Source organism: Choloepus didactylus, chromosome X, assembly GCF_015220235.1.
Source record: "Choloepus didactylus isolate mChoDid1 chromosome X, mChoDid1.pri, whole genome shotgun sequence".
Lineage (NCBI taxonomy): Eukaryota > Metazoa > Chordata > Mammalia > Pilosa > Megalonychidae > Choloepus > Choloepus didactylus.
In genome coordinates, this window is record NC_051334.1 from 105,154,985 (window position 1) to 105,227,073 (window position 72,089).

The 72,089-nt window shown below is 38.9% G+C and overlaps 1 pseudogene; it reads right to left on the reverse strand.

The window, feature by feature from the left end:
- Positions 1–13,683: 13,683 nt before the first annotated feature.
- Positions 13,684–14,720, reverse strand: LOC119523573 (annotated as a pseudogene).
- Between the last annotated feature and the right edge of the window lie 57,369 nt (positions 14,721–72,089).

Below are 72,089 nucleotides of genomic sequence, written 5' to 3' on the forward strand. Positions count from 1 at the left end.
TACTTCCATTAGAAAAAAAAATGGATTTATTCAATAGTGAAATCTGTAAGTCTATAATATGGATATATATATATATATATATATATATATATATATATATAGTAGAAATAAGGAATGGGGACAGAGCTCTAAAGAAAAACTCATCCAGCTTTTGTTCCAAATATTATCAGTAAAATATAGAAACTTAATATATTGTCTTTGTAGTGAGAATGTTGCTTAATAGGTATATTGACCCCAGGAGTAGATCTCTATCATGCATTTAAGAGAAAAATATTATTAACAATGGTGTTTCTTGAGGGTTTATGAGAAAATACCTATATATATGAATGTTTAAGCACACATCTCTAGGCAGTAATCATATTAAATTTCAAATGGATTAAAATCTGCAATTAAAAAGATATTAGTAGAATGGATAAAGAATATGATACAATTGTAACTCACTTTCAATAAAAAGACACAAATAAGTTGAAAGTGAAAGGATGGAAAAAGATACTCTATGCAAATAGTAACCTAAGAGAATTAGGGTGCTTTTAAAAGTATCAAAAAAATAGCTTTTCAAACTCCCAAAAATTATTACATGAGATAAAGAAAGATATTGTACAGTGATAAAAGGGTCAATCCATCAGGAAGATATAATAATTATAAATATATATGTACCTAATTTTAGAGCACCAAAATACAGTAAACAAAAACAGAACTGAATGAGAGAAATAAACAATTCAAAACTAATAGTTGGAGAATTCAATATGTCACTTACAATAATGGAAAGAAGAAATAAGCAGATCAACAAGGCAATAGAAGATTTGAAGAACACTATAAACCAACTAGACCTAATATACATAAACAGAACACTTTATCCATCTAGCAGAATATGCATTTTTCTCAAGGCTTATGGAACATTCTCCAAGATAGATGATTGCTAGCTCATAAAATAAACCTCAATATATTTAAAAGGATAGTAATAATAAAAGATATATTCTCCACTCAATGGAAAGAAATTATAAATCAATATCATGAGAAAATTTGGGAAGCTCACAAATAACCAAATGTCAAAGAATAAAACAAAAGGGAATTCAGAAAATAATTTGAGATCAATGAGAACAATGACAAAATATACCAAAACTCATAGGCTGCAGCTAAAGCAGTGCTTAGAGGGAAAGTCATAGCATTAAATGAGTATATTAAGAAAGAAAAATACAAAACTGATAAGTGAATTTTCCCACTTAAAAGACACTGGAGTTAAGCAGCAAATTAAATCTAGAGCAAGCAGAATGAAAGATGATTAAAGAATAGAATAGAGATAAATGAAGCTGAAAATAGGAAAACAATAGAATCAACCAAAACCAAAATTTGGTTCTTTGAAAAGATCAACAAAATTGAAAACATTTAGCTAACTATGGGACAATGAAAAAAAGAGAAAAAACTAAAATTGCTAAAATCAGAAATAAAAGTGGATACATTTCTATCAAACTTACAGGAATTAAAAAGATTAAAAAGAGCACTATGAACTAATATAGACCATCATGTTAGATACCTTGATGAAATGGTCCAATTCCCAGAAACACAGAAACTACCAAAACTTACTCAAGTAGGAATAGAAAAGATGAATGTACCCAAACAAATAATGAAATAGGATCAGTAATATAAATCTTCCCAAAAAAGAAAGACCAGGATCAGATGTTTTTTCTGGTGAATTCTACCAAACATTAAATAAGAATGATTACTGTTCTGGTTTGCTAATGCTGTCATTATGCAAAACATCAGAAAATTATTGGCTTTTATAAAGGGGGCTTATTTGGTTACAAAGTTACAGTCTTGAGGCTATAAAGTGTCCAAGGTAAGGACTCAACCATAGGGTACCTTCACTGAAGGATGGCCGATGGCATCCAGAAAACCTCTGTTAACTGGAAAGGCACGTGGCTGGACTCTGCTTACTCTTAGGTTGTGTTTCAAAATAGCAATTTCCAAAATGTCAGCATAAGCTTTCAACTGTCTCTCTAAGCTGCAGCACTGAGCTCCTTCTGTCTGAGCTCTTATATAAGACTCCAATGATTAAATCAAGACCCACGCTGAATGGGCAAGGCCACAATTTCATGGAAACATTCAGTCAAGAGGTCACACCCAATCAAAGGTGTCACTCACAGTTGGTTGGGTCACATCTCCATGGAAACAATCAAAAGGTTCCAACCTATTCAAAACTAATACATCTGCCCCCACAAGTTTGAATCATAGAACATGGTGTTTTGGGGGACATAATAATCCAAACTGGCAAAAAACACAGATTCTTCTCAAACTCTTCAAAACAGTAGAAGAGGGCACACTTCCTAACTCATTTTATAAGGTTAACATTACCCTGGTACTAAGCCAGATAAAAACAACAAAGGAAAAATACAGAACAATATTCCTTAAGAATATTAATGCAAAATTCCTCAATAAAGTACTAGAAAACAAACCAAGCAGGAAATTGAAAAGGTTATATTCCATGACAATTTTGAATTTATCCCAGAAATTCAAGGATTGTTCAACATGCTATAATCAATCAATGCAAAGAACATTTATAGAATAAAGGGAAAAAAACACATAATCATCTCAATTGATGCTGGGAAAATCATTTGACAAAATGAAACACACTTTCATGATAAAAATGCTCAACACACTAGGAATAGAACAGCTGATGTCATCAACAGTGAAAATTGAAATCTTTCCTTCTAATATCAGGTACAATACAAGGATTTACACTTACGCCACTTCTATTCAACTTGGTAATGGAAGTTCTATCCAAAGCATTTAGAAAAGAAAAAAAATAAATAAAACACATACATTTTGGAAAGGAAGATATGAAACTATATTTGCAGAAGACATGGAAATATATACAACATTAAAGAGTCTGCAAAACAGTTAGATCAAATAAATTCAGCAAGGTAGCAGAATACGCAGTCAATGTATAAATCAGTTTGTATTTCAAATACACTAGCAATGAACAACCCAAGAAGAAATTAAGAAGACCATTCCATTTACCATAGCATCAAAAAGAAAAAAAAAATACTTAGGAATTAATCCAAGGGGGTGAAAAACTGGTACACTGAAAATTACAAAGCATTGCTGTAAGAAATTTTAAAAGACCTAAATAAATGGAAATATATCAGGTGTTTATGGATTGGAATATTTAATATTGTTAGCAAGGTAATACTATCACAAAGAAATCTTGGGATTCAATACAATTTCTATGAAAAGTCCAAGTGTCATTTTTTGCAGAATTGGAAATGTTGATCCTAAAATTTATATAGAATTGCAGGGAACCCAGAATAGCTTTAAAAATAAGTAAAAAAAGTTGGCAGACCCACACTTCTCAATTTCAAAGCTTCCTACAAAGCTACAATAAACAAAATGGTGTGGCACTGGCATAAGTGCAGACATATAAGTCAATGGAATAGAATTGAGAACACAGAAATAAACTCATGCATCTATAGCAAACTGATTTTTGACAAAGGTGCCAAGACCATTCAATCATGAAAGTATATACTCTTCAACAAAAGATACTGTGACAACTATATATCCACATGCCAAAAAACGAAGTTGGACCTTTACCTCACACCATATAAAAATTAACTCAAAATTGATAAAAGATGTATATATAAGAGTTAAAATTATAAAACATTTATAAGAAAACATAGGGGTATGTTTTCATGAACTTAGATTTGGCCAGAATTTCTCAGATAGGACACAAAAAGCACAATAATAATAAAAGAAAATATAGATAAATTGGAATTCACCTAATTTAAAAACCTTTCACATAAAATCTTCTAGCAAGAGATTGAAAAGATGGAGTAATATCAGCAAGATGCACAGTAAGATGCTCCTGGTGAATGCCCATCATCAGAAACATAGATAAACAAGCAGAATGCCAGAACTAACTTCCCCAGAACTCTGGAAAATGATCAAGGATAGACAAATGAACAAATGCTAAATCAGAACAAAAGAAAATCTAAAAATTGTGAGAAAACTGTGAGATAGCCTCACTTACTCTGGCCTTCTCCCCTCCCTGGCTATGGCACAGCAGATTTTGGGACTGACCACTCAGTGGCACACACTCCCAATGTATTGATTCATGTTCCAAGTGGAGGTCCTGGATGTCTGATTATTTGCATACCTAATGTGCAAATTTGCTCTGTTTGTATATCTACTATAACCCACTCCTTGGAAGACTGACCTGACTCAAGGTATTCATTTATGTCACCTGACCTGAAATTTACCTGGAGCAGAGAAGTGCAGACAGATGGAACAGAACCAAAGAAACACTAGCTTCTTGGAGAAAAAGCCTGGGCTTTAGGCAATGCACAGCATCTGTGGCCTGGAAGGAAAAGCTGGGGAAAGAATCTCTTTTTTGTAGGAGAAAGTAGGATATCCAGGAACACTCACATATACTGGGGCATTTTTGAAAGGTAACATATGTGATCAGGGTAAGATGCATGTTCAGAAAGACCTGAGAAGAATCTAAATGTTCACCACAGGTAGATCTATATAAGTTCAGCATAAACTGGGCTAAGTGTTAGAGGAAAGACTCATTACAGAGCCAAACTAAATGATAGCCTTCAACAACAGTAAATATTATGAGATTTATTTTAAGAATTGGTTCATGCAACTATGGGGATGGGAAAACCTGAGTTCTGTAGGGCAGGCCACAAACTGGGAATCCAATGAAGGTTTTCAATGAAGTCCACAGGAGAAAAAGGCTGGCTGGAGTAGAGATGGAAATTCTTCCTTCTGACTGATGAAATCGTAAATTCTTCCTTTGAGGCCTTCAACTGATTGATTGGATGAGACTTTTCTCACAGTTGAAGACAAGCTCCTCAGTTGATGGCATGTGTAATCATCCATAGATTCAATCAACTTTTTGATGATATAAATCCATGAAATATTCTCACAATAACAATCAGGCCACTGCTTGCTTGACAAAACGCCTGGATGCCATAATCTAATCAAGTTGACACCTGAACTTAAGGATCACACTGGGGAAGGGAGAGATTCTGACTTCCAAAATTAGCATATCAAAATACTTTTTAAAATCACAAGACATACAAAGAAACAAGAGGATACAAAACACAAAAAGAACAAAATAAAGTAACAGAATCTATACATGAGGAAGCCACAATATTGGAACAACTAAAGAAATGATAGGTTGACTTTCCTAAAAAAGTTCAATGAGATAAAGGAAAATGTGGTCAAAGAACTAAAAGAAATCAGGAAAATTTCATGAAAAAGGAGGAATTATAATTTTTCTAAAAGAATGAAACAGAAATTCTGAAGATGAAAAGCAAATAATGGAACTAAAAAATACATTAGAGGGGTTCAAGAGTGGATTTAAAAAGACATAAAAACAATCATCAGTAAACTTGAGGATAGAATATTAAAGTTATTCATTCTGAGGAGCAGAACAAAAAAAGAATGAAAAAGTGAGTAGAAACTTAAGCAACCTATAGGACACCATGAAACATACCAACATAAACATTTATGGGGATTCCAAAAGGAGACGAGAAAAGAGAAAAAGGAAGAAAAAACATTTGAAGAAAAAAATGACTGAAAACCTCAAATGTGATGAAAGACATGAATATACACACCAAAGAAGCCCAATGGATGCCAAGTAGGATAAACTCTAAGAGATCCACATCAAGAAAATTATATTCAAATGATTGAATGCAAAGACAAAGAGAGAATCCTAAAAGGAGCAAGAAAGAAGCAAACAATCATGTACAAGTAATCCTCAGTAAGATTAATTGCTGATTTTGCAGCAGAATCCAGGAAGGACAGAAAGTACTAGGATGAAATTTTTAAAGTGGTGAAAGGAAAAAGATTGTTAACCAATTATTCTAAATCTGGCAAAATTTTCCTTCAAAAAATGAGGGAGAAAGATGTGTCACTGTTTCATCAATATGGTGGTGTAAGAAACTCCAGGGTGCTGTGTTCTCCCACAGAATCTATGGAAAGCTAGCAAAAATTGGCAGAGCCATCTACCTCAAATCACAGGAAAAGAGTTAAAGGGTTGCAATAATTTTGCAAAGACCAAATTAAGAAAATGCAGCATTAAAAAGGGAAGGAGAGAGAGGATTGTGACAATATGGTGGAGTAGGAAGCTCCAGGAAACAGCCCCTTCAGCAAAACAAGTATTGAACTAGCCAGAAATGTCTGCTCAAACACTTTGAAACCCTGGAGTCTAGGGGAACACTGTGCAGTGTCCAGGAAGGAGCAGGAAGAAGAGGCTGGAAATTTGTGATAAAGATTGGTGAGTTTCACCATCCCTGAAGAAGCTAGCATACCCCTTCTTCCAGCTTGGTGGCAGGCAGCAGTGGGGACCAGAGTTCTGGCTCCTGGTCAATTTGCAGGTGCTGGATTGGGTCATAAAGAACTAGTCTTCCTAGCTCCAGGGAAGTGTGGTATTATCTCAGATATTAGAGGCCCACCCTGAGAGTGGCTATTGTTGCAACACCCTGAGACAAATGCAGCAGAAGAATCTTAAAGACAGCAACCGTCATCAAAACAGTTAAAGGGCTGAATTAATGGGGCAAGTGCTAAATTAAGGCAACACAGCTTCAAAAGCCATAGAAAAAGCTCCTGGTACAGTTCCTTTCCCCTCCTTCAAGCCCTCCACAGCACAGTGTGGAGCCAGCTTGCACTCCCATTGTGGGTCCTTGGCCCTGTTCCAGAGGAAAGAGAGTGGCCCATGTGTGCATACTGGGGTGCATGCATGTCAGAGCTGGCCTATACAGTGGGAGCCTGGGACTGAGCCAGGGAACATGTCTTGATTTCACCCTCCCAGAGTTTGTCATGAGAGCAGAGAAGCCACTTGCAGACTGCTGGAACAGTGTGAGAAACAATTAAGCTGAAACAGCCTGGGCAAAAGACTACCTGTACTAAGTCATTCAAAAGAGTAACCAAGAGGGAGAAGAAGCTCAGTTTCAAAGGGAGTAGAAGGGACATTCACTCAAATTCCTATAAACTGTAAAGAGGAAATTCCTAAGGAATCTATGAAGCAGAAGCCCAGGAGAAGAAGCAGGCTTGCAAGCTCTGGCTCCAAGCCAAGCTCAGATAATACAGAAAGGACCTTCCACTTCCCAATTTCCTTGTGCTAATATTCTTGATAGGAGGGTTAAGCTCTGACAGAGACCACCATAACTTATGGGGTACAACAAAAGCAGTGTTGAGAGGGAAATTTGTAGCTTTACATGCTTACAATAAAAAAGAAGAAACATTTCAAATGAGAGAGCTTACCTGAAAATTAGAGGGTCTAGAAAAAGAACAAGAAGATAAATCCAAAGCAAGCAGAACAAAGGAAAAATCAAAGATTAGAATGGAGAAAAATGAAGTAGAAAATAAAAAAAAAACAATAGCAAGAATCAACAAATCCAAAATTTGTTCTTTGAAAAGTAAAATAAAAGCCAACAAAAATTTAGCTAGACTGAAGAAGAAAAAGATAGAGGACACAACTAACATCAGAAATGATAAGGGAGATATTATTACCTGCCATGCTGAAATAAAAAGGACTATAAGAGTATAATATGCACAACTGCATGCCAACAAATTGGATATCTTAGATGAAATGGACTTCTGAGAAACATACACATTACCCACACTGATTCAAGAAGAAATAGAAGATATCAAAAAAAAAAACTAATAACAGTTACAGAGACTGAATCAGTCATCAAAAACCTCCCAAAAAAGAAAAGCCCAGGACCAGATGTCTTAAAGTTGAATTGTACCAAACATTCCAAGAAGAATTAACACCAATCCTGCTCAAACTCTTGCAAAAAGTTGAAGAGGAGGGAACACATCTAACTTATTCTATGAGAACATCAGCCTCATATCAAATCCAGATAAAGATACTACAAGAAAAGAAAACTACAGATCAATATCCTTTATGAATATAGATGTGAAAATGCTCAACAATGCACTAGCAAACCAAATCCAGTAGCACATCAAGAGAATTATACATCATTATCAAGTGAGATTCATCCCAGGTATGCAAGAGTGGTTCCAAATATGAAAATCAACAAATATAATACATCACACTAACAGAACATAGGACAAAAACCACATGATCATCTGAATTAATGCAAAAAAAAGTCATTTGACAAAGTCCAGTAAACTTCTTTTTTATTTAATTGTTTAAATTAGAGAACTTGCAGGTTTATGGAAAAATCATGTAAAAAATAAACATACCCTTTAGGTGTCTTTTTCTTATTCCCTTGTTTTGGTTTGTTTGAAATGTTTTTTTTTCAATTGTATGTTTTTTTTTATTTTTGATATACTTAATAGTTAATTAAAAAAACAATGAAAAAATATGCAGCCCCCCCCCCCGAGGAGCTGGGGGAAAATGCAGAGGTGTTGGGCTTCCCCACCTGGAAAGTTGCTGATGTGCTCACAAACATTGAGGACTGGCAGTTTGATGTGCTGAACCCTCTATCATGGGACTTGCCTTTGGGAAGCCTGTTGCCATGAAGGAGAGACTAAACCTGCTTATAATTGTGCCTAAGAGTCTCCCCTTGAAGACCTCTTTGTTGCACAGATGTGGCCCTCTGTCTCTAGCTAAACCAACTTGGCAGGTGAAATCACTGCCTTACCCCCTATGTGGGATCTGACACCCAGGGGTGTAAATATCCCTGGCAACATGAAATATGCCTCCCAGGGAGGAATTTAGGCCCAGCATCATAGGATGGAGAACATCTTCTTGACCAAAAGGGGTATGTGAAATGAAATGAAATAGTTTCAGTGGCTGAGAAATTCCAAAAGGAGCTGAGAGGTCACTCTGATGGACATTCTTGTGCACAATATAGATAACTCTTTTTAGGTTTTAATGAATTGGAATAGCTAGCAGTAAATACCTGAAACTATCAAACTACAGCCAAGTAGCCTTGAATCTTGAAGACAATTGTATAACAATGGAACTTACAAGGGGTGACAATGTGATTGTTAAAGCCTGTGGATCACACTCCTCTTTATCCAGTGTATGGATGGATGAGTAGAAAAACCGGGGCAAAAAAAATAAAATAAAATAAAGGAAAAATAGGGTGGGAGGGGGCAATTTGGGTGTTTTGTTCTTACTCTTAACTTTATATTTACTTTTGCTTTTTCTGGTACAAGGAAAATGTTAAAAAATAGATTGGGGTGATGAATGAACAACTATATGATGGTAGTGTGATCAATGGATTATATACTTTGGATGATTGCATGGTATGTGAACAAATCTTAATAAAAAAATAAACATACCCATACACTATTACCCCTGTATTATTATCACTTTGCATTGGTGTGGTACCTTTGTTACAATCAGTGAAAGTATATTAAAATTGTACTGTTAGCTACAATCCAGTCCATAGTTTACATTATGGTGTATTTTTTTCCATATATTACCCTATTAGTAACACCTAGCATCAGCATGATACATTTGTTATAATTCATGAAAGAGCATTCTTCTACTTATACTATTAACTATAGTCCATATTTTACAATAGGGTACACTGTGTGGTACAGTCCTATATTTTATGTTTTAATTTTTATTCTAGTAACCTATATATGAGCTAAAATTAACCCCTTTTAACAACATTCACATATATAATTTTGTGCTCTTAATTACACTCAAAGTAATGTGCTACCATCACCACCAACCATTTCCAAAACTTTAAAATTGACCCAAATAGAAATTCTGTACAAATTATACATTAACTCCCCATTCCCTAACCCAACCTTGTAACCAAGAACTTAGAATTTAGGAGCTGATTATTATTACTGAATCATTATATAGATACTCCTTTTTACTTTCTGGTATATTAGGGAGAAAGAAATTCCTGAAATTACTGAACTGTAATACAACTGCCCTGATCTCTGATAATGATAGTTTAGCCTTTGTCTTATGCCCTTGTGATTGTAAAAACCTTGTGACTGATCCTCACTTATACAGGTTTTTTTCAACTTTAGAGTCTTGTGATCACTAAAGACAGTCCCTAATATTTATTATTGAAGGGACTTGAGTCAGCCAAGAGATAATCCACTCCAATTCCAAAGTTATCTTGATAAACAAAGCTGGATCTAACCAAAATGGGCCCACCTGTTATGCACAGCAGTTCAAACTTTAACCTATAAGTGACCCATACTTCATTATAATACTAAAAATCACAGACATCATCATATTAAGGTTGCTATTTTCTTACATAACTTCTCTAACTAAGCATGTAATCAATCTGTGCATGCTCAATAATTGGATCACCTCTTATTACATCATCTGGATCCATTGTGTTCATTATCCTAAAACCTGCCCATCTTTTGATACTATAAAACTATCAGAATTACTGCAGCTCAGGGAGACAGATTTTTAGGCCAATAGGCCATATGATCTCCTGCTTCACACTTAGCAATAAATTATTTCCCTCTCTGAAACCCCAGTGTCATGGCTTGACTGTTATGTGCATTGGGCATAGAACCCACTGCTTTTGATTGGTGTGTAACCCAGCCCCTTGTAATCTATATTCTAGATTCAAACTCTGTGAGTTTGCTTATACTAATTAGTTCATATCAGTGAGATCTTACAATATTTGCCTTTTTGTGTCTGGCTTATTTCACTCAACATAATGTCTTCAAGGTTCATTCATGTTATCATATGAGACAGAATTTCATTTTTTTATTTTTATTTTTGTATTTTTTTAATTAGAGAAATTATAGGTTTACAAAAGAATCATGTTTTAAAAATATAGCATTCCCATATATCCCTTAATGTTGATAATTTGCATTACTGTGGTACCTTTGTTACAACTGATGAAAGAATATTAAAGTAGTACTACTAAGTATAGTCCATAGTTTATATTAGGTGTATTTTTTCCTATATAGCACACTATTATTAACATTTTGTCTTAGTGATGTACATTTGTTATAATTCATGAAAGAATATTCTTATACTTCTAATATGAACCCTAGTCCAATATTCACATCAGGGTTCACTGTATTATACACTTCTATGCTTTATCTTCTAACTTTCATTCTAGCAATGTACATGAAACAAAACTTCCTCTTTCAACCACAATGACATGCATAATTCAGCATTGTTAATTACACTCACAATAGTGCACTACCATAAACACCATCCATTTCCAAACCTTCACAATCAATCTAAATAGAAATTCTGTACAAATTAAGCATCAACTCCCCCAATATCTCCCTTGAATCAATCTCCTGGTAACCTACATTCAAGATTATAACCATATGATTTTGCTTATTATAATTAGTTCATTTCAGTGAGAACATATAATATTTGTCCTTTTGTGTTTGGCTTATTTCACTCAGTTTAATGTCCTCAAGGTTAACCATGCTTTGTCTTGCATCAGGACATTATTCCTGTTTACAGCTGAATAATATTCCATCTTATGTATATGCCACATTTTGTTTATCCATTCATCAGTTGATGAACACTTGGGTTGTTTCCATCTTTAGACAATTGTGAATAATTCAGCTATGAATGTTGGAGGGAAATGTCTGTTAGAGTCCCTGCTTTCAGTTCTTCTGAGTACAGGAAAGCCAGATACTATGGCAATTCTATATTTATCTTCCTGAGGAATTACCAAACTGTCTTTCACAGCAGCTGCACCAAACTACATTCCCACCAGCAAAGAATGTGTGTTCCTATTTCTCCACATCTATTCCAGCACTTGTAGTTTACTGATTTTTAATATTGGCCATTCTGGTAGGCATGAAAAGGTATTCCATTGTGGTTCTCATTTGCATTTCCCTAATAGCTAGTGTTGTTGAATATCTATTCACGTCCTTTTTAAGCATTTGTATATCCTCTGTGGATAAATGTCTATTCAAGTCTTTTATTCATTTTTAATTGGGTTGTTTGCCTTTTTATTTTTGAGTTGTAGGATTCTGTTATATATTTTGTATGTTAATCTCTTATTGGATGTTTTAGTATTACTGAAATGCAGATATCATAAAATGGACTGGCTTTTATGATGGGGATTTATTAACTTACAAGCTTACTGTTCTGCAGCTAAGAAAAATGTCCAAATCAAGACACAATAGGTGATGCTGTCTCCCCAAAGACCAGGTGCCAGCAATACTGGACTCTGCTGTCACACAGCAAAGCACATTGTGGTTTCTGCTGGTCTCTCTCTTCTCTTCAGAGTTGCATTGCTTTCAGCTACTAGCTTCCATGGCTTTCTTTCTCAGATTCTCTGGCTTTCTCTCTCTGACTGAATTTAATTCTCTTATAAAGGTCTCCAGTGATAGGATTAAGACTCATCTTGAATGAAATGGGTCACATCTTAAGATCCTACTCAACACAAGTTTCTACTTATGATAGGTCCACACCAACAGGAATAGATTAACTAAGAACATACTTTTCTGGGTTACATACAACTTCAAATCATCACATAGGTTATGTGGTTTCCAAATATTTTATCACATTTGAATATGTTATCTTTTCATGTCCAAGGAAAAGTACTTTGATGTAAAACAGCTTTAAAATTTTGAGGAGGTCCCATTTATCTATTTATTTTGTTGCTTATGCTTTTTTATATTTTTGCTATTAACCATAGTCACCATCCACAGCAAGGCTCACTGTGTTATATAGCCCCATTCTTTTAACCTCTAGTTTTCCTTCTACTGACATACACAACCTTAAACTTCTCCCTTTCAACCACAAACACAACCGTAACTCAGTGCTGTTAATTACACTCACAATAATGTGCTACCATCACATCCATCCATTTCCAAACATTTACAATCAACCTTATTAAAAATTTTGCACAAATTAAGTATCAGTACCCCATTCTCTGCCATCATTCTAACTTCTGGTAACATATACTCTAGGTTTTTAACTCCAAGAGTTTGCTCATTATAATTAGTTCATATTGGTGAGACCATACAATATGTGTTTTTGAGTCTGGCTCATTTTTTTTTTTTTTTGAATTTTGAGATTTTTCATTTGAAGGTAAATCTTAATGCCATTAAATTCACAAATATGCTAATTTAAATACCCAATCCTAGTTGTTATCTAAAACACACATTGCAAACGTACAAGTTATCTATTCTCTCCATATGTCAGTGCCCATTCATATGGTTTGGAAATGGGGAGAATAGATTCCCCTTAAACTGCAAGTCAGCAGGTGTTTCTTTACAGTTAACTTTAGCAAAATTCATACAAAATAGTAATTAACAATGATCTTTTTACTTGTTAACTCACAAGGAAACACCTTCAAAACTGCATTTTGTTAAGTTTCTGTACTAAAATGTAGAAAAACGACTGCACAAATATTGAAATGTTAAAAATTCCTTAAATTTTTATTCCTGGTAACACTACCACAATTTACAGGACAATATACCTGATGTAATGAAAAGAAAAAGAAAACGAAAAAGCTACAACAGATAAAAGACCCCAGGATGTACATCTAATTGACACTACATTGCATTAATCAATAGGTGCACTTTTTGCAAACCGTGGCTATGACAGTCCTGAACAAGAAGTGTTTCCTGTTTAAGCTGCAGTAACTTTTCTGACTATGGATCATCATTTCTTCTGTGGCAGATTTTTACAGTTCCTTTAATGCATTTGGGACAACTGTCTCAAAGTAACCTGCAGCTTTCCTGGCAACTCCTCACTCTCTCTCCTGCTAAGAACTGTAATCATTTTCTGTTGAGTTTTTAGAACCTTCTGCAACTATATCCACCATTTCCACCACCAGATCCATAACCATCACCATAGGGGCTGCCCAAGCTTCCTCCACCAAAACTGTCCCCTTTCATGGGTCCATAATTTGATTTCTGTTGTCCACTGTAATTTCCAAAAACATTATACTTCCCACCACCACCATAGTTACCACCGCCAAAATTTTCTCCTTCATTGTAACCATCATATCCTTCACCACCACCACCATATCCACCACTTTGGTTTCCATATCCTGGTCCACCACCACCATAGCCCTCTCTACTACTATAACCAGGACCACTGTCATAGTTGTCATCACCTCCTCCATAACTACCTCTGCTGCCACCTCCACCATCATAGCCTCCTCTTCCACCAAAGTTTCCACCATGGCCAAAGTTCCCTCCCCCACCTCCAAAGTTCCCTCCACAGCCCATAAATTTGCCAGATACACCTTCATGACCTCTTTGCGATCTAGCAGACTGCATCTCTTGTTTAGAAAGGGCCTTTTTCACTTCACAATTATGCCAATTAATAGTGTGGAATTTCTGAACAACAATTTTATCAACTGTATCATGATCATCGAAAGTTACAAAAGCAAATCCTTTCTTTTTTCCACTCTCTCTGTCTTCTATAACTTCTGTGGTTTCAATCTGCCATACTTTTCAAAGTAGTCTCTCAAATTATATTCTTCTCTATCTTCTTTAATACCACCAACAAAAATTATCTTCACTGTTAGATGGGCACCAGGATTTACAGAATCCTCTCTAGAAACAGCTCTCTTTGGTTCCACTACACGCCCATCAACCTTTTGTGGTCGAGCACACATTGCTGCATCCACCACTTCACCACAAAAGTAAGTCACAAAACCAAAGCCTCTGGAACATTTTGTTTGGAGGTCTCTCATAACCAGACAATCTGTGAGTGTGCCCCATTTCTCAAAACGTTCTCTTAAACTGCCACCCATAGTTTCAAAGCTCAAACCACCAATAAACAGTTTTCTTAAATATTCTGGTTCCTTTGGATCATGGCCCTCCTCCCCCTGGCACCAGCAACAGTGGTGGCCAAAGTCCGAGTCTGGCTCATTTTAATCAACATGAATACCTCGAGGTTCATCTACATTGTTGCATGCATCAGGACATCATTCCTTACAGTGGAATAATATTCCATTGTATGTATATATACCACATTTTGTTTATACAATTATCAGTTGATGAACACTTGTGTTGTTTCCATCTTTTGGCAATTGTGAATAATGATGCTATGAACATCAGTGTTAAAATGTCTGCTTGTATCCCTGCTTTCAGCTCTTCTGAGTATATACCTAGTAGCAGGATTACCAGATCCTATGGGTAATTCTGTACTTAGCTTCCTGAAGAACTGCCTAACTGTCTTCCAAAGCATCTGCACCAGCCTACATTCCCACCAGCAATGAATAAGTTTTCCTATTTATCCACATCATCTCCAACACTTGTAGTTTTCTATTTGTTTAATAGTGGACATTCTAATAGGTGTGAAATGATATCCCATTGTGGTTCTGATTTGCATTTCCCTAAGAGCTAGTGATGTTGAGCATTTTTTCATGTGCTTTTTAGCCATTTGTAAGTCCTTTTTGGAGAAGTGTCAATTCAAGACTTTTGCCCATTTTTATATTGGGTTGTTTGCCTTTATTTTTTAGTTGTAGGATTTCTTTATATTTTGGGGATATTCAAATTTTATTGACATGTGGTTTCCAAAAATTTTCCTCATTGAATAGACTGTCTTTTCACTTTCTTGGCAATGTCCTTTGAATAAAAAAGAAACTATTTAATTTTGAAGAGGTCTCATTTATCTATTTTTTGCTATTGTGCTTTAGGTGTAAAGTCTAAGAAACCATCACCTACCATAAGATCTCGAAGATGCTTCTCTACATTTCCTTTTATAAATTTATGGTCATGGCTCTTATATTTAGTTCTTTGGTCCATTTTGAGTTAATATTTGTCTAAGGTGTGGGCAGTGGTCCTCTTTCATTCTTTTGGATATGGATATCCATTTTCTGCAGCACCATTTTTTGAAGAGACAATTCTGTCCCAGTTGAGTGGATTTGTCAACCTCATCAAAAATAAATTGACCCATAGAACAGTGTACCTTTGTAATATGTGCCAAAGAAAGTGTGAGTCCTCCAACTTCATTCTTCTTTCTCAAGATGTTTCTGGCCATTTGTAGCTGCTTACATTTCCAAATAAATTTGATAAATTTCTCTCTCTGGCCTAGGATTTTATTGTTGATTTGCTTTCTGTTAATGTTTTCCTTTACCCTTAATTCAATTTATTCTAGGCATTTAGAATTGCCCATGTTTGACTGATCAGATTTTGTTCAACTCCTCTTCATCTGATTCTTGTCCTGGGTATGTAGTACATTTTTTAAGACTGCACTATTTGTGCAGTTGTTTCACCCCCAGGAGAATGCTTCACTTCCTTGGCAATCCTGATATGTTATGCTTCTACCTTTTTTTAGATCTCTTTTTATTGTTTCTAGCTTCTTTTGCTGGAGGTCAAATTCCAGGAAGAGGGTCCCCTGGATTTGACTTTCCTAAGTCAGAAGTTCCCAGCAAAAACAGCACTGGGGACCCATGAAGGAGTGCAGAACAACTCCATAGAGCCATGGTGAGAGTGTCAGGAAAGGCTCCCAAAAGGCCTTTTGGATGATTCCCTGAATCTGTGCTTTCCTAGGCTGCCCACCTAATGGTGCCTTTCAAGAAAATTCCCTGCAGGACTAGGGATTCTCTGTGTCTTGAAACTTCCAGAGCCTCCACTCTGATTAGGGGTAGGGTTGAAATAATGGCTGTGGCCCTTCTAGGGTAAGTTGAAAAAGTAGCTCAGAGGCAGGACCCAGTGATCTGAATTCATTAATATAATTCTGTGATCAGGGATTGGCCACATCCAGCCTTATTCTTAGGGAAGGGGAATTTTATGATCCTTTCTGTCTGCAGCAGCTTGTCAGATACTGGAGACCAATGCACCCTGTTTAGAGAGTGGGGGGTGAGGGATGGACCCCAGCAGCCACCTCAGCCAAAGCTACTCACAGTTCTTTATGAGAGTTTCTCCACTTCTTCCTCCCTCTATTCCCTGGATGCTGTACAGTGTCCTTTTGGTCCTTGGAGCCCCAGAATAATTTTTTAGACAATTCCTGCCTGTTTCTCAGAATTTTGGAGGAAGGAGTGAGTTCTGGAGCCCCCTACCCTGCCATTTTCCTCAGAAGTCTCTAGTATATTTTTAATATGATTTTATTGAGATGTATTCATGCAGCATAAATACAATCTGATGTATACAGTCACTGGTTCACACAATCATCACATGTTTGTGCATATAGCCCCATGATCAAATGTAGAAAATTTTCATTACTCCAGAAAATGAATAAAATTTAAAAAGTAAACACTAGGAGTGACATTATCAATATGGCAATGTAAACAGCTACTGAAAACTTCTCTCCAAAGATTCAACAAAACAAGACAATTCTGAATTATTCAAAACTCTGATGGAGAATAGAGACTGAAGAAGGACCTTGAAATGCTGAATTGAAAAAAGAGAATAAATATCAGGTAGGAATCTTCTGTCCCAGAGCAGCCAGTCCTCTTCCCTCTCCCTCACTTGATCTCAGCATGGGAAAGGCACAGAAAAAGCAGATGATACCCTTCCCATCAGGGAAACAGACTATAAAATCTCTCACAGCAGTGAGACATAAACCCACCATTTGAAGACCCAGGGGACAGGGGAGGACATGTCAAGTCCCAGGTCAGTGAGGGACAAAGAGTCTGACAAAATGTGGACAGAGACTGTGTTTCCACCCCTGGGTGTGAAAGCCCTTGCCCCACCATGGGGGAAGCTGCAGCAGGCAGCTGTTTCCTTGCCTGGGGGCAGCTGGAGGACTGGGTCAATAGGGGGGGTTCAACCATAGGTCAAACCCTACATCAAGCCAGATTTTGGCTGGTAAATTGAAGGCATAAGAATCCCACAGTTTCAACTCACCTGTGCAAGATGCAGCCTGTGTTCAGAGGCAAAGCAGCTTCTAAGGGTGATTAAGTTACTGAACACCACCATCTGCTGGACAGTCTAGAAAGTGCAAGGGAATTTAAACACTTAAAAAGATGCTCCAGAGGAGTTGGTCTACATGCCCATGCCTGGCCCTGGCTTGGCTGAGAAATACGGGTAAACCAACTATTAAAGCAGGGCTATAGAGAAACCAAGATCTTGCTGGCTGGCGTAAAACAGAGCACCACTGGAGGCCAGCAGATTTAATTTAAGTTTACAGTGAACTTACTGGGGTGCAGAGTGCCTACCACCCATCACTGTAACAAGCAGCTGTGGGTGCCTGATTTGGGGGGGAAGATTGGGTGGCAGGGCCAATCTGATAACCAGCCAGAAAGAGAAAAAAAAACAGATACAGACCAAAGACAACCAACAAGAAAACCCTAAGCAAAGAGAGAAAACAACCTCCAGAAAAAAATAATCAAGGATATCAGATTAGACAGCATTAAATCATGAGTCACACAAGGAAACATGACAGTATTCCCCAGTCAAAGGAAAAAACTAACACCTCAAATGAGATTCAGGAGTTGCAACAGCTAGTTAAAGATATCCAAACAAATCGAAACAAATCAATGTGGTGAAAGAAAATGTGGTGATGAAAGAAATGAAGGATATAAACAAGACACAGGGTATAAATAAAGAACTCAAAAGCAAGAAAAATATTACAGAATATAAGGGAATGAAAGGCACAAAACAAGGGATAAAAACCACAGTGTAGACATACAACATCAGATTTGAAGTGGTAGAAGAAAGGTTTAGTAACCTAGAGGACAGGACACCTGAAATCCTACACACAAAAGAACAGATAAGGAAAAGAATGGAAACATACGAGCATGTATCAGGGAATTGAATGGTAACATGAAGCACAAGAACATACGTGTTATAGTTGCCCCAGAAAGAGAAGAGAAGGGAAAGGGAACAGAAAGAATAATAAAGGAAATAATCAATGAAAATTTCCTAACTCTTATGACTATCATGAAATTATAGGTCCAAGAAGCACAGCATACCCCAAACAGAATTGATCCAAATAGACCTACTCCAAGACATTTACTAATCAGATTGTCAAACAAGGCAAAGAGATAATTCTGAAACCAGCAAGAGGAAAGAAATCCATCACATAAAATGGAAGCTTGATAAGACTAAGTGCAGATCTCTAATGAGAAACAATGGTGGTGAGAAGGCAGTGATAAGATACATTCAAGATACTGAAAGACAAAAACTGTGAACCAAGAATCCAATATGGGGCAAAACCATCCTTAAAAATGAGGGAGATGCACACAACATAGGGCATCGACAATAGCCTTTCATGCACTCACAGTTACTTGCCCAAAGCCTGGAAGTTGGAGTTGTGTGAAAAGGGGGAAATTAACATGCCCCATTCAGTCATCATTTCAGCAGAACTTGGAAAACCTCTACATAACCCTGCAGCCCAGAACTTCTCTTGGGGGATGGTGCTCACCTGTGATGCAGCACAGTCTTCCCTTAGCAGAGGCCCAAGAGGGCAAGGCTTGGAAAAGGGGTCCACTCACAAGTCCCAGAGACCATACACCAATGCCAAGGACTTGTGGGTCAGTGGCAGAGACAAACTGTGGCAAGACTCAACTGAAGGATTAGACTATTGCAACATCTTTAAATCTCCAGAAACACCTGGAGGATTTGATTATTAAAGCCACCCTCCCTCCCTAATTGTTCAAACATCCTACATTCGGGGCAGGAAGCACCAACTACACCCACAAACTTTGTGCACAAATTGGGCCCCACAAGACTCACAACACTACTCACCACAAAGACAAAGTTGGGGAGAAAGGGCTTGAGGGAAATAGGTGGCTCACAGACGCCACCTGCTGGTTAGTTAGAGAAAGTGTACTCCACGAAGCTGTAGATCAGACAGATTGGAAATAAGTGTTTGAATCAGCCAACATATCCTAAAAGAACCCTATCAAGTTAAGCAAATGCCAAGAGGCCAAAAACAACAGAAAATTTTAAAGCATATGAAAAAACCAGATGATATGGATAACCCAAATCCAAACCCCCAAATCAAAAGATCACAGGAGACAAAGTAATTGGAGCAATTAATCAGAGAACTAAAGACAAAAAATGAGAGCATGGAAGAGGATATAAAGGACATGAAGAAGACCCTGGAAGAACATAAAGAAGAAATTGCAAAAGTAAATAAAAAAACAGATGAGCTTATGGAAATAAAAGAAAGTGTAGACAAATTAAAAAAGATTCTGGATACTCACAGTACAAGACTAGAGGAACCTGAACAGCAAATCAGTGACCTCAAAGATAACAGAATGGAAAATGAAAGAACAAAAGGAAGAATGGGGGAAAATTAAAAAAATCAAAATGGACTTCAGAGATATGACAGATGATATAAAACATCCAAATATAAGACTCATTGGTGTACAAGAAGGGGAAGAGAAGGGTAAAGGTCTAGGAAGAGTATTCAAATAAATTGTTGGGGAAAACTTTCCAAATCTTCTAAACACCATAAATACACAAATCATAAATGCCCAGCAAAACCCAAATAGAATAAATCCAAAGAAACCCACTCTGAGACATATTCTGATCAGACTGTCAAATACTGAAGAGGAGGAGCAAGTTCTAAAAGCAGCAAGAGAAAAGCAATTCACCACATACAAAGGAAACAGCATAAGTCTAAGTAGTGACTACTCAGCAGCCACCATGAAGGCAAGAAGGCAGTGGCATGACATATTTAAAATTCTGAGAGAGAAAAATTGCCAACCAAGAATCCTTTATCCAGCAAAGCTCTCCTTCAAATTTGAGGGAGAACTTAAATTTTTCACAAACACATGTTGAGAGAATTTACTAACAGGAGACCTGCCCAACTTGAGATTCAAAAGGGAGCCCTACTGTGCCAGTTTGAATGTATTATGTCCCCCAGAAAAAACCATATTCTTTGATGCAATCTTGTGGGGCAAGCATAATAGTGGGGATTAAGTTGGACTGTTTGGATTAGGTTGTTTGAATGGAGATGTGCCCCACCCAGCTGTGGGTGGTGGCTTTGGTGAGATACTCCTATGGAGGTGTGACCCCACCCATTCAGGGTGGGCCTTGATCAGTGGAGCCATATAAAACATGCTGACTCAAAGAGACTGGACGGAGTGCAGCTGTGAGTGATGTTTTGAAGAAGAGCAAGCTTGCTAGAGAGGAATGTCCTGGGATGAAGCCTTTTTGAAACCAGAACTTTGGAGCAGACGCCAGCCACGTGCCTTCCCAGCTAACAGAGGTTTTCTGGACGCCATTTGCCATCCTCCAGTGAAGGTACCTGATTACTGATGTGTTACCTTGGACACTTTATGGCCTTAAGACTGTAACTGTATAGCCAAATAAACCCCCGTTTTATAAAAGCCTATCCATCTCTGGTGTTTTGCATTCTGCAGCATTAGCAAACTAGAACATATTTTGGTACCAGAGAAGTGGGGTGCTTTTGCTGCTGAGTCTGCAAATACCAAACATGTTGGAACGGCTTTTTAAGTGGATAAGGGGAAGATTCTGGAAGAATTGTGAGGAGCTTGATAGAAAAGGCCTAAACTGCTTTAAAGAGACTGTTTATGGAAATATGGACTCTAAAGATACTTCTGATGAGGACTGGAGCAGAAATGATGAATATGTTGTTGTAAACTGGAAGAAAGGCGATCCTTGTTTTAAAGTGGCAGAGAATTTGGCAAAATTGAGTCCTGGTGTCAGATGGAAGGAAGAATTTAAAAGTGACAACCTGGAATACTTAGCTGAGGAGATCTCCAGGCTACCTGTGGAGGATGTAACCTGGCTTCTCCTTGCAGCTTATAGTAAAATGCGAGCGGAGAGAGATAAACTTAGAACTGAACTCTTGGGTTCAAAGAAACCAGAAGCTGATGGCTTGGAAAGTTACAAGCTTCCAGGGGGTGGAATCCCAGAAGCTACAGCCCAACATGAGGATGTAACCAAACATGGAACCCAGCTGCCATTTCAGTACAGGCCAAGATTGGAAAAGGAGTTAAGCAGAAAGGATTTGTGGAAAGTCCTATTGTCTGATGGCTTTGACCCCTGTGTGCTTCATGCAAAGCCAACAGATTTTTTGCGAGATCTTTATAGACAGAGCCATTGCCAGTCTGGACTGGAGGAGACAGACAAGGAAAAAATTAAAGGAAAAATCTCTTCAAAGACAGAGTCATGGAGGCTGAGGTCTGGAGTCAGGAGGTCTCGGGCTGGGAGAGCGGAGCAGCCCACATGCATGGAAAGGGTGAGTTTGCCCTGGAGGTCGAGGGTGGGCATTCCACCTCAATGCTCTGGAAGAGTTTTGCCACCTCAGGTCCCAAAGAGGGTGGAGCACATTTCCAGGGAATTGAGGAGAGCCTGGCTGCCACCCCACTGTTCTGAAGGGGTTGAGCCTGTGCCCCGGAGATGGAAGGGAATCCAGGAGCTGCCCCGATGTTTGAGGAGGGTGGGGCCGAGAAGGTGGTCTCCCCAATGTGTGGAAATGTTGGAGCACTCACCTAAGCGTTTGGAGAGGAAAGGGCTGCCAGAAAGGCCCTTGGGAAGGGTTAGACTCCCACTCTCTCAAGCCCCAAGGATGCAACGTCGTTCTGTAAATGACTCTCAGACTTTGAAATCTAATGGAGTTTGTCCTGCAGGTTTTAGGAACTGTTTTGGTCCTGTTAACCCTGTTTTTCTTACTCTTTCTCCTTATGGCAATGGGAATGTTTATCCTATGAATGTCCCTTCTTTGTATCTTGGAAGCATATAACTTGTTCTAAGTCCACAGATCCAAAGCTAAAGGAAAAGTTTGCCTTAGGACTGACCACGCCTATATTTGATTTTGATGGGATCTTGTACTTAACTTTTGTTACTGAAATGATTTAAGTTTTTGTGATATTGTGATGGAATGAATGTATTTTGTATTTGCAAAGAATATGTTTTTCTGGGGTCCAGGGGGTGGAATGTGCCGGTTTGAATGTATTATGTCGCCCAGAAAAAGCCATATTCTTTGATGCAATCTTGTGGGGCAAGCATAATAGTGGGGATTAAGTTGGACTGTTTGGATTAGGTTGTTTGAATGGAGATGTGCCCCACCCAGCTGTGGGTGGTGACTTCGGTGGGATACTCCTATGGAGGTGTGACCCCACCCATTCAGGGTGGGCCTTGATCAGTGGAGCCATATAAAACATGCTGACTCAAAGAGACTGGACGGAGTGCAGCTGTGAGTGATGTTTTGAAGAAGAGCAAGCTTGCTAGAGAGGAATGTCCTGGGATGAAGCCATTTTGAAACCAGAACTTTGGAGCAGACGCCAGCCACGTGCCTTCCCAGCTAAAAGAGGTTTTCCGGACGCCATTTGCCATCCTCCAGTGAAGGTACCTGATTACTGATGTGTTACCTTGGACACTTTATGGCCTTAAGACTGTAACTGTATAGCCAAATAAACCCCCGTTTTATAAAAGCCTATCCATCTCTGGTGTTTTGCATTCTGCAGCATTAGCAAACTAGAACACCTACCAACAGAGAAACAAAGAAAAGAGAGAGAGAGATGGAGAAAGGTTCAATACTAAAGAGATTCAGTATGGATGCATTAAAGGACATTAAGAGAGAGGGAAAAATATATCTGACTAAGATAAACCAAAGGATAAGATGGCTGATTCAAGAAATGCCTTCACAGTAATAATGTTGAATGTAAATGGATTAAACTCCCCAATCAAAAGATATAGATTGGCAGAATAGATAAAAAAAAATATGAACCACAAATAGGTTACATACAAGAGACTCATCTTAGACACAGGGAGGCAAAGAAATTGAAACAGAAAGGATGAAAAAAAAACATTTCATGCAAGTTACAGCCAAAAGAAAGCAGGAGTAGCAATATTAATCTCAGATCAAATAGACTTTAAATGCAAGGATGTTATGAGAAACAAAGAAGGCCACTACATATTAATAAAAGGGGCAATTCAACAAGAAGAAATAACTATCATAAGTGTTTATGCACCCCATAAAGTTGCCACAAAATGCATGAGAAAAACACTGGCAAAGCTAAAGGAAGCAATTGATGTTTCCACAATAATGGTGGGAGACTTCAACACATCACTTTCTCCTATAGATAGATCAACCAGACAGAAGACTAATAAGGAAATTGAAAACCTTAACAATCTGATAAATGAATTGGATTTAACAGGCATATATAGAATACTGCATCCTAAATCACCAGGGTACACATTCTTCTCTAGTGCTCATGGAACTTTCTCCAGAAGAGATCATATGCTGGGACATAAAACAAGCCTCAATAAATTAAAAAAAAATTGAAAGTATTCAAAGCACATTCTCTGACCACAATGGAATACAATTAGAAGTCAATAACCATCAGAGACTTAGAAAATTCACAGATACCTGGAGGTTAAACAATATGCTTCTAAACAATCAGTGGGTTAAAGAAGAAATAGCAAGAGAAATTGCTAAATATACAGAGACAAATGAAAATGAAAACACAACATCCCCAAACCTATGGGATGCAGCAAAAGTGGTACTGATGGGGAAATTTATAGCACTAAAGGAATACATCAAAAAGGAAGAAAGACATAAAATCAAAGAACTAATGGAGCAACTGAAGAAGCTAGAAAATGAACAGCAAACCAATCCTAAACCAAGTAGAAGAAAAGAAACAACAAGGATTAAAGCAGAAATAAATGATATAGATAACAAAAAAGAGAGAATAAATAACACCAAAAGTTGGTTCTTTGAGAAGATCAACAAGATTGACAAGCCCCTAGCTAGACTGACAAAATAAAGAACAGAGAAGACCCATATAAACAAAATAATGAATGAGAAAGGTGACATTACTGCAGATCCTGGAGAAATTAAAAAATTATAAGAGGATACTATGAACAACTGTATGCCAACAATCTGGATAATGTAGAGGAAATGGGCAATTTCCTGGAAACATATGAACAACCTAGACTGACCAGAGAAGAAAGAGAAGACCACAGCCAACCAGTCATAAGCAAAGAGATTCAATCACTCATCAGAAAACTTCCCACAAATAAATGCCCAGAGCCAGATGGCTCCACGGGGGAATTCTACCAAACTTTCCAAAAAGAATTGAAACCAATCTTACTTAAACTCTTTCAAAACATTGAAGAAAATGAAATACTACATAACACATTTTATGATCCTAATATCAATCTAATACCAAAACCAGGCAAAGATGCTACAAAAATGTAAAACTATAGGCCAATCTCCCTGATTAATATAGATCCAAAAATTGTCAACAAAATACTTGCAAATGGAATCCAAAGACACATTAAAAAAATCATACACCATGACCAAGTGGAGTTCATTCAAGACATGCAAGGATGCTTCAACATAAGAAAATCAATCAATATGTGACAGCACGCTAATAAAATCAAAACAGAAAAATCAAATGATCACCTCAATAAATGCTGAAAAAGCATTCGACAAAATCCAACATCCACTTTTCATAAAAATACTTCAAAAGGTAGGAATTCAATGAAACTTCCTCAATATGATAAAGAGCATATATGAAAAACCCAAAACCAGCATAGTCATCAATGGTGAGAGGCTGAAAGCCTTCCCTCTAACATCAGGAATGAGACAAGGATGCCTGCTGTCACCACTATTATTCAACATTGCACTAGAAGTGCTAGCAAGGGCAATCCAGCAGGCAAAGAATTAAAAGGCATCCAATTTGGAAAGGAAGAGGTAAAACTGTCATTACTTGCAGATGATACTATCTTATATCTGGAAAACACTGTGAAATTGATGATACAGCTACTAGAGCTAATAAATTTAGCAAATTAGTGGCATACAAGATGAATTCACATAAGTCAGTAATGTTTCTATATGCTAAAAATGAACAAACTGAAGAGACACTCAAGAAAAAGATACCATTTTCAATAGCAACTAAAAAACTCAAGTAAGTAGAAATAAACTTAACCAAAGATATAAAAGACCTATACAAAGAAAACTACACAACTCTACTAAAAGGAATAGGTGAATCTAAAAGATGGAAAAATATTCCATGTTCATGGATAGGAAGGCTAAATGTCATTAAGATGTCAATTCTACCCAAACTCATCTACGGATTCCATGCAATCCCAATCAAAATTCCAGCAACCTACTTTGCAGACTTGGAAAAACTAGTTATCAAATTTATTTGGAAAGGGAAAATGCCTTGAATTGCTAAAAACACTCTAAAAAATAAAAACAAAGTGAGAGCACTTACACTCCCTGACTTTAAAGATTGTTATAAAGCCAGAGTAGTCAAAACAGTATGGTACTGGCATAAAGATAGACATATTGATCAAAGGAATCAAAATGAGAAGTTGGAGATAGAACCCCAGATCTACAACTGACTGATCTTTGATAAGGCCCCCAAAGCCACAGACCTGGGACATAACAGTCTTTTCAACAAATGGGGATGTGAGAATTGGATATCCATATCCAAAAGAATGAAAGAGGACCACTACCTCACACCCTATACAAAAATTAATTCAAAATGGATCAAAGACCTCAATATAAAAGACAGTACCATGAAACTTCTAGAAGATAATGTAGGGAAACATCTTCAAGACCTTGTATTAGGTGGCCACTTCCTAGACCTTAAACCAAAAGCACAAGCAATAACAACAAAATAGATAAATGGGAACTCCTCAAACTAAGAAGTTTCTGTACTCAAAGGAATTTGTCAAAATGGTGAAGAGGCAGCAAACTCAATGGGAGAAAAATTTTTAGAAACCATGTATCTGACAAAAGACTGATATCTTGCATATATAAAGAAATCCTACTACTCAATGAGAATAGTACAGACAGCCCAGTTACCAAATGGGCAAAAGATATGGAAAGACAGTTCTCTGAAGAAGAAATACAAATGGCCAAGAAACACATGAAAAAATGTTCAACTTCACTAGCTATTAGAGAGATGCAAATTAAGACCACAATGAGATTACCATCTCACACCAATTAGAATGGTTACCATAAACAAACAGGAAACTACAAATGCTAGAGAGGATGTGGAGAAATTGGAACTCATTCATTGTTGCTGGAACTGTATAATGGTTCAACCACTCTGGCAGTCAGTCTGGCCATTCCTTAGAAAACTATATATAGAATTAACCTTTGATCCAGTGATTGCACTTCTTAGTATATACCAGGAAGGTCTGAAAGCAATGAAACAAACAGATATCTGCATGCCAATTGTGCCAGTTTGAATATATTATGTCCCGCAAATGCCATTATTTTTGATGTAATCTTGGGTGGGCAGATGTTATCAGTTTTGATTAGATTTCCTTGAGTGTTTCTTTGGAGATGTGCCCCACTCAGCTGTGGGTGATGACTCTGATTAGATATTGCCATGGAGGCATGGCCCCACCCATTCAGGTTGGGCCTTGATCAGTGGAGATATATATATAAATGATCTGACAGGCAGAGGGAACTCGGTGCAGCTGTGAGTGATGTTTTGAAGAGGAGCCACAGCCAAGAGGGACACTTTGAAGAAAGCACAGGAGCTGCAGATGAGAGACATTTTGAAGATGGCTGTTGAAAGCAGACTCTTGCTCCAGAGAAGCTAAGAGAGGAAAAATACCCCAAGTGCAATTAAGAGTGACATTTTTGAGGAACCACAGCCTAGTGAGGAATGTCCTGGGAGAAAGCCATTTTGAAACCAGAACTTTGGACCAGACGCCAGCCACTTGCCTTCCCAGCTAACAGAGGTTTTCCGGACACTACTGGCTATCCTCCAGTGAAGGTACCTGATTGCTGATGTGTTACCTTGGACACTTTATGGCCTTAAGACTGCAACTGTGTAACCAAATAAACCCCCTTTATAAAAGCCAATCCATCTCTGGCGTTTTGCATTCCAGCAGCATTAGCAAACTAGAACACCAATGTTCATAGCAGCATTATTCACACTTGCCAAGAGATGGAAACAACCCAAATGTCCTTCAACAGATGAGTGGATGAATAAATTGTGGTATATACACATGATGGAATACTACACAGCAGTAAGAAGGAATGATGTCATGAAACATGACAGCCTAGTGAGGAATGTCCTGGGAGAAAGCCATTTTGAAACCAGAACTTTGGACCAGACGCCAGCCACTTGCCTTCCCAGCTAACAGAGGTTTTCCGGACACTACTGGCTATCCTCCAGTGAAGGTACCTGATTGCTGATGTGTTACCTTGGACACTTTATGGCCTTAAGACTGCAACTGTGTAACCAAATAAACCCCCTTTATAAAAGCCAATCCATCTCTGGCGTTTTGCATTCCAGCAGCATTAGCAAACTAGAACACCAATGTTCATAGCAGCATTATTCACACTTGCCAAGAGATGGAAACAACCCAAATGTCCTTCAACAGATGAGTGGATGAATAAATTGTGGTATATACACATGATGCCATCTATCTTCTAGAAGATAATGTAGGGAAACATCTTCAAGACCTTGTATTAGGTGGCCACTTCCTAGACCTTAAACCAAAAGCACAAGCAATAACAACAAAATAGATAAATGGGAACTCCTCAAACTAAGAAGTTTCTGTACTCAAAGGAATTTGTCAAAATGGTGAAGAGGCAGCAAACTCAATGGGAGAAAAATTTTTAGAAACCATGTATCTGACAAAAGACTGATATCTTGCATATATAAAGAAATCCTACTACTCAATGAGAATAGTACAGACAGCCCAGTTACCAAATGGGCAAAAGATATGGAAAGACAGTTCTCTGAAGAAGAAATACAAATGGCCAAGAAACACATGAAAAAATGTTCAACTTCACTAGCTATTAGAGAGATGCAAATTAAGACCACAATGAGATACCATCTCACACCAATTAGAATGGTTACCATAAACAAACAGGAAACTACAAATGCTAGAGAGGATGTGGAGAAATTGGAACTCATTCATTGTTGCTGGAACTGTATAATGGTTCAACCACTCTGGCAGTCAGTCTGGCCATTCCTTAGAAAACTATATATAGAATTAACCTTTGATCCAGTGATTGCACTTCTTAGTATATACCAGGAAGGTCTGAAAGCAATGAAACAAACAGATATCTGCATGCCAATTGTGCCAGTTTGAATATATTATGTCCCGCAAATGCCATTATTTTTGATGTAATCTTGGGTGGGCAGATGTTATCAGTTTTGATTAGATTTCCTTGAGTGTTTCTTTGGAGATGTGCCCCACTCAGCTGTGGGTGATGACTCTGATTAGATATTGCCATGGAGGCATGGCCCCACCCATTCAGGTTGGGCCTTGATCAGTGGAGATATATATATAAATGATCTGACAGGCAGAGGGAACTCGGTGCAGCTGTGAGTGATGTTTTGAAGAGGAGCCACAGCCAAGAGGGACACTTTGAAGAAAGCACAGGAGCTGCAGATGAGAGACATTTTGAAGATGGCTGTTGAAAGCAGACTCTTGCTCCAGAGAAGCTAAGAGAGGAAAAATACCCCAAGTGCAATTAAGAGTGACATTTTTGAGGAACCACAGCCTAGTGAGGAATGTCCTGGGAGAAAGCCATTTTGAAACCAGAACTTTGGACCAGACGCCAGCCACTTGCCTTCCCAGCTAACAGAGGTTTTCCGGACACTACTGGCTATCCTCCAGTGAAGGTACCTGATTGCTGATGTGTTACCTTGGACACTTTATGGCCTTAAGACTGCAACTGTGTAACCAAATAAACCCCCTTTATAAAAGCCAATCCATCTCTGGCGTTTTGCATTCCAGCAGCATTAGCAAACTAGAACACCAATGTTCATAGCAGCATTATTCACACTTGCCAAGAGATGGAAACAACCCAAATGTCCTTCAACAGATGAGTGGATGAATAAATTGTGGTATATACACATGATGGAATACTACACAGCAGTAAGAAGGAATGATGTCATGAAACATGACAACATGGATTAACCTTGAAGACTTAATGCTGAAAGAAATAAGCCAGGCACAAAAAGAGAAATATTATATGCTACCACTAATGTGAACACTGAAAAATGTAAAATAAATGGTTTAGAATGTAGAATGTAGGGGAACTAGCAATAGAGAGCAATTAATGAAGGGGAAATCATGACCCAATAAGAACAAATAAGCTATCGTGGGTAAATTTAACATTCTAGGAATGCCCAGGAATGACTATGGTTTGTTAATTTCTGATGGGTATGGCAGGAACATGTTCACAGAAATGTTGCTATATTAGCTTATTTTCTTGGGGTAGAGTAGGAACATGTTGGAAGTAAAGTAGTTATTTCAGGTTAGTTGTCTTATTCTTACTCCCTTGTTACGTTATGTTTGTTTGAAATGTTTTACAGTAGTTTTTTTTTTAATTTTTTATATCATTAATTTTAAAACAGAGAGTTAATTTAAAAAAAACAAAACAATAAAAAAAATGCAGAGCCCCCTTGAGGAGCTGGTGGAGAATTCAGGGGGGTTGGGCTTCCCCACCTTGATTGTTGCTGATATGCTCACAGACATAGAGGACTAGTGGTTTGATGGGCTGAGACCTCTACCATAGGAATTGCCCTTGACAAGACTGTTGCAAAGGGGAGGCTAGGCCTGCCTATAATTGTGCTAAGGGCCGCCTCCCAAATGCCTTTTTGTTCCTCAGATATGGCCCTCTCTCTCTAGCTAAGCCAACTAGGCAGGTGAAATCACTGCCCTCCCCCCATGTGGTATCTGACACCCAGGGGAGTGACTCTCCCTGGCAACATGGAATATGACTCCTGGGGAGGAATCTAAACCCAGCATCATAGGATGGAGAACATCTTCTTTACCAAAAGGGGGATGTGAAAGGAAATGAAATGTTTTAGTGGCTGAGAGATTCCAAAAGGAGCTGAGAGTTCACTCTGGTGGCCACTCTTATGCACAATAACGACAACCATTTTCAGGTTCTAATGAATTGGAATAGCTAGCAATAAATACCTGAAACTATCAAACTGCAACCCAGATCCCATGAATCTTGAAGACGATTGTATAAAAATGTAGCTTATGAAGAGTGACAATGTGATTGGGAAAGCCATATGAACCACAATCCCCTTTGTCCAGTGTATGGATTAATGAGTAGAAAAATGGGGGCAAAAAAAAAAGGCACCCAGTGTTCTTTTCTGCTTTAATTCTTCTTTCTCACTTTAATTTTTATTCTTATTATTTTTGTGTGTGATAATGTAAACATTCAAAAATCATTTTTGCTGATGAACACAAAACTATATAATGGTATGTTGTACAATTGAATGTATGCTTTGTATGACTGCATGGTATGTGAATATATCTCAATAAAAATGAATTTAAAAAGTGAAGGAGAGTTTAAAATGTTTTCAGATAAACAGACACTGAGAGAGTTCATGCACCAGAGACCTGCTTTAGAAGAAATACTAAAGGGAGTGCTATAGACAGATAGGAAAAGACAGAAGAGAGATGTTTGTTGAAAAGCATGGAAATGAAGATTAGCAGTAAGAGTAACTAAAAGGATGAAAAGAAAGAAAAAATATATGACATATAAAGTCCAAAAGGAAAAAATGGTTGAAGAAACTAATGCCATTTCAGAAGTCATATTAAATGGTAATTGATTAAACACCCCAATCAAAAGGCATAGACTGGCAGAATGGATTTAAAAATAGTGTCAATCTATATGCTGTCTACAAGAGACTCATTTGAGATCGAAGGACAAAACAGGTTGGAAGTGAAATATTGGAAACCAGTACTTAATGCAAACAACAACCAGAAAAGAGTAGTGGTAGCTATACCAATATCAGGCAAGGTAGGCTTCAAATGTATAATAATTAAGAGACAAAGAAGGACACCATGTATTAATAAAAGGCACAATCCATCAAGAAGACATAAAAAAAAACATAAATATCTATGCAATGAGCCAGAGTGCCCCCAAAATACTTGAGGCAAACATTGAATAAAGGGAGAAGTAAACACTTCTACAATAGTAGTTGGAGACTTCAATACACCAATTTCATCAATGGACAGAACATCTAGACAGATCAATAATGAAACAGAGATATTTAATAAAATGATAAATGAACTAGACTTAGCAGACATTTACAGAACATTGCACCCAACAAAAGCAGGATATACATTTTCCTCAAGTGCCCATGGTTCATTCTTCAGGATAGACCACATATTGAGTCACAAAGCAAGTCTCAATAAATTTTTAAAGATCAAAATTATACAAAACACTTTCTCATATCACAATGGAATGAAGTTGAAAATCAATAACAGACAGAAGGCCAGAAAATTCACAAACATATTGTTCTGGTTTGCTAATGCTGCTGTTATGCAAAATACCTGAAATGGACTGGATTTAATAAAGGGGGTTTATTTGGTTACAAAGTTACAGTCTTAAGGCCATAAAGTGTCCAAGGTAAGGCATCAGCAATAGAGTACCTCCACTGGAGAACACTGATAGCATCTGGAAAACCTCTGTGAGCTGGGAAGGCATGTGGCTGGCATCTGCTTACTCCCAGGTTGTGTTTCAAAATGGCATTCTCCAAAATATCAGCTTTCAATGGTCATCTTCAAAATGTCTCTCAGCTGCAGCAAGCAGCAAACTCCTTCAGTCTGAAATTTTTATATGTCTCCAGTGATTTAATTCAGACCCACCTTGAATGGATGGGGTAACACCTCCATGGAAATTATCCAATCAAGGTCTTGTCCACAGTTGATTGGGTCACATCTCCATGGAAACACTCAATCAATAAGTTCCAACCTAATCAATACTAATACATCTGCTCACACAAGATTGCATCAAAGAAAATGTAGCTATGGGGGGCACAGTGCATCCAAACCAGCACACATATGGAGGTTAAACAACACAATTTTAAACAACTCTTGAGTTAAGGAAGAAATTACAAGATAAATCAGAATATATATCAAGGCAAATGAAAATGGAGCATAAAATATCAAAACTTATGAAATGCAGCAAAGATAGTGCTGAGAGGGAAACTTATCCTGAAAAACACCTATACTAAAAAAGAAGAAAGAGCAGAAACCAAGTACTTTACTGCTCATCTGGAGGAACTTGAGAAAGAATAGCAAACTAACCCCAAAGCAAATGGAAGGAAAGAAATCACAGAAATTAGAGAAGAAATAAATGAAATTGAGAGCATGAAAATATTAGAGAGAAACAACAAAAGCAGAAGTTGATTCTTGGAGTAAAGTCAATCAAATTGATGGACCTTTAGCCAGGCTGACAAGAAAAAGAGAGGATGCAAATAAATAAAATAAGAAATGGGAGAGAGAACATAAATACTGACCTTGCAGAAAATAAAGGAGTTCATGAGAAGATACTATGAACAGCTGTATGATAACACACTAGACAACTGAGACAAAATGGACAACATCATAGAAAAGCATGAAAAACCAACATTGACTTGAGAAGAAATAGAAGACCTCAACAAACCAACCACAAGTAAAGAGATTGAATCAGTCATCAAAAAACTCCTGGAAAAGGAAATTCCAGGACCACATGAACTCACATGTGAATTCTACCAAGTACTAAAGAAGGAGTTATTACCAATCCTGCTCAAACTCCTCAAAATATTGAAGAGGAGGAAAAGGTAATTCATCTATGAATCAACATCACCCTAATACCAAAGCCAGACAAAGATACCATAAGAAATGAAAATTTCACACCAATCCCTTAATGAGTATATACCCAAAAATCCTGAACAAAGTACTTGCAAATTGAATTTAGCAGCACATTAAAAGAATTATAACCCATGACAAAGTGGGCTTTATTCCAGGGTGGCTCAACAAAAGAAAATCAATTAATGTAACGTACATCAATAAATTAAAGAGGAAAAACCACATGAGCCATCTCAATTGATGCAGAAAAAATACTTGACAAAATTCAGCATCCTTTCTTGACGAAAACCCTTCAAAGGATAGGAGTAGAAGGAATCTTCCTCAACATGATAAAAGGAATACATGAAAAACCCACAAATAACATCATAATCAGTGGGAAATGACTGAAAGTGTTCCTTCTAATATCAGGAGCAAGACAGGGTTTCCCACTGTCAACATTGCTATTCAGCATTGTGCTGAAAGTTCTAAATATAGCAATTAAGCTGGAAAAAGAAATAAAAGGCATCCAAATTGGAAAGGAAGAAGTAAAACTTTCACTGTTTGCAGATGACATTATCATATATGTAGACAATCCTGAAAAATATAAAGTTACTAGAGCTAATAAATGAATACAGCAAAGTGGCAGGATACAAGATCAATGCACAAAAATCAATAGTGTTTCTATACACTAGTAAGGAGCAATCTGAGGAGGAAATCAAGAAAATAATTCCATTTAAAATAGCAACCAAAAGAATCAAATATTTAGGAATAAATTTAACCATGGACATGAAAGACCTACACACAGGAAACTACATAACATTACTAAAAGAAATGATGTCAATAAATGGGAGGACATACCATGCACATGAATTGGAAGAATAAGTATATTTAAGATCTCAGTTCTACATAAATTGATTTATAGATTCAATGAAATACCAGATAAAATCCCAACTTACTTTGCGGAAATAGAAAAACTAATAATCAAATTTATTTGAAAGGGCAGGATGTCCTGAATAGCTTAAAATATTTTGAGAAAGAAAAATGAAGTCAGAGTTCTCATACTGACTTTAAAGCATATTACAAAGCTACAGAAGTCAAAACAACATGGTACTGGAAAAAAGATTGGTATACTTACCAGTGGAATATAATTTTTGTGTTCAGAAATAGATACTTGCATCTATGGACAATTGATCTTTGATAAGACTATCAAGTAGATTCAACTGGGACAAGCAGCCTCTTCAACAAAGAGTGCTTAGAGAACCGGATATTCAAATCCAGAAGAATAAAAGAGGACCCCTGTCTCACACCTCACACAAAATTATCTCAAAATGGATCAAAGAACTAAATATTAGATCCAAGACCATAAAACTTTTCGAAGAAAATTTAGGGAAATATCTTAAACATCTTGTGATAGGGCATGGTTTCCTATATCTTACACACAAAGTGTGAGCAATGAAAGAACAAATAGATAAATGGAACTCCTCAAAATTGAAAGCTTTTGTGCATTAAAGGACTTTGTCAGAAATGTAGAAAAGAAGCATACAGATGAGAGGTAATATTTGGAAACCACATATCAGATAAGTGATTAATATCTAGAATTAACATACTTTCTCTGCTTCTGTTTATCTGTAAATATTTTAAACTCTCCATCATTTTTGAAGGACAGCTTTGCTGTATAGAGAATTCTTGGCTGGAAATTTTTCTTTCTGTATCTTAAATATATCATATCACTGCCTTGCTTCCATTGTGTCTGATGAGAAATAAGCACTTAGTCTGATGTGGCTTCCCTTGTATGTTGTGAATTGCTTTTCTTCTACTGCTCTCAGATTTTTCTCTTTCTCTTTTGCATTTGACAGTCTGATTATGATATGTCTTGGAGTGGGTCTATTTGGATTTATTCAGTTATATTTGTTCCCAACCCTTTTATAAGGGTTGGGAAATTTTCAGTCTTTATTTCTTCAAATATTCTTCCTGACCTTTTTCCCTACTCTTCTCCATCTGGGACACACATGATATGATATATTTGTGCACTTTTTGTCATCAATCATGAGACCCTGCTCAAATTTTTCCATTTGTTCCTCCATTTGTTCTTTGGTCTTTTCAAATTTAGTTGATCTGTCTTCTAGCTCACTGATTCTTTCTTCTAATTCTTAAAATCTGCTGCTGTTTTTCTCCAGTACATGTTCAATTTCATCTACAGTTGTCTTTTATTACCATATCTGTTATTGTTCTATGTATTCTTTCAAATTCTTTTTTATGCTCTTCTAGTGCCTTATTAATATCCTTTTTTATACACATTTTCCTTCATTTCATTGAATTGATTCAGGAGATTCATTTGCAGATGTTTGATTAGTTATTCCAGATTCTGTATCTCCTTTGAGTTTTTTATCTGTTACTTTGGGCCATTTCCTCCTGAGATATAGTATGCTAAGTGATTATTTTGTTGTTGATATCTCGTCATTTGATTACCTTGATGGGTCTATTCTGAAGTTCATTTTTTCTCTCTTGTCTAGGGTTTAGTTGTTGCCTGGGTTTGTATTAGGGCACTACATTGACAGTTGGATCATCCATATTTCTTAGCCAAAACAGGGCCAGGTCCCCATGCAGGGGGTGTAGACCAATGCTGATGGGCCTGGCATAGGGTCTGGAGAGGGTCTAAAAAGGCCTTCAGTTCCCCTGAACTTTCTGTCCTGCCCAACAGAAGGTGCTGTTTGGTGACTTAATCATCCTCAGAAGCTGTTTTCCTCCTGGAACCCTGGAGTGTCTGACTGGGCAGGGGTGAAACTGCCAGGTTTCTTTGCTCTCACATTGCTGGCCAGACAGTCTGGCTCAATGTGGGGCTGTGTCCCCCATTTTACTTGCAGCAGAGGACAGCCCCAACTGTCCTAAACTGCAGCCATCCCCCAGGCAAGGAAAGGGCCTCCAGCTGCTGTTTTCCTCAAGGGTGGGGAATGGGCACCAGGACCCAGGGCTGGAAACATAGTCTCTTTCTGTGTTTACTCAGACTTTTCATCCCTCATTGACTGGGTCTTGATATGTCCTTCCCTGTCCCCTGGGTCCCCAAGCAGTTGATTTGAATAGTTTGTGTCTGCCTACTTGCTGCTTTTGGGATTATTTTATGCTTATTCACCTGATCCTCCATTTTTAAATTCCTCCTTGCTGAACTTTTGTATTCTGCCCTCCCCTGTGGCTTAGGTTCCACCATGGGTTCCTATGGGCTTGAATCTTTGGGTCTGGATATAGGAGGGGATCTGTCTCACTGTGGTGAGATTTTAAAGTCTGTGTACCCAGTGGGAGGTGGAAGTGTTCCTGGCTGCTGCCTCTATGCACATCCTGAGGTGTGTGAGTCTGAGTGAGGGCGAGGGGAGAGGACTGGCTTCTCTGGGACAGAAGTTTCCTACCTGATATTTTTCTCTTTCTTCAATTCAACTTTTGTGGGATCCTTCTCCAGTCTATACCTTCCTCCAGAATTCTGAACAAGTGAGAACTCTCTTATAATTCACTGAATCTCTAGGGAGACATTTTTAGTAGCCATTTACTTTGCCAAGTTGATGACATCACCCCTCTATAGTGTATTTTTAATCTCTACTCTTTTACCTTCCATCCCCATAAATTTGATGTTTCTTTTTATACTTTTGAATTATTATTTATGCTCCCACATTTTCTTCTTAATATTCTTTGTCTCTTTATGAATATTTTCCCTCATCTCCTTGAATTGATGTAGATTTGTTTGAACACTTTTGATTAATTGTTCCAACTTCTGAGTCCCCTCTGAAGTTTTAATTTTTTCCCTTAACTGATTCTGTATCTTCTTGTTTCTTACTATGACCTGTAATTTTTTTACTGATGTATAGGCATCTGATTATCTTGATGACTTAACTGTAAATGTTGATTCATCTCTCTTGCCTAAGGTTTTATTATTTATTGGCTTTTTGTTAAGTCTCTTGTATACATTTGCTCTAACTTATTTTAGACATGTAGAATAGCCTGTGTATAACTGTTCAGATTTTCTCAGCTCTTCTGCATCTGATTCTTGCCCTGGATATGTGGTACAATTTTTAAGATTGCACTTTTATGGAATTGTTTCACCTCCAGGTGAAAAATCCTTTCCTCTCTTACTTCTTTGGGAATCTTGATCTCTTCAGTTTCTTTTGTGCAATATTTTCTCCCCAGCTCCTATGAGTTTTTTAAATTCTCCCCCTCACCCATTGCCTTCCTTTCCTTAGAGTATTCAGTCATGGGACCCATACTATATTATAGTAGTTCAGTTTAACCACCTCCCCTTTTGTTTCTGTGGGACTTTCCTGTCTCCATTTCTTCCCCATTAGAGTATCCAACACTGGGGAGACAAATGGGGTCAATCCAAAAAGTCTGTTTTGTGATTAGGTTTTTCAGGAGACAGAGTGGATTGGGTGAGGGCACAACAGTTCCTGTCAGCAGTATTTTGTAGTCTCTAACTTTTATTACCCCATTGCAGCACTTTTCTATGCAGAACTCCTCAGTGGCTTCTGTTCCTCCCTGGGTCTCTGTGAAGGTAGATCTCTGTACATGAATAAGTAGGGAGTTCTACCTCTGTCTGCAGTGGGAGATACCAAAGCCCTTATACCTCTGTGCAACTCCAAAGCTGCATGGGACTGAGTGAGGGGAAGGGGAATGGGAACTGACCAGTGGTGCAGGATGGAATTTTCTGATCTGAGATTTCTTTTCTTTTTCTTCAATTCAGTGTTTCTGGTGTCCATCTCCAGTATCTACCATCCTGTAGACTTCTAAACAAGTAGGATTGTCCTTTTATTTGCTAAATTTCTTGGGAGGATTTTTTGGGGGATGTCTGGTTTCACCATGTTAGTGACATCACCAGAACTTCATTCTTCTTAATGTTGAATAATATTACATTGTAGGTATATACCACACTTTGTTTATCCATTCATTAGTTGATGGACATGGGCTGCATCTACCTTTTGTCAAATTTGAATAATGCTACTATGAACATCAGTGTGTGTGATGGTTGGGTTCATGTGTCAACTTGGCTAGGTGGCCTAGCTGTCTGGTCAAGCGGGCACTGGCCTGACAATTGCTGTGAGGCTATTTGAGGCTGGTTAATAAACCAACGGGCTGGTTTGTCAGATCATCAGTCAATTGACTGCAGCTGACTGATGACTCATCAAGGGGCGTGCTTCCACAGTGAGAGAATGCAATTGGCTGGATTTGGTCCGGGTGATCAGTTGGAGTCTTATAAGCCGGACGGTTAGAGAAACCTTCACTTCTTCTTCAGCTGCTCAGTGAAGCTTTTCCTGGGGAGCTCGTCGAAGTTGCCAGTTCGTTTCCTGAGGAGTTCGTCAAAATTGTTGGTTCGTTTCCTGAGGAGTTCATCAAAGTTGCCGGTTCATTTCCTGAGGAGTTCGTCAAAGTTGTCGGTTCGTTTCCCGAGGAGTTCGTCGGACGTCTTCCTTGGAGTTGACAGCTTGTTGACGGCTCTGCAGAATTTGGACTCGTGTACTCCCGCAGTTGCATGAGTCACTTTTACAATTTGATAATAAGAGACATCTCTCATTGATTCTGTTTCCAAGGAGAACCCTAACTAATACAACTTGGTACCGAGAGTGGTTCTTGAGAAACGGAATCTTAAAATGGGCCTTTACAATTTGTTTTCTACTCTGATTAGATTCAGAGGCACTAATGACTCTATTTCCAATAATCAAGAGGGTACTAAGAGTCCATGGCAGGAGTTGGCAAAGGAAATATGCAAAATAGCACCATTTGATTCTCCTAATTGTGCTCTAGTATGAAGCAAGGCTCTGGGTGACAGCGTTTTCGACACTTTCACGGAGTTTTGCAGTATTAAGAGGTATAATGATGTTGGCTGGCTGCTCTTAGATACTTTGGATACAGTTGTAAGAGAAAGGGATGAGCTAAAGGCTTCAAATTCAAAACTTGAATGCCGTATGACAGATGTAAAGGGTTCCATCTGTGCCCTGAAAGAAAATCTTATTTCCTGTGCCCGCAGACTGGAGGTTTCTGAAAATCAGACGCAGCCTCTTATTGTGCGAGTAGCACATTTACAGTGTAAACTAAAATCTCAACCTCTCAGGGTGTCTGCTGTTAAAGTAAAGGCATTGATTGGAAAAGAATGGGACCCGGAAACTTGGGATGGGGACATATGGATTGATAATAATGACAGTGAGGACATTGGAACCCTGGATTCTGCTGGGTCATTGTTAGATTTACCTGTAGAGGGCTGTCCTGGGGAAACAGCTTCTCTGCCTCCAGTCTGCCCTAAGGAGCCTGCCACGCAACTCCCACCTAAGGAGATTAACCCTTCAATGCCTGCTAATCTTGTAATCACCTCCCCTGAGGAAGCAGCCCTCACTCTTTTGTCTGGAGAGATTAATCCTGTTTTAAGAGATGAAAATGCAACAGAGTGTCCTGAGGTGAATGGCTTGAGAGATAATTCTAACTCTTTTCATGACCCACCCCCACCACCAGTTTTTGCTTCAAGACCTATAACTAGGCTCAAGTCCCAACAAGCCCCAAAGGGTGAGGTACAAAGTGTGACCCATGAGGAAGTACGCTATACTCCAAAAGAACTGTATGAGTTTTCCAACTTATACAGACAGAAACCAGGGGAATATGTGTGGGAATGGATATTGAGAGTGTGGGATAACGGTGGAAGGAATATAAGGTTGGATCAGGCTGAATTTACTGATATGGGCCCATTAAGCAGAGATTCTGCATTCAATGTTGTAGCTCGAGGGGTTAGAAAGGGTGTTAACAGTTTGTTTGGGTGGCTGGCTGAAACATGGATCAAAAGGTGGCCGGCATTACCAGAAGTTGAAATGCCAGAACTGCCCTGGTATAATGTGGAGGAGGGGATTCAAAGGCTTAGAGAGATTGGAATGTTAGAGTGGATTTATCATGGAAAACCTGCTCACACAGCCCTGGAATGTCCAGAGGACACACCTTTAACCAGGACTGTAAGGAATAAATTTGTGAAACTAGCTCCATCATCCCTGAAGAGCTCTGTAGTCGCCCTTCTCTGTAGGTCAGATATTACTGTAGGAACTGCTGTCACTGAACTGGAATCCTTAAACACAATGGGGATAATCGGGTCCCGAGTCAGCAGAAGCCAAGTGGCTGCAGTTAATCACCACAGACAAGGTGGACAGGGCTACCATAATGGAAAACAGGCTCAAAGCAGCAATCAAAATAATATGACTCGCAGAGACTTATGGCGTTGGCTAGTGGATCATGGAGTACCAAGTAGTAAAATAGATGGGCAATCGACTAAATTCTTGTTTGAACTATATAAGCAGAAGAATTCTAGGCCACATGAACAAAAATCTCCCTTGAATTACAAAAACAGAGAGTCACGGCCCCTTAATCAATTCCCAGACTTGAGACAGTTTACAGATCCAGAGCCTCTTGAATGAAGGGAAGGCCGGGTACCCTTGGAGAAGGACCCTGTCACACTCCCAAAAACTTATACTGTTAATCTTCCTCCCAGCCTTCCCCAGGGGGACCTACGGCCTTTTACCAGGGTGACTGTGCATTGGGGAAAAGGAAATGATCAGATATTTCGTGGATTATTAGACACTGGGTCAGAAGTGACATTAATTCCCGGAGACCCAAAACGTCACTCTGGTCCACCAGTCAGAGTTGGGGCTTATGGAGGTCAGATGATTCATGGAGTTTTAGCCCAGGTCCGTCTCACAGTGGGTCCAGTGGGTCCCTGGACCCATTCTGTGGTTATTTCCCCAGTGCCGGAATGCATAATTGGAATAGACATACTTAGCAACTGGCAGAATCCTCACATTGGTTCCCTGACTCCTGGAGTGAGGGCTATTATGGTGGGAAAGGCCAAGTGGAAGCCACTAGAGCTGCCCCTGCCTAGCAAAGTAGTGAACCAGAAGCAATACCGGATTCCTGGAGGGATTGCAGAGATTAATGCCACTCTTAAGGACTTGAAGGATGCAGGGGTGGTGATTCCCACCACATCCCCATTCAACTCTCCTATTTTGCCTGTGCAGAAAACAGATGGGTCTTGGAGGATGACTGTGGATTATCATAAGCTTAATCAGGTGGTGACTCCAATTGCAGCTGCTGTCCCAGATGTGGTATCATTGCTTGAGCAAATCAACACATCCCCTGGTACCTGGTATGCAGCTATTGATCTGGCAAATGCTTTTTTCTCAATTGCTGTCAGCAAGGACCATCAGAAACAGTTTGCATTTAGCTGGCAAGGCCAGCAGTTTACACTCACTGTGCTACCTCAGGGTTATATCAACTCTCCAGCCCTGTGGAAAGCCGCCTCCCGAATCGGGCCTAGCGTATGCGCTGCAGCCTGCTCTAGAGTTACCCCCGCCCATCGAGTGAGCCAAGATGGCGCCTGCATCCTGTTTCCGCATAGTGACGCATGTATCCGCCACCCGCTCCTACCAATCGAAATCCTGTATACGCGATACTAGCCTAGAAGCTTATTGGTTGTTAATTGTGTATAAAAGGTCTTACCCGGACGGGGTAGGGTGAGACAGCCCACAAGGAGCCGTGCCTGACGGTCACATCGAGGCTGCTCTCCCACGAGGCGCCGTGCCCCGTGTGGGAACCAGTAACACAGAATGTTCATCTAGCTGTAGTAAAGGGCTTGCTTTCACAACTGCCGTGTGGTTCGAGTCGTGATTCATGACCAGGTTAGTTCGCGCAGTCTGCATCTCTCTCTCTCCTTCCCTGTTTCCCCTCGCCGGCCGGGAACCGGGGACCGAGCGGGGCAGCGCCGGACAAGTGGTGGCCCGTACGGGGAAGCTCCTCCTCCTGCCTCGCTCTCGACGGTCCCTCTGTGAGGAGAGCAGCGCTGCGCGTCGAGCTTACGGCGGACTTCCCGCGCCTGATCAACGCGAGAAGGTGAGTGCGTCTTATTACATGATAGTTAGGGCCCGTGGGTTTTCAGGTGACCCCGGGGGACTCGGAAGAGCTCTCCGAGTGACTGAAGTATAGTGCCGACTGCAATCATGGGGCAGTCCGGAAGTTCACCTCTCTTAGCTCCCTTAAAGAACCTTTTGAAACAACGGGGTATCTCGGTCAGGAAAAGCTCCCTTCAGCGTTTTCTTGATGATGTTGATACTTTTGCCCCTAAGTTTGCCTTTACTGTGCCCTCTAGTAATCAAGAGGAGCCCTGTCAACGCTTTGAATGGACAGTCCTGCCCCAAGGCATGGCTAATAGTCCTACCATGTGCCAGCTGTATGTCGCTGCGAAGCTAGCTAGCACTCGGCAGCAGTTCCCTCAAGTGAAAATCATCCATTATATGGATGACATTCTCTTAGCCCATAGAGACACAGATCTTCTTAAAACAGTTTTGTCACATTTAGTCCTTAGTCTTAGAGAAGCTAACCTAGAGATTGCCCCTGAAAAAATCCAAATGACTGACATTACCACTTTCCTGGGGGCGAAAGTCGCACCCACTCATGTTTCCCCCCCAAAAGGTGTCTCTCAGGCTAGACAATATACACACTCTCAATGATCTACAAAAACTCATGGGGGATATCAATTGGATCCGTCCATACCTAAAAATACCCAATGTCAAACTAACACCTTTGTTCGACCTGTTGAAGGGGGATTCTAATATAAACTCACCTCGAAGCTTCACTCCAGAGGCAAGGCGAGCACTATGCCAGGTGGAACAGGCGCTCAGTGGCGCTGCATTGAAGAGAATAGACCCTGATGAGCCTTTTGAAGCCTGCGTGCTGCCGACAGAATTACAGCCCACTGCGGTACTGTGGCAGCGGGGGCCGCTGCTCTGGGTCCACCCTGGAGTTTCCCCCAAAAAAGTCCTAGAGCACTATCCTACAGCGGTTGCAGACTTGGCCCTAGAATGCATTAAAAGGGCTGTGCAGCATTTCGGTCAGCAGCCCAAAAATCTCAGGGTGCCTTATTCTTCCCAGCAGCTTGAGATACTCACCGGATGCATAGATCAATGGGCCATTCTCCGGTGTACATTTCTTGGTCCCATTAACAATCAGTTCCCTAAGGCTCCTCTCTTGCAGTTTGTCACCCGGCACCCAGTGATTTTTCCCAAAGTAACCTCTCCTAGGCCACTAGCAGGCGCCCCCACCGTATACACGGACGGCTCCAGCTCTGGAACAGGGGCGTATTGTGTGGAGGGGGACACTCCTAAAACAGTGCTCTTCCAACCACAAAAGCCTCAATGGGTAGAACTGCAGGTTATCATTGCAGTCCTGGAAAGCCTTTCCGAGCCCTTAAATGTCGTCTCGGATTCTGCTTATGTTGTGAACTCTGTACAAATTTTAGAAACGGTGGGCATTGTTAAACATTCCTCTACAGTAAGGACGTTCTTTGCCAAACTACAGGAGGTTATATGGACCAGGCAACACCCTTTTTACATAACCCATATTAGAGCCCACACAGGTTTGCCTGGCCCTATGGCCCAGGGGAACCATAGCGCAGATGTAGCCACTCGACAGCTGCACATCTTTCCGACGCTGGTACCGTATCAACAAGCCCGAGAATTCCATGCCAAGTTTCACATCAATGCAGGTACCCTAGCTAAGCGGTTCAGCATACCACGTGCAGCTGCTCGAGATATTGTCCGAGCCTGCAACAATTGTGCAGAGCAGAGAGCAGTCCCCTCGGTTGGGGTCAACCCTAGGGGTCTCACCCCAGGGGATACTTGGCAGATGGATGTCACTCATCATTCAGAGTATGGTAAGATCAAGTACTTACATGTGTCGGTGGACACATACTCCCAAGTTTTATTTGCCTCTGCTGAACCAGGAGAAAGAGTCTCCCACGTCATTGCACACTGCCTTGCTGCATGGGCAGCTTGGGGTAAGCCAAAGACGTTAAAGACGGATAACGGGCCTGCCTACACTAGTAAATCCTTCCAAAAATTTTGTGACAACATGGATGTCCAATTAAAACATGGCATCCCCTATAACCCTCAGGGGCAAGGAATCATTGAAAGAGCGCACAGATCTCTCAAAGACTTGCTTAAAAACAGAAAGAGGGTATAGGCCACGGCCTGTCCCCAAAAGCTCGACTGTCTGTAGCCTTGCTCACATATAATTTTTTAAACGAAAATTCACAAGGAATGACACCTGCCCTGCAACACACCACCCCGAGTCCTCCGCATAGAGGTCTAGTCCGTTGGAAGGATGTCCTGTCGGGGCAGTGGAAAGGCCCTGACCCGGTGCTCAGCTGGGCCAGAGGCTCTGTTTGTGTTTTTCCCCAGGAACCAGGACGTCAACCAGTGTGGGTTCCGGAAAGACTGGTGAGAACCGTGACATCACCTGAAGAAGCCAAGGAACAGCTGTCAGAAACGCCAACGAATATACAACCTGAACCATTAGACCAAGCCTCCGACCCTGCTGATGATGGCGACGACCGACAAGACGATAATAGTAGGACTGACCACCCCGCGGTTGCCCAAAAAGAGGATCGGTAACTCTGTTCTTTGCTCTCCTATAGCAATCCTTCTAATCTGCCTTTTTCTTTTTAGTGGAACTATATTTCCTCCACAAGCTTCAACGAGTCCTTCCCCCTCACCAATGACACACTGATCCTCTCTTTTGCTAACCTCTCTGTCAAGGTTGTCAACACCACAGTTGCGGCGAATGCTACTTGTGAAACTGGTAATGGCGAGTTAAGTAAGGGAGTCTTGCTTGAATTTCTTAACGTTACAGGGAAGAGCCGCCAGTCTTGTGAAGGGATCTTGAGTAAAAAGGAGACTCAAAGGTGCCTTTTCCTTCCAGGGCTTGCTCCTACAGTCTGCAACCGTTCCAAAGACCCGGATGCCTCGCCGCCCCGCTATCCTAGTGTATCGCCCAAGTTATGTCTGGCTCCCCGTCAAGGCAACCGACTGGGTTGGCCCTGTTTCTCAAGTTGTTTCACTTAACAATATCCCCTTCTCTAAGTCTAGGCGTCCAAGAGGCATAAAAGAATGGCTATCGAATGCTGCCAGTGTAGCTTCCTCTTTGTTTGTCCCAACGATCGGGCAGGCTGTGCTACAAGCATGGACAGATCGGCAGCTCGCCATAACGATGGAAACGGTAAATGGCTTGGTCAACCTTACCCGAGACGTGCTACGCCGCCACAATCAGATGCTGAACTTAAATTTCCAGGCCATTCAGAAACTCCAAGCGGAGATAGATGAACTTGGACTGGAAATAGATGGACTCTGGAGAGTGCTTCAGCAAACATGTGACACCCGGTGGCTTACGGTTAAACTCTGTGTCACTCCTGTCAGGGCCAACGTGACCGGAAGCATTTCCAGAGTCTCTGATTGGCTGAAAAGGTCATATTTTCCTGAATTTGTTAATCTCTCCCAACAGGTGGAATCTAGTTTAGACACAATTGGGGGGATCAAGTTAAAACCCGTTAAAGTCGATCTCTCCGGGTTAGGCGAGGTTCTACAGAAACTATTGCACAGTGTTTCTTCCTGGTTCTCTTGGCCCAATTTAACTAATTGGATCCTCATTGCAGTGGGATTATTGGTGGGATTAGTCGTTGTTAAATGTTTGCTAGAACGCCTGTTTCAAGCGCAGCAGCAATTGCGTGTTACCACTATGATGGCTATGACTCCCACCTCTGTTACCCCCGATAGTGACCGATTTATTAACCATACCCCTTCCTGGTCGCCTCAGGTGGGGCGCTTTGGAGCAAAATTTGTAGCGAATCGCATGGCTGTTTCTCGGGTGTAAAAGGCGACACCAGTAGTCATAATTTTGTCTCAGGTGGGTCTCTAGGGCAGAGTCCTAGTTGTGGCCAGACTGGACCCTAGCCATTGCACAGAGACACCTAGTGACACCCCCGACTCTGGTTACTGCTGTTCCTGCCCCCGTCGTTGTTCCCCAGTTGCCAGGCAAAGCACTGCAGGGAGAGTCACGTTGCTTCCAGCTTACGGACTCTCCGGTCTCCATATGACGTGAGCATTCTGGTTGGTGCTAGAGGCTCCGCCGCTGGATGGCTGAGGCCTAGTCCAGACTCCCCAAAGCACCAAAGAGGTTGTGAACCATTTGGGTTCACGGGAGCACGCTCATCACTGGAGACACTGGGTCAAAAATAAATAAGAAAGGGGGAGATGTGGAAAGCCGCCTCCCGAATCGGGCCTAGCGTATGCGCTGCAGCCTGCTCTAGAGTTACCCCCGCCCATCGAGTGAGCCAAGATGGCGCCTGCATCCTGTTTCCGCATAGTGACGCATGTATCCGCCACCCGCTCCTACCAATCGAAATCCTGTATACGCGATACTAGCCTAGAAGCTTATTGGTTGTTAATTGTGTATAAAAGGTCTTACCCGGACGGGGTAGGGTGAGACAGCCCACAAGGAGCCGTGCCTGACGGTCACATCGAGGCTGCTCTCCCACGAGGCGCCGTGCCCCGTGTGGGAACCAGTAACACAGAATGTTCATCTAGCTGTAGTAAAGGGCTTGCTTTCACAACTGCCGTGTGGTTCGAGTCGTGATTCATGACCAGGTTAGTTCGCGCAGTCTGCATCTCTCTCTCTCCTTCCCTGTTTCCCCTCGCCGGCCGGGAACCGGGGACCGAGCGGGGCAGCGCCGGACACAGCCCTATGTCATAATATTGTCTGCAGGGATCTTGATCATTTCTCCCTCCCACAAGACATCACACTGGTCCATTATATTGATGATATCATGTTGATTGGACCTAGTGAGCAAGAAGTAGCAACTACTCTAGATTTGTTGGTAAGGTATTTGCGTGGCAGAGGATGGGAGATAAATCCAACAAAAATACAGGGGCCTTCCACCTCAGTAAAATTTCTAGGTGTCCAGTGGTGTGGGGCCTGTCGAGATATTCCTTCTAAGGTGAAGGATAAGCTGCTGCATCTGGCCCCTCCTACAACCAAAAAAGAGGCACAATGCTTAGTTGGCCTCTTTGGGTTTTGGAGACAACATATTCCTCATTTAGGTGTGCTACTCCGGCCCATTTACCGAGTGACTAGAAAAGCTTCTAGTTTTGAGTGGGGACCGGAGCAAGATGAGGCTCTGCAACAGGTCCAGGCTGCTGTGCAAGCTGCTCTGCCGCTTGGACCATATGATCCAGCTGATCCAATGGTGCTGGAAGTGTCAGTGGCAAATAGAGATGCTGTTTGGAGCCTTTGGCAGGCTCCTATAGGAGAATCACAACGCAGGCCCTTAGGATTTTGGAGTAAAGCTTTACCATCCTCTGCAGATAACTACTCTCCATTTGAGAAACAACTGTTGGCCTGCTACTGGGCCTTAGTAGAGACAGAACGCTTAACCATGGGCCACCAAGTTACCATGAGACCTGAGTTACCTATCATGAGCTGGGTGTTATCTGACCCACCAAGTCATAAAGTTGGGCGTGCACAGCAGCACTCCATCATAAAATGGAAATGGTATATACGAGATAGAGCTCGAGCAGGTCCTGAAGGTACAAGTAAGTTACATGAGGAAGTGGCCCAAATGCCCATGGCCCCCACTCCTTCCACCTTACCTTCTCTTTCCCAGCCCACAGCTATGGCATCTTGGGGAGTTCCTTACAGTCAGTTGACTGAGGAAGAGAAGACTCGGGCCTGGTTTACAGATGGTCCTGCACGATATGCAGGTACCACCCGAAAGTGGACAGCTGCAGCACTGCAGCCCCTTTCTGGGATATCCCTGAAGGACAGTGGTGAGGGGAAATCCTCCCAGTGGGCAGAACTTCGAGCAGTGCACCTGGTTGTTCACTTTGCTTGGAAGGAGAACTGGCCAGAGGTGCGTCTGTATACTGATTCCTGGGCTGTTGCTAATGGTTTGGCTGGATGGTCAGGGACTTGGAAGGAACATGATTGGAAGATTGGTGACAAAGAAGTCTGGGGAAGGGGTATGTGGATAGACCTTTCTGAGTGGGCAAACAACATGAAGATATTTGTGTCCCATGTGAATGCTCACCAGAGGGTGACTTCAGCAGAAGAAGGTTTTAATAACCAAGTGGATAAAATGACCCGTTTGGTGAATACCAATCAGCCTCTTTCCCCAGCAACTCCTGTCATTGCCCAATGGGCTCATGAACAAAGTGGTCATGGTGGTAGGGAAGGAGGTTATGCATGGGCTCAGCAACATGGACTTCCACTCACCAAGGCTGACCTGGCCACAGCCACTGCTGAGTGTCCAATTTGCCAGCAGCAGAGACCCACACTCAGTCCCCGATATGGCATCATTCCTCGGGGTGATCAGCCTGCTACCTGGTGGCAGGTTGATTACATCGGACCACTTCCATCATGGAAAGGGCAGCGATTTGTTCTTACTGGAATAGACACATACTCCAGATATGGGTTTGCCTTCCCTGCACGACATGCTTCTGCCAAAACTACAATACGGGGACTTACAGAATGCCTCATCCACCATCATGGTATTCCACACAGCATTGCTTCAGACCAAGGAACCCACTTCACAGCAAATGAAGTGAGGGGATGGGCACATGCTCATGGAATTCTGTGGTCTTACCATGTTCCCCATCATCCAGAAGCAGCTGGGTTGATAGAACGGTGGAATGGCCTATTGAAGACTCAATTACGGCGCCAACTAGGTGGCAATACCTTGCAGGGCTGGGGCAGTGTTCTCCAGGAGGCTGTGTATGCTCTGAATCAGCCTCCACTCTATGGTGCTGTTTCTCCCATAGCCAGGATTCATGGGTCCAGGAATCAAGGGGTGGAAACAGGAGTAGCACCACTCACTATCACTCCTAGTGATCCACTAGGGAAATTTTTGCTTCCTGTCCCTGCAAGTTTAAGCTCTGCTGGTCTACAAGTCTTGGTTCCAAAAGGAGGAGTGCTTCCACCAGGAAACACAACAATAATCCCATTGAACTGGAAGTTAAGGCTGCCACCTGGCCACTTTGGGCTTCTTATGCCTCTGAATCAACAGGCAAGTAAGGGGATTACTGTACTGGCTGGGGTGATTGATCCTGACTATCAAGGGGAAATAGCACTGCAACTACACAATGGAAGTAAAGAAGAGTTTTCCTGGCATACAGGAGATCCCCTGGGGCGTCTCTTAGTACTACCATGCCCCGTGATTCAAGTCAATGGAAGACTGCAACAACCCAATCCAGGCAGGACTACCAATGGCCAAGAAACTTCAGGAATGAAGGTTTGGGTCACCCCACCAGGCAAAGAACCACGGCCAGCTGAAGTGCTTGCTGAGGGTAAAGGGAACATGGAATGGGTAGTGGAAGAAAGTCGTGATAAATATGAACTACGGCCACGTGACCAGTTACAGAAACGAGGACTATGATGATATGAATATTTCCTCCTCGTTTTGTTATGATTATGTTTGTATTTGTCTGTGAAGAAAATATTTTTGCTTTCTTCTCTGTCTTATCCCCTTATCATATGGCATAAGCTGTAACGTTCATTTTGAAGATATGGTTTTAGGTGATGTGTACAACTGCCAAGTTGACAAGGGGTGGACTGTGATGGTTGGGTTCATGTGTCAACTTGGCTAGGTGGCCTAGCTGTCTGGTCAAGCGGGCACTGGCCTGACGATTGCTGTGAGGCTATTTGAGGCTGGTTAATAAACCAACGGGCTGGTTTGTCGGATCATCAGTCAATTGACTGCAGCTGACTGATGACTCATCAAGGGGCGTGCTTCCACAGTGAGAGAATGCAATTGTCTGGATTTGGTCCGGGTGATCAGTTGGAGGCTTATAAGCCGGACGGTTAGAGAAACCTTCACTTCTTCTTCAGCTGCTCAGTGAAGCTTTTCCTGGGGAGCTCGTCGAAGTTGCCAGTTCGTTTCCTGAGGAGTTCGTCAAAATTGTCGGTTCGTTTCCTGAGGAGTTCGTCAAAGTTGCCGGTTCATTTCCTGAGGAGTTCGTCAAAGTTGTCAGTTCGTTTCCTGAGGAGTTCGTCGGACGTCTTCCTTGGAGTTGACAGCTTGTTGACGGCTCTGCAGAATTTGGACTCGTGCGCTCCCGCAGTTGCGTGAGTCACTTTTACAATTTGATAATAAGAGACATCTCTCATTGATTCTGTTTCCAAGGAGAACCCTAACTAATACAGTGTGCAAATATCTATTGCATGTTTGTGCCCCTGATTTCAGTTCTGTGTATACATCTAGCAACAGGAGTGGTGGGTCATGTGGTAATTCTATAGTTAGCTTTCTGAGGAACTGCCAAACTGTCTTACACAATGGCTACACCATTTTAGATTCCCACCAGCGATGAATGATTGCTCCTATTTCTCCACATCTTCTCCAGACACTTGCAATTTTCTGTTTTCTTAATAGTAGTTATTCTAGTAGGTTTGAAATGGTTATTTTGTTTTGAATTTCCCTAATAGCTAGTGATGTTGAAAATATTTTCATGTTATTTTATTACCATTTATATATCCTCTTCAAGTCTTTTGCCCATTTTTTAGTTTGATTGTCTTTCTACTTTTGTGTTGCAGTATTGCTTTATGTATTCTGGATATTAAATACTTATCAGATATATGATATCCAAGTATTTTCTCTCACTGAGTAGGTTGTCTTTTCACTTTCAAGATAAAATCCTCTTGCTGAATTCTCCTTTGACTATTTTTCTTTTGTTTCTTGTGCTTTGGGTATAAAGTCTAAGAAAGCATTACTTATCACAAGATCCAGAAGATTGTTCCCTATATTTTCTTCTAGGAGTTTTATACTCCTGGTTCTTATATTTAGGCCTTTCACTGGTTTTGAGTTAATTTTTGTATATGGTGTGAGATAGGGGTCCCCTTTATTTCACTTGCAGATGGATATCCAGTTCTCCCAGCACTATCTTCTGATAGTAAAACTTCCATTAGCCGTAGGTGTCAGGGTTCATATCTGAACTCTAAATATCCTTCCATTGGTCTATATGTCTGTCCTTGTACCAGTACCATGTTGTTTGGAACAGTGTAGCTTTGTAGTAAGCTTTAAAATCAAGAAGTGTGAGTTCTCCAACTTTGTTCTTCTTTTTCAAAAGGATTTTGGCTATTCGGGGCCTATTACTCTTTCAAATAAATTTGATAATTGGTTTTTACATTTACACACAGTAAGCTCTTGCAATGTTGATTGTGATTGCATAGAATCTGTAAATCATTTTGGGTAGAACTGACATTTTAACAATATTTAGTCTTCCAATTCATGAGCTTGGAGTGTCCTTCCATTTATTTAGGTCTTCCATTTCTTTTAGCAAAGTTTTTGTAGTTTTCCATGTTTAAGTCCTTTACATCCTTGAATAAATTCATTTCTAGGTATTTTATTCTTTTACTTGGTATTATAAATGGAAAATTTTTCCTGATAGTCTCCTCAGATTGTTCATTACTGTTGTATAGATACACTTTTGATATTTGCCTGATTTTTTACCCTGCCCCCTTGCTGTATTTGTTTATTAGTTCTAAAAACTCTGTTGTAGATTTTTTTGTGACATTCTGTATACGGGTTAATATCATCTGAAATTACTGAAAGTTTTATTTCCTCCTTTCCAATTTGGATGCATTTTATTTCTTTTTATTGCCTAACTGCTCTGGCTAGAATTTCCAGTACAATGTTGCATAACAGTGGTGACAGTGAACATTCTTATCTTGTTTCAGATATTAGATAGAAAGTTCTCAGTCTTTCACTATATTTATGAAGATAGTTGTGGTTTTTTAATATATGACCACTATTGTGTTGAGAAAATTTCCTTCTATTCCTATTTTTCTTAGTGCTTTTATCAAGAAGTTATGCTAGATTTTATCAAATGCCTTTTCTGTGTCAACTGAGAGAATCATGTGGATTTTTCTCTTCAATTTCTTAAAATGGTGTACTACATTAATTGACTTTTATATGTTGAACCCATTCTTGCATATCTGGGGTAAAACTCACTTAATATACTAGTATTTTGTGGATGTTGGCCTCATAGAATGAGTTAGATTGTGTTCCCTCATCTTCAATTTTTGGAAGAGTTTGAGAAGGATTAGTATTAACTGTTCATGAAGTGATTGGTAATATTCATCTGCAAAACCATCTGGTCAGGGGCTTTTCTTTCTGGGGAGGTTTTCAATGATTTATTCAATCTCTTTACTTGTCATTAGTCTGTTGCAGTCTTTTATTTCTTCTAAAGTCAGTGCAGGCTGTTTGCATGTTTTGAGGAATCTGTCCATTTCATTTAGGTTGTCTAGTTTGTTGGCCTACTGATGTTCATAGTATCTTCTTATGATCTTATTTATTTCTGTTGGGCCAGTTGTATTACCCCCTTCTTCATTTCTTAATTTATTTATTTACTTCTTTTCCCTTTTTTTCCTTATCAGTCTAGTTAAGGGTTTGTCAATATTATGATATTTTCAAAACAAACTTTTCATTGTATTAATGATCTATATTGCTTTTTATTCTGTATTCATTTATTTCTGCTCCAGTATTTGTTATTGAGCTTTGGGTTAGTTTTCTGTTCATTTTTCAGTTCTTCCAGATGTGAAGTTAGCTCTTTGATTTTAGCACTTTCTCTTTCTTAATGTAAACATTTGAAGCTATAAATTTCCCTCTCAGCACTGCCTTTGCTGCATCCCAAAAGTTTTGACATGTTGTGTTCTTGTTTTCGTTCATCTCAAGGTATTTACTCATATTCTTTTTAATGTATTCATTGACCCACTGATTGTTTAACTTCATGTTATTTTACTTCCATATAATTTTGGATTTTCCAGTTCTCTGCCTGTTATTGATTCCCTGATTCATTCCATTATGGTCAGAGAGCAATGCTTTATAAAATTTCATTTTTAAAAATGTATTGAGACTTTTGATCCCACATGTGGTCTATTCTGGAAGATGATCCATATACACATGAAAAGAATGTATAGCCTACTGTATTGGGGAGAAATGTTTTGTATATATGTTAGGTCTATTTCTTTTATCATATTGTTCAAGTTCTTTGTTTCCTTATTAGCATTTGGTCTAGATGTTCTCTCTATTGATGAAAGATGTGGATTGATGTCTCCACCTATTATTGTAGTAGTGTGTATTTCTCTCTTCAGTTTTGTCAATGCTTATCTCATCTACTTTGGGGTACCATGGTTATGTGCATGAATGTTTGAGATTGTTATTTGTGCTTGGTGAATTGAGCTTTTTATAAATATATAGTGTCCTTCTTTGTCTCTTGTAACTGCTTTTTAAATGTAATTTTTGAGATATATTCACACACTATATGATCCATCCAAAGTATACAATCAATGGTTCACAGTATCATCATATAATTGTGCATTTATCACCAACATCAATTTTAGAACATATTCTTTACTCCAAAATAAAGAAAAAATTAAAAATTAAAATTAGAAAGAACACCCATTCATCCCATACTCCATATCCCCCCTATTACTTATATAATTTTTATTTATTATACTTTTGCCCATACACTGGAAAAACTGTATCAATCACAAAGTTTTTGCAACCACATGGTCACAAGATAAAAGCTATAAAGTTATACGGTCATCATCGAAATCAAGTCTACTGGATTCAGGTGTTTCAACAGATTCAGGTACTTTCTTCTAGTTATTCTAATACACTAGTAACTAAAAAGGAATAACTATATAATGCGTAACAATAACCTCTAGAATGACCTCTTGACTCTACTTGAAATCTCATAGCTGCTGAAACTTTATTTTGTTTCATTCCTTTTCCCCTTTTTGGTCAAGATGGCATTCTCAATCCCATGGTGCCAGGGCGAGGCTCATCACTGGGAGTTCTGTTCCATGTCGCCAGGGAGACTTACACTCCTGGGAAGTCATGTCCCACACTGGGGGGAGAGTAGTGAGTTCATTTGCAGAGTTGGCAGGGATAGAGAGTACACATCTGAGCAACAAAAGAAACAACTGTAAAAGTCTGCTGCTTTCTTTGTGCTAAAAAGTAAAAAAACCTTTTCTGTGCTGGTCCCCAGTCCCCTAGGCTTGCCAATCAACAGCCAGAGGTCATACCCAGCTCTACATGCCCCTTTTTTTGAGTTACAAACCTTTTCTGTTATACTGCACTCAGCCAACTCCAAAGGCCTCTGGTTTATTTTCCATGATTTCTACCTCCTTTATGCCAGGAGAGACCTCTGGGTTCCTCTTGTGCTTTCTCCTGGTTTATCTATGCTCAGATCTTGTATTCAGCAGTTTGAATTTGTTAATTAAATCAGTGATTGAAGCTTGATTGAGCTACCTTAACTTGCTCCTTGTGGAAATTGCTTTTTTCCCATGGAGAACTGATTCCAAACCAGCCTAACATGCTAATGGGGGAGGGGTGCCAGACTCCACAGATTGGGAGACCTTACTTACAGTTCCACACTCTGAACTTGGTCCTTCCACATATTCCAGACTGGTATATGATGTGTGTCTGATAATGGAATTCCCCTAAACAGTTTTTCCAGACAGTTCTTGGTGATTTACTAGCTGCCTTAGAGAGCAGAAGATATTCCACACCTTCCTATGCCACCATGTTGCCCTGCCTCTCTTGTAACTGCTTTTGCCTTAAAGTCTATCTTGTCCAATATTAGTATAGCTACCCCAGCTCTTTCTTGGTTACTATTTGCATGGAATATCTTTTTCCATCCTTCACCTTAAATCTATTTGTGACTTTGGATCTAGAGTGAGTTTCTAATAAATAACCTATATTTGGATCATGCTTTTGTATCCATTCTGCTAATTGTGTCTTTTGATTAGAGAGTTTAATCCACTAACATTTAGTGCTATTACTATAAAGACATTATTTACTTCAGCCATTTTGTCCTTTGGTTTGTATATGCCATATCTTTTTTGATGTCTCTCTTCATTTACTGAAGTCTCTTGTTCTGTATGGTTGATGTTTTGTGATGTATCAGACTGATCCCTATATTATTTTTGTTTCTGTATATATTTTTAAATATTTTCTTTGGGGTTGCCCTGGGGTTTGTGTTGCACAGACTACATCGATATGTCTCTAATTTGAAAAGGCACCAACTTAGCTTCAATATCATACATGTTCTCTGCTCCCATATCCTTCTCTTTCCCCTTTTTTTGTTGTTTTTGCCCCATATTACTTCTTTATATTTTGTATGTCCATTATCGGGAAATATGCTTTTTTCTTATTTACTTGCATTCTGACTCTTGCATTGAGGATATAGTACTTTTGGATTTTGCTTTTACCCTTTTAGTTGCCTTTACTGATGATCTTAATTTCTTCACACTACTCCAAGCCACTCTCTCCTGTCTTTTCCTTTCATCTTGCATAACTCACTTTATTAATTCTTGTAGGGAAGGTCTTTTGTTTATGAACTCTCAGGTTCTGTTTATCTGAGAATTTTTTATACTCTCCTTTATTTTTGAAGGACAATTTTACCAGATAAAGACTTTTTGGCTTTTAGTTTTCTCTTTCAATACCTTAAATACATTGTACCACTGCCATCCTGCCACCAGGGTTTCTGATTAGAAATTGGCACTTAGTCTTATTGAGGATCTCTTGTGTGTGGTGAATCTCTTTTCTCTTGCTGCTTTCAGAATTTTCTCTTTATCTTTGGCATTTGACATTCTGATTGGGATGTTTCTTTGAGTGAGTCTATTTGGTTCATTCTGTTTGGAGTACATTGCCCTTCTTGGTCATGTATATTTACGTCTGTCATAAGAGTTGGGAAATTTTCAGACATTGTTTCTTAAATATTCTTTCTGCCCCTTTTCCCTTTTCTTCTCCTTCTCTGACACCTATGACAAGGCATATGTTTATATGTTTCATACTGTCACACAAATCCCTGAGACACTGCTTGATTTTTTTCTACTTTTTTCTATATCTGTTCTTCTGACTGTATGATTTTGATGGTCATGTCTATTTCCCAATTTACTTCTTCAAATCTGCTGTCATAGGCCACAAGAGTATTTTTAATCTCCATTACTGTGTTTTTCATCCCTAAATTTCTGTTTTGTTTCTTTATAAACTTTCAAATTATTCTTTATGCTCATACATTGTCTTCTTAATATCCTTAACTCTATATACATGTTTTCCTTCATCTCCTTGAATTGATTTAAGAGACTTGTTTGAACATTTTTGATTAGTTGTTGCAACTTCTGAGTCCCCTCTGAAGTTTTATTTTGTTCCCTTGACTGAGACATATCTTCTTTTTTCTTAGTTGGAAGTCTTCTAATTTTCAGCTGTTGTCTGGGCATCTTATTATTTTGAGGCATTAACTCTGAAAGTCAATTTCTTTCACTCATCTGGACTTTTATTGTTGGTTGGCTTTGTGTTGTTTCTTCTTTGACACTTAGTCCAACTTATTCTTTAACTTTGAAGTAGCCCATGTTTAACTGTTCAGATTTTCTCATCTCTACTTCATCTGATTCTTGCCCTAGATATGTGGTATAATTTTTAAGATTGTGCTTTTTGTGTAACTATTTCCTCTCCTGGAGAAAGCTTCCTTTCTCTGTTCCTTTTCTGGAAATCTTGATATGTATGTTTTGTGTAGGATTTTCTACCCAGTGCCTATGATATACATATATTTTTTTTTTAATTTGGGACCTGTATTGTCTTACAAGTGATCAGTTCCAACTCCCATTTTCCTGTGAGGTTTTCAGCTTCTGTTTCTTCCCCATTAGCATATCCCACCTTGGGAAGCATGATTGGGTCAATCCAGAAATTGACATTTGTGTTTAGGTAGCCCAGCAAACAGACTGGATTGAGATTGTGCACTTCTTGCCACCAATTATGCTGTACTTTATTTTTTCTCCTGGGACACTCTTGTATGTGGCACCCTCTACTGCTTGTGTTTTGCCCTGGGTTTCTGCAGACTTGGGTCACTGTGTATGATATCTGTGGGGTTCATACTTGATGCTGTGAGAGGCTCTAGGATCTCCATCCTTGGCAGAAGGGAACTGGGCCTTACTGTCTCTGCATGACTCTTGCTCTGCACAGGACTGAGTGAGGGAGGGGGTCTTACTGGCATGTCCAGGATACAAATCTACTATTTGATTTTGGTATCTTCTTTTCTTTTTCTTTGATTCAGCATTTGTGGAGTCCTTCTCCAGTCTCTATTGTACCCTAGAGTTCCATGCAAGTAGTATTTGTCCTTTTGTTAGTTGATTCTGAGGGGAGATATTTCCCAAGCATGCCTTCCATTGACATGTTGTCTCTCTGTGTTTCATCTTTGTTAGTTTCTAATGCTATGTGTTTGAGTTAACTAGTCTTTTCTTCTACTATGTCTAATATACCACTAATCCAATTCAGTGTTTTTCTTATCTAAAACATTGCAATTTTCATCTCTACAGTTACATTGGGGTCTTTTATATATTTTCCATGTCTCTACTTAACATTTTAACATATGGAACACAGTTATAACAACTGTTTTGATGTCCTTGTCTGCTCATAGTTTTCAATTGGTTAGTTATTCTCTTAATTATGGGTTATATTTTCCTGTTTCTTTGCATTCCTCATAATCATTGATTTGATATGCTACTTTTTAATTTTATTTTGTTGGATGCTGGTTTTATTTGTATTCCTAAAATTATTTGTGAGCTTTGTTCTGTGATGGAATTAAGTTATTTGGAAACAATTTGATCCTTTTGGGTCTTGCTCTTAACATTTGTTTGGCTGCACCAAAACAGCATTTGGTATATGGATAATGATTTCCCATTCCCAATAACCTTCTGAGTAATACACTCAATAACCCATGTATTATGAAGTTTCCCAGTCTGGCTTGTGGGAACAGACACTACTTCTGATGCTGTGTGAATATCAGATATTTTCCATCTAATCTTTTCATATAGGTATATCCCCAACCTTCCCTTGTATCTCTGTGAAGATCACTCCTTTCTGGTATTCTGTGCTGGAAGTTCTAGTCACCCTAGTTTCTCCAAGCTCTCAGAGCCATCTTTTACACTCCAGAATTCCACTAGGCTCCATATGATATATTCCTCCTTCTGCTGCCTGCCCCAGGAAACAGTCTCAAAGCAGTAAGCTGGGGCAATTGTAGAGATCACTGCATTTTTCCTCATTTCTTGTGAATAACTCTTTGGTGCCTGATATCTAGTGTCTTGAAAATCATCTATCTCTATAGTTTTCTAGTATTAGGCAGGAGGGTAAATTCCATCCCTGTTTTTCCATTTTGGTTGGAAACAGAGCCCCCAATATGGCATCTTAAAAGCTTTATTTTAATTAAGCACTAAATTAACTAAAACAATTTCTATTCTTCATAAGAATATTTTCCCATTGGCACATGCAGAACAACATAGCTTATTGGATACGTCAATGTCCTTCAGCCAAAGATCACCAGGAATGCATGCGTGATAAAACAAGTTGAGTTTATTACTTGTTGCAGCAAAGGAGATTGCACACCATGTGGGTAGCATGGAGCCTCATAGTTTTGCCAGATTTAGCAAATAAAAATTTTGGATGCCCAGTTAAATTTGAAATTCAGAAAAACAGAAAATATTTTTATTATAGGTCTCTTTAGTACAATGTTTATGACATATTTGTGCTAAATATTGTTTGTTTTTTATCTGAAATTCAAATTTACCTAGGCATCCTGTATTATATCTGACAATGTTACTCTCAGTAATAGGATGTTAGGGGAACATGCTAAAGGAGTTGGATCATTTTAATTGATTATGGAGTTCTGACCTACAGCAGTGTGAAATAATATTTATGGTAATTTGTTATGGCAGTAATAGAAAACTCATACACCATGAGAAGGGTATATTGGTATTTTGTTGCTTGAACAATTTAGTTTTTTGTCTAGGCTTTGGCATGATTATGAAGTGGTCTTGTTTGTATCTCATTCCATCATGGTTACAGGGTGACCTATTCTGATGGTTGATAGTCTGTGACATTTTATTGTATAGTGGGAGAACATCAAGACTTTGCTGTGAGAGCCAGACCAGATTGTAGTAACACTAAGTCTTAGCTGTTAGTACCAGGCCACCTTCTGGATGATAACTTTTCCTCAGATTTATGAGTGCTGAACTATCCATTAGGCTTACTCACCTTAACTTCAAATCACACATTATTCAAGTTAGTGAATAAGTGGTGTGGTTCTTTTAGGAAAATAATCAAAGCTATAAATATTAAATCAGCAGTGTTAAGGTATGCTGTGTATTTAAGAAAGCTGGATATCCAGATAGTAAAGGCTACTTTTCAGTTCCAAGAGTGGTTAGAATATGGGTTTCAAGGGAAAGATTACAGATGCTGAACTGAATGTTTTCTGAATATCAGGCTTTTATTTATTTCACATATATAGGTAAAATCAGTTATTCTCATTTAGAACAATGCAGGTGGGTGAAATTAAGCAGGAAAACAGGTTGTTTATGTTTTACATAGATGAGTCTATGGCCAGCATAGTTTCTTTAAGACACAAGAGGAAAATATGGTATTGAAATATAGAAAGGCATCAGAATTGTGCTACTTGGAATTACTGATCAGTTGCTTTTTCATTATTGCATGCAGTAGATTGATACCAGGCTATATGCAATACCCCCAAAAAACACTGAACCCCTCTTCTCTAGGTTTCATAGACTCATCATAAAAGGAAGATTTCTGTCCACAATATAAAAAAATTATCAAAGGGAATCCAAATAATCCATGAATATCTCATAACATATTGGGACCTTCAGATCAGCTCCAAAATCACCATCACAGGGTCTCTGGGGCTAGTTTGGATTTTTAAAAATTTTCTCAGGTTTAACTCAATCTTTCTGCTTAATCAATGTGGAATCAGGCAAGTTCTTCAAATATATTCCCATATTTGCATGAGAGATTGGTTCTATGTGCCAAATGACTTGTGAATCTTTACCTTTGTGCCTGGTTAAGTGGGCAGAGTTCTTATTATAGATGTATTTCCCAGGCCTTGAAAGATTTGATGAATTTATTTTCAAGTGATATTTATGTGACATATCTGAGAATAAAATTAAATACTCTACATTTGCTAAATAGTAATATTTATGACTTATTATTAATTTTGTTTTCACATTCCAAACTAATTCTGATGGGAAATCTATGAAAGTCAAACACTGCATTAATAAAGGATTAAAATATCTGATGTATTGGGGAGGGGGTGATTTACAGGACATATGTTTCTAATAGGAAGCTGTATCCATTCAGGATAGCAAATAGACTCACAGGAAATATTACTGAGCTATTAATATGATATAACATTGTTTTGTCCTTAAATTACATTATATTCAATTAACAGATATGTAACTTGGTAATAATTTTCCAACATCCCTAATGTACTTTCATTATCATTAAATATATAATAAAAAGTGGATCTAATTACTAAGTTCTCAATACATTATATGAACATTTTGTAGTAAATACCCATTTAATGACAAATGTGGAAACTGGAAACAAATGAAACATCAACTATTTTTGTTTGAATATTAAGAAGAAGAAAAAGTTAAAATTTTTAAATCATATGGCTCAGATGAAACTTTGGATAGTTACACATTCCCTGAAATATTATGCTCCTTACTTACTTATTTAAGATGTAAGACTTGTTTTCATGAGAATGACCTTATCATTTATGATTTCTATAGCCCAGTAGGTAATTGAGACTAGTTTTATTAACTATGGAAAGAGTGCATAACTTCAGTATACCTAATGCAGAATCAAATTATTTTCCCTTTTTTTCAAACACTTCCTTGATCTAAAACACTCTTCTTGTTGGCTGATCAACTTCACAGAAAAGAGAATAGACATTCAGAGGAAGAGACACAATCTCTTACTGCAAGAGGGCACAGACCAGAAAAATGCTTTTGAAAACCTCCTTCCCAATTCTTACTCACTGAAAATTTTTAGACTTGGTTCAACTAAATTCCTCTCTAACCCAAATCCTGCCTCTATCTTTGGATATCCCAAAGTCTGTTTAGAATGCCATCCAATAACCCAAACTTGAAATGCCTAAATCTTCACAGCTCCATTGAACTTATTCTCCATTCTACTTCAGCAACCCTTCTTCAATAGCCAGTCCCTGAATGTTGCATTTAGTTAAAATCACTATTAAATTTTAATATCCCACTTGCTGACTGCAACTTCCTAACCTTCCATATTTCTTATGCATTCACGCTAGCTGCACTTGAATTTTGGCTTTATGTTCCTTTGATCTCTTTATTTGTCCCAGTTGGTACTATGTGTTTATTGAGGTCTCACTATATGTCAGAAATGGTGCTAAGTACTTTATATGCATTGTCTTATTTAATCCTCATAGAAACCCTAAGGGGTAGGTACTTGTGGTGGTTTGAAGCTGTATGTACCCCAGAAAAACATGTTCTTAAATCTCATCCATTCCTGTGGGTGTAATTCATTGTAAATAGGACCTTTTGATGAGGTTCTTCAAAAGTGTGATGCACCTCATTCAGGATAGGTCAATCCAATTACTGAAGTCCTTTATAAAAGGAATGAAATTCAGATAAAAGAAAGGAAAGTCACAGAAAAAAGAAGCTGAAAGCAATGAAACACAGAATAAAAGGGAGAAACCAGCAGATGCCACCACATACCTTTCCAAGTGGCAGAGGAACCCAGGATTATCAGTAGCCAGTCTTTGGGAAGAAAGCATTGCCTTGATGACACCTTGATTTGGACATTTTCCTGGACTCTAACCATAAGTGAATAAATTCCCACGTTTAAAGCTGAACAATTTTATGGTATTTGCTTGGAGCAGCTTGAGAAACTAAAACATTACTATTATTATCCCATTTTCAGACAAAAAATTGTGTCACAGAGCACACAATTAGTAAGTGGGAGAAGTTGGATTTGAACACAAGCTTTCTAACTACAAATCTTGTGTTTAATCATGATGGATACTACTTTACTCATCCTTGTTTTCCCTCCTCTACTCCTCTACTTATGCACTTTTACCCATTCTTCTCAAAAAAAATTCAAACATTTATCATTCTCTTTAAGAACACAGTTCAATTTCCATAACTGACTCTAAAAGCAGAAGGCTGCCTCCTATTTCATTGAGAAGCATAAGATGTTATGATGTGATTCCCTCAAGTTCCTGTCTCTAAATCTACAAACTTACACACATCCACAACCATACCAATTAATATCTATTGCTCCAGACTCAGAGAATAGTGTTTCTCTGTTTTTGTCCAACATTAACCCATTTACAATTATAAATTACCTAAAATAAAGATTAAAGAATTGGTGGACATACCTTCACCTTTTACCTCATTTTGAGCCACTACCCAAATATGTTTGCCCTTCTCAGCTATTCTTTTTGAAAGGATAATCTGCATACAATACCAATACTTCTTTAAACTTTCCTGGCTTCTGAGTATGCTATAATTTTGTTTCTACTTTCACCATTCTATTGAAACTGTACTCATTAAATTCACCCTCTAATTGCCAAATCCAATGGGCATTCTCTAGCATTTATCCTGATAGTCCACTCTCCTGCACTTGATGTTGATGATGATATCTTCATTATTCATCTACTTCTTTGGCTTCTGTGACCACAAAATTACCTGATTCTTTCATGCTTCTCTGAATAGTACTTTTCTTTTTCTTTGATAAGCTCCTATTCCTCTTCTAGCCCTTAAAGAGCAGTCCAGAGATAGAAATATACACACAGTATCATGGCATCATAGAGGACAGGATTGTAACTCAAGGGATTCTATATTGTTTCATTATTCTGTTTAGATGAGTGACTCTCCTTCATTTTTCCCCTGTGAGATCCTTCAGAAAAGGTCTGTGCCTGATTCCTGCACAATACTTGGAAGCAATAAAGCATCAAAAATCTTATTAAAATTATTTAACTTTTAAAGATTTATATAAATTACAGTAGGCTGTTTTCTAAAAACATGTCATAATTTATTTCTCATTTTCACTGACAAACTATATTATTAACCATTCGCTTATTTTAATGTATTTAATTTTTAAAAGAACCCTGTGAGTTACAGTAGAAAGATACAGTCATTCTCGTTCTATGGATGAATTAAAAAAGATTCAGGAATGTTGAATAATTTATCCAAGGTCACATAGCTATGAAATACTGGATTCTGATCTAAAGCCAGGTGGATTTCATTGTATGTTTCTGTAATCCTTATTTGTTAGTTCTGGCATTACTGCATTACTCATTGTTATTGTTCAAATTATAATACAAGAGCAAGGCATTTGGCAAATTTTCAACATTTAAAGTCAATAGTAAAGGGAAATAAGGGCAGAAAATGGAAGAAACAGACTAACTACATATGAAATACTATATATTTTGCAAAAAGAAATATATATATCAAATAAAAAAACTGGAGCACATGTTTTTGTCTGTACATTGAAAAACAAATTTTAATCTGGAATGTGAAAAAATAAGAATTCACAAACATTTTAATTCAACCCCAAAACTAAGATCTCAAAAAACACAACCAAAATACTCGAGTAGATACCAATATATTACTGTTGAGTATATGTCTCAATGACATTTTCCAGATCTAAAAATGTCCCATGCACAATTAAGAATACTAAATTTCAAATCACATAAGCTAAAATAATTGCATATTAAAGATCACTGGCAGTTACTAAACTAGGCATTAACTTTAAGAGGTGCCACATAAGTGAACTTTAGATATTTCAATTAGGCTCCTGGGACTGGCCATACAGGACCTAAAAAGGGATATTATTATAACAATTCCTTGGTAATTTAAGATTTTAACTCTCTTAAAGAAATATATTTTAGACATAATGTGATATTTCACTTAACTTTTGAGGGAAAAATTTTCATCTATTTCTAAAAAGTATCCAGCATAAATGACTTTAGCATAATCATATGAACACTGACCATGAGCTATCCAAGATTAAAATTGCGTAGAAAGCAGGGGTGGGGAAGGACTCCTGAGATATAAGCATTAATAAATGCTTGAATTTATTAATAAATGCTTGATTTTAATTGCCTAATAAGATCTCTTAAATGCTAATTAATTCAGCCATTTTGATATCTGTTATCAGGTACCTAGATCACCAATATTATTCTTCATTCACTGTTGGTAGGGAAACTAGGAACTTGTTCATATATTGAAATTCATATTCATTCCAAAATTTTTGTTTTACAAAAAACAGAAACAGTCTCCGACCTACAAAATATGCATGTGATTGTGTGCATATTTTGGGTTATGATAAGGGCTATGAAAAAGAGAGAAGAGTAAGGGAATAGAGAGTTATGGGGGCTATTTTACATAGGGTAGTCAGGAATGGCTTATTTGGGAGGTGGCCCTTTACCAAAAATATGCATGAAGTAAAGCAGCAATCAAAATAGCTGAGAGAAGTGATCCAGATACAGGTAATAGCTAGTGCAAGAGCCCAGGAGCATATTTTATATATTCAAGTATAAGTAAATAAGCAAGGAGTGGAGTGGTAGAGTTGATGGCACAAGGTTGTCAGGGAATAGATCAAATGTGACACTGTAGACTAATGCCCAGACTGGATTTTATTCTAAATTCAGTGGAGTGTTTTGAGAATGGGAATAATATTATTGGATACATATCCAAGTATTAATTTATAGGATGATCAAAATATATATTAATGTATAAATATAAATAAGGCTTTATACAAAGATTTTATGACACAAAGTATCTTTCAAATCAGAAATTTAAGAAAAAGGAGGTGGGGCAACATGTATGCATAGGGAAGTATGGAATTTAGTTAGTCCCTTAGAGCAACTACTAAATAGCAAGAACAACTAGAAAATAATCTGGAATGACTGATGAGGGGGACATGTGTGACTGGACAACATCATACACCAGTCAAGATTGGGGAGAGTGGCTGAGATCTCAGCATAGAACTGTAAGTAAAGCTTCCCAAACAGTGGAGCTGGTGCCCCAGCCCCACCAGCATAGCATGCAGAATTGCAAAACTTTGCTGTGGGAAAAAGAAGCAGTCCCTGCTGGGAACAAGGGAATGTAGTTCAACCAAGCTACAACTGTGGTTTTAATTAACAAATTTCAACTACTGAATACATACTATGAGCAAAGATAAACACAGAGCAAGCGGGAAAGGAAGCCTGTAGTTTATCCTGTCAGAGAGGAGACAGGACTGATGCGAAAAAATACATAAATATATAAAAACAGGCTTTTGGAGTCTGTTGAGCTCAGAATGCTAGAAAGTGGCTGTAAACCAAGAAAAGGGGGTACACAGGACTGTGTACCAACTCTGGTTCTTGCCTGGTGAACTGGAGGGCTGGGGACTGGCTCTGAAAAGGGGACTTCTTTCTTCTTTTCCCTTTTTTTCTCTTATTCTAAGTACCTAATTAGGAAAAAAAAAAAAAAAACTCAGGCAGTTCCAATTATCAGCACTGACCCAAGCAAGGGTGGCATGAAGATGAGAGTCAAAGGAAAAATTCAAGGGTAGAAGCCAATTCCCTAAATGGCTTATCTTCCCTAAGAAAAGGGAGGTGGTGACCAGTTCATGTGGCAGCCCTCCCTCAAAGAGCTCAGACCCCAAGGCCTGGAAAAAAAAGGGAAAAGCCTTAAGCTTGGCTTCTGACAACCTTGGCCCCTGGCCAGGAAAGAGGCCCTGAAGAATTAAATACACCACATATCTTTACACTGGTGGGGAGCTGTGGGCTGACAAGCACCACCTGCTGGGCAGGATAGGGAAAGCACAGAGCCTAGAGGCCTCAGTGGAAAATTTGACAATTTTCTAGGTCTCACCCAATGGGAAATCTGATACTGAATACAACCTCCTCCTGAGACCTGAGCCCATCTGGTTTGGGAAAAGCTGATTGGGTAATCAAGGAAACCAGATACCTACACCACAAAAAATTACAAATCACACAAGGTAAATTGAAGATATGGTGAATTCAAAGGAACAAACTTACACTTCAACTTAGATACAAGAATTGAAACAACTAATTATCAATCAAACAAATCTCCTAAATCAATTCAAAAATGAAATCAATGAGTTGAGGGAAGATATGGCAAAAGAGATGCAAGATATAAAGAAGACATTGGGTGAATATAAGGAATAACACAAAAGTTTGAAAAAACAAATGGCAGAACATATGGTAATGAAAGGCACAATAGAAAAGATGAAAAACACATTGGAGACATACAACAGGGGATTTGAAATGGCTGCAGAAAGGATTCATGAACTGGAGGACAGAGCAGCTGAAATCCTACACAGAAAAGAACAGATAGGGAACAGAATGGAAAAATATGAGCAGGGTCTCAGGGAACTGAATGACAACATGAACTGCATGAAAATACATCTCATAGGTATCCCAGAAGAAGAGAAGGGAAAAGGGGCAGAAAGAATAATGGAGGAAATAATCACTGAAAATTACCCATCTGTTATGAAAGACATAAAGTTACAGACCAAAGAAGTGTAGCATAGCAAAATGGAATATATCTGATTAGACTGACTACAAGACACTTAATTATCATATTATCAAATGTAAAAGACAAAGAGAGGGGGCTGGGGCAAGATGGCAGAGTGGTGAACCATAGTTTTTAGTTACTCCTCCAGGGCAGTAGGTAGAAAGCCAGGAACTTCATGGACCAGACACTGGAGAGCAATTTGACTTTGGGCATACTTCATATAATACTCACAAATGCATGGAACAGCTGAGATCAGTGAAATCTGTAATTTCTCATGGCCAGGGGCCCATGCCCCTCCCTGCCAGGCTCAGTCCCATGGGAAGAGGAGCCATTGGTGCTGGGAATGAAGAGGGAGAACTGCAGTTGCAGCTCTTATTGAAAACTCAGGCTGATGATCCAAACTCCATAGATAGACTAAGACTAGACACCGGAGAATGTGGGAGCAGTCACCTGGAGGAGAGGTGACAAGGATAGCAAAAACAGCAAAATAAATAAATAAATAAATAAATAAATAAATAAATAAAACAGAGACATTTCAGAGTTCTGGTGAACATGGAACAGAGAATAGCAGGACTCAAACAGAGTCAGGCTCATATGCAAATCCAGAGGGTGAGTATCCTTGTCTGAAGAGCCAGTTTCTCTGCTTTCTTGATTGTTCCTTAATGGCCCTAATCTCCTTCTCTCTTAGCATTTCAATAGCTTTTTAGATCTGCAAGGAGGGCCCTTCTTTTTTTCTTTATCTTTTTCTCTTTTTCTAAAACAATTACTTTAATAAGCCCATTAGAGAAAGCCTGAAAGACTTGCAATTTGGGAACAGACAAGAGCAGAGCTAAGAGAGCTCTGAGACACAAAGCAATAAGTCCAGTGGCTGAGAAAATTCACTAAACACCACAACTTCCCAAGATAAGGGGGGGGGGTGTCCCCTTTCAGACAACTTCCTGGTGGGCTGGGAACACTCTTGCCCGGTGCCAGTGTCACAGCCCAGAGCTGCCCCAAACAACCCAGTTTTATGGGAAGTGTTTCCAAAAACACATGCATATGCCAAAATATTTGGCATGGACAATAGCCTTTCCCATACCCTCAGCTAACTGTCCCAGAGCTGGGAAGGTTGAGCTGTGTGAAAAGGGGGAAATTAACACACCCCATTCAGACATCCTTTCAGCAGACTGGGAATGCCCCTACAGAGCCCTGCAGACCAGAACCTCCCTTGGGGGATGGGGCTCACATGTGACATAGCAGTGTTGCCCCTCAGCAGAGGAACTAGGAGGGCATGGCTTGGAAGAGGGATCCACACACAAGTCCCAGGGACCATATGCCAATACAATGACTTGTGGGTCAGCAGCAGAGGCAAACTGTGGCAAGACTGAATGGAAGGATTAGACTATTGCAACAGCTTTAAATCTCCAGGAAAACCTGGGAAATTTGATTACTAAAGCCTCCTTGCCTCCCTAAACACTCAAACACACGTCCCATATGCAGGGTGGGCAACACCAGCTACACACACAAGCTTGGTGAACCAATTGGACCCGACAAGACTCACAACCCCACTCAACACAAAAACAAAGTGGGGGAGAAGTGGCTTGAGGGGAAAAGGTGGCTCACAGATGCCACCTGCTGTTTAGTTACAGAAAGTGTATGCCACCAAGCAGTAGATCTGACAAATTAGTCTACATATCCTAAAAGAACCCTGCCATGTAAAGCAAATGCCAAGAGGCCAAAAACAACAGAAAAATTTAAAGCATATGAAGAAACCAGATGATATGGATAACCCAAACCCAAACACCCAAATCAAAAGATCAGAGAAGACACAGTACTTGGAGCAATTAATCAAAAGACTAAAGACAAACAATGAGACCATGGTACAGGATACAAAGGACATGAAGAAGAGCATGGCACAGGATATAAAACACATGAAGAAGACCCTAGAAAAGCATAAAGAAGAAATTGCAAGAGCAAATAAAATAGATGATCTTATGGAAATAAAAGCAAATGTTGACCAAATTAAAAAGATTCTGGATACTCATAGTATAAGACCTGGAGAAGATGAACAGCAAATCAGTGACCTGGAGGATGACAGAACAGAAAATGAAAGTACAAAAAAAAGAATAGTGAAAAAATTTGAAAAAATTGAAATGGACCTCAGGGATATGACAGATAATATAAAACATCCAAATATAAGACTGGTGTTTCAGGAGGGGAAGAGAAGGGTAAAGTTCTAAGAAGAGTATTCAAATAAATTGTTGGGGAAAATTTCCCAACTCTTCTAAACAACAGAAATACACAAATCATAAATGCCCAGTGAACGCAAAATAGAATAAATCCACATAAACACACTCTGAGACACATTCTGATCAGACTGTCAAATACTGAAGAGAAGGAGCAAGTTCTGAAAGCAGCAAGAGAAAAGCAATTCACCACTTACAGAGGAAAAAGAATAAGACTAAGTAGTGACTACACAGCAGCCATCATGGAAGTGGGGAGGCAGTGGCATAACATATTTAAAATTCTGAGAGAGAAAAATTGCCATCTAAGAATTCTTTATCCAGCAAAGCTCTGCTTCAAATTTGAGGGAGAGCTTAAACTTTTCACAGACAAACAAATGCTGAGAGAATTTGCTAACAAGAGACCTGCCCTACTTGAAATACTAAATGCAGCCCTACCGACAGAGAAACAAAGAAATGAGAGAGAGATATGGAGAAAGGTTCAATATTAAAGAGACTCAGTATGTGTACATTAAAGGATATTAAGAGAGAGGTAAATATATATCTGGAAACATAAACCAAAGGAAAAGATAGCTGATTCAAGAAATGCCTTCACAGAAATAACATTGAATGTAAATGGGTTAAACTCCCCAATAAAAAGATATAGATTGGCAGAATGGATCAGGAAATATGAACTATCAATATGTTGCATACAAGAGACTCATGTTAGACACAGGGACACAAAGAAATTGAAAGTGAAAGGTTTGAAAAAGTATTTCATGCAAGCTACAGACAAGAAGGAGTAACAATATCAATCTCAGATAAAATAGACTTTAAATGCAAGGATGTAATGGGAGACAGAGAAAGCCACTATATACTAATTAAAGGGGCAATTCAACAAGAAGAAATAACAATCCTAAATGTTTATGCACCCAATCAAGGTACCACAAAATACATGAGACAAACACTGACAAAACTAAGGGTAGCAATTGATATTTCCACAATAATTGTGGGAGACTTCAACACATCACTCTCTCCTATAGATAGATCAACCAGACAGAAAACTAATAAGGAAACTGAAAACCTAAACAACCTGATAAATGAATTGGATTTAACAGATATATATAGAATATTACATCCCAAATCCCCAGGATACACATTCTTCTCTAGTGCTCACAGAACTTTCTCCAGAATAGATCATATGCTGGAACATAAAACAAGCCTCAATAAATTTAAAAAAATTGAAATTATTCAAAGCAAATTCTCTGACCACAATGGAATACAAATAGAATTCAATAGCCATCAGAGACATAGAAAATTCACAAACAACTGGAGGTTAAAAAACATACTCCTAAACAATCAGTGGGTTAAAGAAGAAATAGCAAGAGAAATTGCTGAATATATAGAGATGAATGAAAATGAGAACACAGCATAACAAAACTTATAGGATGCAGCAAAAGTGGTACTGAGGGGGAAATTTATAGCACTAAATGCACACATTAAAAAGGAAGAAAAAGCTAAAATCAAATAACTAATGGATCAACTGAAGAAGTTAGAAAATGAACAGCAAACCAATCCTAAACCAAGTAGAAGAAAAGAAATAACAAGGATTAAAGCAGAAATAAATGACATAGAGAACAAAAAAAAAACAAAAGAGAGAATAAATAACACCAAAAGTTGGTTCTTTGAGAAGATCATCAAGATTGACAAGCCCCTAGCTAGACTGACAAAATGAAAAAGAGAGAAGACCCATATAAACAAAATAATGAGTGAGAAAGGTGACATTACTGAGGATCCTGAAGAAATTTAAAAAATTATAAGAACAACTCTATGCCAACAAACTGGATAATTGAGAGGAAATGGACAATTTCCTGGAAACACATGAACAACCTAGACTGACCAGAGAAGAAAGAGAAGACCACAACCAACCAATCACAAGTGAAGAGATTCAATCAGTCATCAAAAAGCTTCCCACAAATAAATGCACAGGGCCAGATGGCTTCACAGGGGAATTCTACCAAACTTTCCAAAAAGAATTGACACCAATCTTACTTAAAATCTTTCAAAACATCCAAGAAAATGGAACACTACTTGACTCATTTTATGAAGCTAACATTAATCTAATACCAAAACCAGGCAAAGATGCTACAAAAAAAGGAAAACTACAGGCCTATCTCCCTAATGAATATAGATGCAAATATTCTCAACAAAATACTTGCAAATTGAATCCAGAGACACATTAAAACAATCATACACCATGACCAAGTGGGGTTTATTCCAGGCATGCAAGGAAGGTTCAACATAAAAAAATCAAGGTATTACAACACATTAACAAATCAAAAGAGAAAAATCAAATGGTCATCTCAATAGAGGATGAAAAAGCATTCAACAAAATCCAACATCCCATTTTGATAAAAACACTTTGAAAGGTAGGAATAGAAGGAAACTTCCTCAATATGAAAAAGAGCATATATGAAAAACCCACAGCCAGCATAGTACTAAATGGTGAGAGACTGAAAGCCTTCCCTCTAAGATCAGGAACAAGACAAGGATGCCTGCTGTCACCACTGTTACTCAACATTGTTCTGGATGTGCTAGCTGGGGCAATCCGGGAAGACAAAGAAATAAAAGGCATCCAACTTTGAAAGAAAAAATTAAAACTGTCATTGTTTGCAGGTGATATAATCTTATATCTGGAAAATCCTGAGAAACTGATGATACAGCTACTATAGCTGATAAACAAATTTAGCAAAGTAGCGGGATACAAGATTAATGCACATAAGTCAGTAATGTTTCTATATGCTAGAAATGAAGAAATTGAGGAGACAGTCAAGAAAAAGATAACATTTTCAATAGCAACTAAAAAAATCAAGTACCTAGGAATAAACTTAACCAAAGATGTAAAAGACCTATAAAAAGAAAACTACATAACTCTACTAAAGGAAATAGAAGTGGACCTTAAAAGATGGAAAAATATTCCATGTTCATGGATAGGAAGGCTAAATGCCATTAAGATATCAATTCTACCCAAACTCATCTACAGATTCAATGCAATCCCAATCAAAATTCCAACAACCTATTTGCAGACTTGGAAAAGCTAGTTATCAAATTTATTTGGAAAGGGAAGATGCCTCAAATTGCTAAAAACACTCTAAAAAAGAAAAATGAAGTGAGAGGACTTGCAATCCCTGACTTTGAGGCTTATTAAAAAGCCACAGTAATAAAAATAGCATGGTACTGGCACAAAGATAGAGATATTGATCAATGGAATTGAATTGAGAATTCAGAGACAGACCCCCAGATCTATGGCTGACTCATCTT